Source organism: Physcomitrium patens, chromosome 11, assembly GCF_059467195.1.
Source record: "Physcomitrium patens ecotype Gransden chromosome 11, ASM5946719v1, whole genome shotgun sequence".
Classification (NCBI taxonomy): domain Eukaryota; kingdom Viridiplantae; phylum Streptophyta; class Bryopsida; order Funariales; family Funariaceae; genus Physcomitrium; species Physcomitrium patens.
Window position 1 is genome coordinate 12,158,759 of NC_143420.1, and position 72,089 is coordinate 12,230,847.

The 72,089-nt window shown below is 31.5% G+C and overlaps 5 protein-coding genes across 23 annotated transcripts; 2 read left to right on the plus strand and 3 right to left on the minus strand.

The window, feature by feature from the left end:
- Positions 1 to 832: 832 nt before the first annotated feature.
- On the minus strand, positions 833 to 4,481 carry LOC112289133 (ribose-phosphate pyrophosphokinase 4). 2 transcript variants are annotated; one of them, XM_024534094.2, is made up of 9 exons: positions 3,709 to 4,481; positions 3,156 to 3,247; positions 2,667 to 2,982; positions 2,326 to 2,421; positions 2,088 to 2,156; positions 1,815 to 1,943; positions 1,495 to 1,594; positions 1,191 to 1,340; positions 833 to 965 (listed from the first exon to the last, which is right to left on the minus strand). In XM_024534094.2, the coding sequence occupies exons 1-8, from the start codon at positions 4,132 to 4,134 to the stop codon at positions 1,207 to 1,209; spliced, it is 1,362 nt and encodes a 453-aa protein (XP_024389862.1). In that variant the 5' UTR covers positions 4,135 to 4,481; the 3' UTR covers positions 833 to 965; positions 1,191 to 1,206. The 2 variants fall into 2 exon arrangements, with proteins under 2 accessions (XP_024389862.1, XP_090110442.1); XM_090254316.1 differs by having other exon boundaries at positions 833 to 1,340.
- Positions 4,482 to 15,193: 10,712 nt separating this feature from the next.
- Positions 15,194 to 21,565, minus strand: LOC112288443 (cilia- and flagella-associated protein 157). Of its 6 annotated transcripts, none has more exons than XM_073537113.2 (11): positions 21,138 to 21,559; positions 20,460 to 20,702; positions 19,818 to 20,051; positions 19,182 to 19,374; positions 18,592 to 18,738; positions 18,264 to 18,336; positions 17,773 to 17,867; positions 17,369 to 17,475; positions 16,701 to 16,778; positions 16,136 to 16,239; positions 15,194 to 15,500 (listed from the first exon to the last, which is right to left on the minus strand). In XM_073537113.2, exons 2-11 carry the CDS (start codon positions 20,669 to 20,671, stop codon positions 15,424 to 15,426), a joined length of 1,320 nt encoding a protein of 439 aa, XP_073393214.1. In that variant the 5' UTR covers positions 20,672 to 20,702; positions 21,138 to 21,559; the 3' UTR covers positions 15,194 to 15,423. The 6 variants fall into 6 exon arrangements, 5 of the variants coding, with proteins under 5 accessions (XP_073393214.1, XP_073393213.1, XP_024388375.1 ...); XM_073537112.2 differs by having other exon boundaries at positions 20,460 to 20,726; positions 21,138 to 21,556; XM_024532607.3 differs by having other exon boundaries at positions 19,209 to 19,374; positions 20,460 to 20,726; positions 21,138 to 21,541.
- Positions 21,566 to 22,412: 847 nt separating this feature from the next.
- On the minus strand, positions 22,413 to 28,965 carry LOC112288456 (uncharacterized). 11 transcript variants are annotated; one of them, XR_002971570.3, is made up of 12 exons: positions 28,605 to 28,940; positions 27,431 to 27,474; positions 27,020 to 27,142; positions 26,243 to 26,668; positions 25,886 to 25,969; positions 25,551 to 25,715; positions 24,806 to 25,030; positions 24,571 to 24,621; positions 23,952 to 24,167; positions 23,458 to 23,646; positions 23,058 to 23,146; positions 22,413 to 22,744 (listed from the first exon to the last, which is right to left on the minus strand). XR_002971570.3 is itself a non-coding variant. In XM_090254318.1 (12 exons), exons 2-12 carry the CDS (start codon positions 28,636 to 28,638, stop codon positions 23,112 to 23,114), a joined length of 1,608 nt encoding a protein of 535 aa, XP_090110444.1. In that variant the 5' UTR covers positions 28,639 to 28,717; positions 28,838 to 28,965; the 3' UTR covers positions 22,413 to 23,111. The 11 variants fall into 11 exon arrangements, 6 of the variants coding, with proteins under 6 accessions (XP_090110444.1, XP_024388401.1, XP_024388400.1 ...); XR_002971569.3 differs by having other exon boundaries at positions 23,058 to 23,149; XR_002971568.3 differs by having other exon boundaries at positions 23,445 to 23,646.
- Positions 28,966 to 34,934: 5,969 nt separating this feature from the next.
- Positions 34,935 to 38,419, plus strand: LOC112288992 (caffeoylshikimate esterase). Of its 3 annotated transcripts, none has more exons than XM_090254322.1 (7): positions 34,935 to 35,031; positions 36,160 to 36,201; positions 36,542 to 36,632; positions 36,745 to 36,924; positions 37,063 to 37,331; positions 37,455 to 37,553; positions 37,661 to 38,419. In XM_090254322.1, exons 3-7 carry the CDS (start codon positions 36,623 to 36,625, stop codon positions 37,985 to 37,987), a joined length of 885 nt encoding a protein of 294 aa, XP_090110448.1. In that variant the 5' UTR covers positions 34,935 to 35,031; positions 36,160 to 36,201; positions 36,542 to 36,622; the 3' UTR covers positions 37,988 to 38,419. The 3 variants fall into 3 exon arrangements, with proteins under 3 accessions (XP_090110448.1, XP_024389613.1, XP_073393508.1); XM_024533845.3 differs by having other exon boundaries at positions 35,008 to 35,751; XM_073537407.2 differs by lacking the exon at positions 34,935 to 35,031 and adding an exon at positions 35,200 to 35,359.
- A 23,973-nt stretch (positions 38,420 to 62,392) lies between these two features.
- Positions 62,393 to 64,783, plus strand: LOC112289094 (endoglucanase 1). Its single transcript, XM_024534046.2, has 7 exons — positions 62,393 to 62,798; positions 62,930 to 63,130; positions 63,364 to 63,456; positions 63,626 to 63,790; positions 63,932 to 64,046; positions 64,169 to 64,332; positions 64,457 to 64,783. Exons 1-7 carry the CDS (start codon positions 62,505 to 62,507, stop codon positions 64,781 to 64,783), a joined length of 1,359 nt encoding a protein of 452 aa, XP_024389814.2. The 5' UTR covers positions 62,393 to 62,504.
- Positions 64,784 to 72,089: the final 7,306 nt, after the last annotated feature.

The following is a 72,089-nucleotide window of genomic DNA, read 5'->3' on the forward strand; positions in this document are numbered from 1 at the left end:
TTTTTTTTTTTTTTTTTTTTTCAAAGATCAAACAAGCAAGAAAATAAATCCAAGGTTTTCTCAGACATAAGTTTTATATTTCTGATAAAAAATTGAAAAATTTGTGAATGTTTTCAATGAATGTGTGTTTGTTATGACAATGATTGAGGACACTTTCGATTGCTATTATTATAATTATTAATTTTTAACTGGAGTAGACATGTAAACTTTATAATTGAAAAGAAAAACAAGTACAAATGAGATTACATGCATCAAGGCTTTGCTAGAATCTTTGATTCAGTGGCTCAATGACCTAGGTTCTTCAAATTGGAATGGTACATTTAGGTAGAAATGTCGTTCCATTAGATTAATTGATGATACTTTTGTCCTTAAGTTCATCAAAAGTACAAAACTTCTTAATGAATGATGCATATCTGCATCACAGGTAATGTAGTATATTGAAATCCATTCCTCACATGTATTTCAGCACACATATCTAAATGAAGACTTCTAGTGAGTTTTGTCTCAACATTATTTCGAACGTTTTTACTGAATAGATTTGTAAAAGAATTCTCAACCCCAAGAAAAGAGAAAGCCAGGCACTCACAGCAATGTCTGTTATGAAACAGTTCACAGTAAGATAAAAATCCCACCGATTTCTGAAGCACCGTAAATATAAAGATCTTTCAAGCAAATGTATCATGTCAACCATGACAGTGTGGATGTAATATTTAGAGTCAGTTTTATACTTCTAGAATGGAGTGTTTGTGGAAATAATAACACATAATACTTAAACCTTCGAGTAACTTCATGTGGGTTCAGAAGATGCTTCAGAGGATCGCTGACGAGGATGTAAGAGCAAAAAGTCACCTCATTATATTAATCCTAACAAAGTGGAGCAAGGTGTTGCACCTTTTTCTCAAGCACAGTGCATGAAAGTCCTCCCTGGAATTCATTGCTAATTGCTGTGTCCCCCCTTTGACCACCTACTCATGTAACCCAGAAATCAGAAACTATTACCAATCTTCCCTAACAACAAAGTCCTTCAGAATGGGCAGTGAAGGCTATTGTAACAATTGACACAAGATTTTCAATGCCAGATGCATTTCTCAAATAAGTATCTGCAACTAGTTATTTCCGAGTTCTGCTTTAACTGATGGACATTTAAGACAGAATTCAGAAACCTACAAAGTGGTGGGGAGACAAAGTACCTCTACCAAGTCTCTTCTAGATGTGAAGGGCAACAGCTATCGAACCAGCAAGACTTAGCACCTCAAAAGGTTCTCTGCCCCTCACGTCTTTGACGGTGCTCGCACATGAGTCAGTCAACCAGAAGTGAGCAAACCCATGAGCCGCGCCCTCTGCATCACATTCCAACAACGACTCAACCACCTGTGGAACTAAACCTACCCAACCACATCTTATAATATGGTATTAAGTGCTCAATTTCTAAATAATATCGTGTGAGTCTTTCCAGTCACCTAAAAAGATGCAACCAATGTCTCTGTAGCGTACCTCCATTATCGTGTACGAATCGCTCCCATGATCTATTTGGAAAAACTCCATGAGTAACGTAAGCACTCACTTTGTTGGCCCCCATGGTTGCTAGAAGCTTCTGCAAGATGCAAACAAACCAAATACATCTTTCAGGATGGAGTTCAGAATTAAAGAACTGTGAACTCGTTACATGAAAGGTCTCCCAGACACTGGCCAGTTTGATAGAAAAGTGACAGCTTCAGAAGTATGGACAAGTCACATACCACATCATAAATCTTAAACAAGATAAGATCCAATTTATTTAATAAACCTAGAGAGTAAAAATGTTGATCGCTGACCTGGCACTCAATTAAGGTACCTCCAGACTGCACCAAGTCATCCACAATTACAACATGCCGTCCAGTCGGGTCACCCTCTTTCAGCTTAACTATCCGATTGTTACCATCCCTGACCTTCGTGCATATAATCTGGACATATCTAACCACTTCTTGTCATATCCATCCTGGAACTCGCCAAGATATATAAACATTTGAGTCAGATATCGTTGAACTCTAATACAATATGAACTTTTATAGAAAAAGAATCAATGTTTCATACAGAAGCAATAATACCATGGGGAAGTGCTGCAGTTGCTTGTAGAATCGCTTCCATGCACCTTCGTCGGGAAATGCAATGGTCACCTGGAACCATAACAAAAAACTTCCGTCAAATCTGTCTTACAGTGGCGTTGAAATGGAACCAACTTAATTTTGAAGCAAAACTTGATCTTGAGTATATTGGAATTTACAAACATGGATAAAACAACACAAAAGTGAACATGTAACACGGAAGGGGGGATAAATCACTTACATTGTTGGAGTCCGGAAGTTGGTGGAGACGATGTTTAAGCAGTGGAATACCACTCTCAAAGCATGGTAGCACATTATCACCAAAGTAAAACCTTTCCTGAAAACCACAATTCCTTAACTTCAATATCCAACACAACCAGAGATTTTCAGAAAATATGATGTAGCTCAAATGTAGCTGTAAAAGCACATCCTGTAAGAGCAAAAGTACGCTGAAGTTCTATCAATAAAATGGCTGGAAGGCAGGCCGATTACAAACACAGAAATTACCAACCATACCCAAAGGAAAGAAATGATTGACTGAAGCATCCAGAAAAATATATGTTGCATTAAATATGTACTTACTTGAAGAGCGTGAATGTCAAAAATTACAAGACTCGTTGGCCCACCCCTCGAAATTGGAATGTTGGACAAAATCCTTGCGAGTGTAAATGCAGTTGCAATGTCCCCCTCGTCTTCCATGCGCTCCAAGGTCCCAGTCGGGAAAAAGGGCAACACCAGAGTGAATGAAGACACAAACATGCGCGGTAAGGCATATATTATTGAGAGCTGCTCGAAAATTACTGCAGGTGAGCTAAATGATGCCAGAAAGGCCACATGTTGGCCACGAATCCCATGTGCATTAGGCACAAAAAGGTTGGGGAACCCATCAGCAAATGTCCTGCCTCATCACACTCGATCAATTGTAATCCAGCAATATACACTCAAATCACGCACAACACACTCCATTCTTCCCTTTTTACTCACACAGCTCAGCTTCTCGTCACAGGATTGAGACCTGAACTGTCCCACTCCAAAACCCTGAACCCCTGCACAAGCGGGATACGTACATACCCCCATCTGATAGACTTGAGCTCGATAGAATCCGTCTCAGCAGCAATGCGTCGTGCAAGATCTTCCGTTTCGTCACAGTAGAATAGACAGACCTGAAAAGTTCAGACTCGTTCAACCTTAAGCTCTTCAAAATTGGGTGAGCAAGTTTTAGGGAAGGATGCAATTCAGCCGGACACTTGTTGTCTTCCAAAGTCTATTAATGATACTAACAAAGGTTTTTCTGGTGATAATAGAATTGCCATTCAAGTGCATTGCCTGATCTTCTGAAGGGCTTAGGGCTTGTCGGATAAGGTCAGAATCATGTAAAACCGAGGCCAAAACCTCCCGCGATTTTTGGTTAATTGAAACAACTCAAAGACATTAAAAATAATTAGGACCCCGAGAATAGAAAATCTTAGACGCTATGCAAAGGAAGACAGAATTTGTGACCCGGAGATTTTCAAAAGCCCTCAATTCCACTCCCACTGGTTCGACAAAATTCAAAGTAAGCCAGTAGTCTATCCCCAATCAGCGCGTCATCTCAATCCTCTCGTTTGGTTCTAATGAAGGTTACCTGTTTCTTATTAGGCCGGTCGGTGAGACTGCAAACACCGCCATTGAGTTCACTAGCGTCGACGCCCGAGCCAATTAGGGAAGCACTAATGGGAATGGTAGAAATGCCAGCGTAGATATCGGAGGGGACCGAGCTGGAGGCGGCACCGTCCGCCGCAGAGGCAGAGGCGGAGGCATTCGCAGTGGTAGTAGCCTCAGCGTGAGGTAGCGCCTGGTTGGGTAAGACGGCGTTAGATTGCAGAGCGACGTCGGAGGAGGAAGCACGAAGAGGGAGGAGATTGAGATTGAGATTGAGAGAGGAGGAAGTGATAGGAGGAGGTAGGAAGTGGAGGGGGGAGATGCTGCGAGAAGGGGAGGATGCGAAGGAGGAGTTTGGTAAAGAGGAGAAGGAGAAGGAGAGGCGTGAGAGCAGAGATGACGATGCCATGGCTTGGGCCAGGAAGGGAAGGGGGAGGAGACGTCACTCACAGCCAGCCAAAGCCCAACAAAGCCAATAATAATGCCAATGCCCCGCAGCAGCAGCAGCAGCAGAAGAAGCAGGGCTTCTCCTTCTCCTCCCCAACCACCACTACCTTCCCCCTCTGCTCTTCCCTTCCCTTCCCTTCCTTGTCAGTTGTGTCCCTGTCTTCATCCCTCGGAGATGCAATGCGATGCGGTGAGGCGAGACTGTTGCAGAGGCAGGGAAGGTCCCCTCTCCCTTCCCTTCCCAGTGTTGGTGTCGCCTCCCTCGCTCACTCGCTCCCTGGTCCCCTCCCTCCCCTCCCTTTGTCCCTGTAGTCCGCCCCTAGTGTGGTGGTGGTGGTAGTTGTAGTGAGGGGAGTCTAGTTTGCAGTATGAGTAGGAGTAGAAGGAGTAGTAATAGTAGTAGTAGCAGCAGCAGCAGTAGGGGGTGGTGGAGGGAGACGTGGGGGAGGAGGAGCAGAGCCTACTACAGTGTAATGGTAAGTGGAATAGCGTAGTAGGGAATAATAATAATAATAATCATAGCAATGCTAATCCAATTTGGAGGAAAACAACGGAAGGGACCCCTTTCTTGTTGCGGAGGAGGAGGACACCACCACCACACTGCAACACCACCTGGAAACATACGGATCGGGACCAAGCAGCAGCAGCAAAGTAAATAAAGGTTGAAGGGGGATGAGTCTCCGCCAAGCCCACCCATGGTAGTAAATAGAGCACAGTAGAAAAAGAATAAGAATAAGAATAAGAGGAGGAGGAGGTACTCCATGAACCAGTCTCCTCTCCTTTTCTCCTCTCTTTCCTTATCACTAAGGTAGCCAACCCATTGTTGACCACCCTCCCATTTCCAACATTTACGGTGTCCTATTTCGGTTAATCCAGCGAGTAGGTCTGACATCAATCAAAAAAATTCCCTCTCCATTTTCCACGCACTGAATACATGCTGTCATGCTTAAGTTGTCAGAAATGGGTCGTCTACCTTACTCCCTTTCATTCTTCTTTATGGAAGGGAGGTAGCAAAGAGTGATAAAGACTTTTTCTACGAGTGGTGAAAGGAGGCAGGGAGGAGGGCAGAGACTTATAAACCGACTGACCGACCGACAGATAGTGTCAGTAACACACACGGCAATAACCAATTGACCTTCTCTCCGATAAAAAAGAAAAAGAAAAAAGAAAAATAGGATCACATACTCCTACCACCAAAAGATATTTTAGGGCTGCCTACCTTCCCACTTGCAATCATCATTCTCTTCTGAATCTATGTAATCTTTTCCAACCTTTTATAAAAACACAATGTTAATCATGTGAAACATTTAGACGGAATTCTCATTTATGCACAAAAAAAAGAAAAAGAATAAAGAAAAAACCTAAATTGATTGGGTATGTATGTAGAGAGTTGCTAATGTCATCATATTTTTTGCTATTGTTACCACAATTTGCCATCCATCACATGTTATCACAGTTTTTTAATACTACCACTCTATCTTAACCATCATTGCACCTTTGAAGCCCCCATCCATGTTCCCAGTCATTTCATGTTCCCAACCATTGCTAAGGACGAGGGCAGGGGAATTAGGAATGTTGGGAATGGAGGTGATGGTTGGAAACAAGAGAATGGGGATGGGATTGAAAGAGTACAATGATTTAAATGGTTTAAACATGTGGGTAAATTTAGTAAAAATTTGGATTGCTTTATCATTTTCTTATATATATATATATATATATATTTAAAATTATTCTACCAAAATTCAAAATGTGTGTTTTATCAAATATTGTGTTAAGACTTTTGAAAGAAATAAAAATCCTCAACCCTTCAATAACCATGAATTCCAAAAAATATTAAAACCTATATTTCTGGAAGCTTCACATCTAATTGGTTTTGGAAAGATTTTCAATTGATAAGTGATATATTTGTAAAAAATAATAACAATCCTTGAGCAACTAATATATTTTCAGGAAACTACATTTATCTAAAAAAAAATCATGGTTTTACCACAATACACTTTTCTAAAACTTTCCACCATATTGATTTTTTGCCACCATGTTGATTGTTGTAGATGATGCAAAACTAATAGTCAGTCAGAATGATATGTTCAGTTACTCGCTTGAAAAAATAATCGATAGACAGAAATTGAATTAGTGTTATACTGATATCGTTTAGTATTTCTATTATTAGACACATTCCAAATAACGAGTAACTACACAATAAAAAGGAAGAAACTGCATGCTTCTGTGAGTTTCGGTGCACTGGGGCTCGTGGCAACGTCACTCAGAGGGTTCCGTAGATGTGCACGATGACTGATACAGAAGCTGCAGGATTCCTGTCTGTGGACTTCATCAATCAGCAGCGGACATGGATCTCTGAGTCTCCTCTCACTCAAATCTCCCCACATTCCACAACCTATTCAGCCTGATCATTGCTCCATGGCATGTGGTGTCGTATTGTTGCAATACTTATCTACTGCACTCAGCTCTTCCTCCTTCAGTAAGTTCACTCTCCGGGGTTCTGGGTCGGAGGACAGCCTGTCCATGCTTTGAATGACAATGGCTCTGTGAGAGAGCTTGTGTCGTGTATCGGTTGCACGGGTGATCAGATATTTAGAGACGCAGCTTGCATTCGTAAGTCTTTAGCTTCGATTATTCTGTCCTATGTTCAAAAATACTTGGGAAGTTCTCAAGCTTACTGGTACCATCAACGTCTTTCTGAACTTGTTGTTTATCACTGCTAGAATCACCATCTACAGAGTCTCTCTCTAGGTGATAGTGAAGCTTGAATATGTGCGGCAGTTCCTCGGTTAGAGTTGGTTGGGTATGTTATCTTGGAAGTCATCTAAACTGGAATCGAATCAGGTATTTGTAGTAAACTTAGGATAGATGTAACGTAATCGTTAGTCTTTAGCTTTACAATGAGCGAAAAATGATTTGGGCAAACCTTGGAATTTCCAGCACGGCGTACACCCATATGGGCCGTGACTAAACATGTTACTAGATAGTACCTGTTACTAAATCAAAACTCCTGCTCACTTAGATATCAAATTAAGAGAAAGATTGTCCGTTTTCCCAGTGGCTTTTTGGGTTTTATTTTTTGGACAGCAGTGGGCTAGGCAAAGTTTTGGCAGGGGCGAGTTCCACGTAGTTCAGCTAGTTCAAGTCCCACGAGCTTTGCTAGATTCCAGCAATCTTGCCCGTTAAATAGTTGTCAAGACTAAAAGATATAACCAATATATTTTCAGTGAGAATATACAAGTGAAAAATAGAAGACATCACATTGAATTTATTAATTTTATTAGAGAACATAATTTATACAGATAAAAGAATGATTTATTTTGATTTTTATGTTTTATGTTTTGATTTTTTTATGATGGATACCTTGATAGCAATCCCATGTTTTAAAAAGAAAGAGGTGTGGTAAAAGTTGTAGTTGGCTACTATGATTACACCACACTTTTGTATTATGTATTAAGTTATATGTAAAAATACACGAATATTTTGTTATAGAAGGAAAATTTCTATAGAATCATAAGTTTTTTTATAAACCTAAAAAAATAATGATTATGAATTTCTTTTTTTTCAAACAATTCAATCTTTTTAACAATGCTGATTTTAAAAACCTTAAGAAGTATCTAACAAATCTTTTATTTTTATTTTATTTTTTATTTTAAAATCCTCATCAATAAATTATAACGCGCCAATTTTTATATTTGAATTTATTCTCTATGACTTAATTCTTTTTGATTTGGTGCAACAATCTTATACTTTAAGACTTATTTTTCTACAACATAATTACAATTTTTTTATAATAATATCTATTTTTCTTGTAGAAAAGGACAAGATTCTCTATTCCTTCAAATAATCAATTTTTGGAATAGATGTCATGTCCTTGCTTTGTAAGACACATGTATCTAAAAAAAGAAAAATATTTTAGAACTACTATTTCTTAGATACAAATATATAAAGAATGACTTCTACAATAGGGAGAAATTCTAAAGAGACTTCTTTTAAATATTAGTACAATATAAAAGAGAAAGTGATTAAAATCTTTGAATTGGAAATCTACAATCTTTAGTGCTTATTTAGAAGGGCAATACACACTACCTTGCTAAGTACAATCCTTGACTCTATGCCCTAGACAATAGTCATCATGTGAAGTTGGGATTTGACTACTATTCTTTAAATGATATTTCTTAAGACTTTAAAGTGAGACCTAAGATTTTTTCTACTTAGTCACATGGCATAAGAAATTTTTAATCCTAAAATAAAAATATATATCCAAAAAAAATTTCATAGAAATTCCTTAGAATCAATGCTTTTAAATCAATGATGATGCAAAATAAAATACAAGGCATGGAGATACAAGTAATCATATATATTCATGAAGAGTCTAAAAGATACTCTAACTTTGATTTTAAGAATATCTTTAAGAATATTAATATCAAAAAATTCTTTGAATTTAGTTTCAATTAAGAATAGAAGTCTTAAGTAAGGTAATTTGAAATTAAAATAACCAAAGAAAAAAAAATGCTATACAAGTTACTTGACTCTAAAATAATGTTTCTTACATAATTCTTTTTAAATCATATTATTGAACAATGCAAATTATTATATACTGCTAAATTAGATAATATTACTTTATAATACATCCTCTTAATTATAATAATTATTCTTATTTAAAATGGAAGAAATTTCTTTATTAATTTCAATCAATAACTATCATATAGCTATCATTTTTCTTAAATCTTAACCATCCACCTATAATCTATTCATCATTATTTATTTTTTATCTATTTATTATCATCTACTTATCATCTAATAATTATTATCAACATATCATCTATTAATCATTTATATAGCTATATCAAGGATATAAATCTTAAAGAATTAAAAGATTAATACTTTCTTGTATCACTCAAAAAGAATAAATAATCACTCAAAGATGGTATAATATTAAATTAGAATGGCTATTACCAAAGATAAGAAAAATAAAGTCTCTTGAAATAAGAATAAGAACAAAAAAGATATTAACAAAAATAAAGAAGGCTTCATTCTTGCTTCCATATATACTATCTAACTTAAAGATATGTGGTGACATTCTATAGAACTTCCAACATGTGTCTAACTTACAAAATAAGTATTCTATATGTATGCTAAATAGTTAGCTTGTACAACAAGCTATCAACATATGGTTAACTTGTCAGTTAAGTTTCTAACCTATCAATCAATTACAAATACATCTAAAGTTAAATCCACATCTATGTAGTTTTTAAGAAGCTTTGCCATAAGATATTATTAAATCTACCTATATTTATTTTTTATCTAATATTTTTTATCTTAGATAAATATGTATGTCCATGACATTATCCCTCCTTCTAAAAACATGTTCCATAAGAAGTGGTAATTAGATATTAAAGAAGTTTAAGATGCAATAAATTATATTTGCTATATATTTTGATTTTTGTTTTATTTGAAAGTGGTTGATAGGCCCCTCCAACTATTAATAATGTTCCATATTAGGGCAAAAATACCACCTTTGAAATAAGATTAAATTTGCTAAGATCTAAAATATTATTAAATTCATAACAACTAAGTTCTTAAAACAATATAAGAGTAAGTACACTAGAACAAAATTGGAAGTAACTAAACAAAATAGAACATGAAAGATATGACTGATTAAAAGAAAATAAAACCAAAAAAAATCAAACAAAACCAAACAAAATAAAATAAAAAAAATCCAAACTTTACTAAGAGAAAGAATCAAACGCCATACCTAACTAAATGTCCAAATGGCCTCAACTATTGATATTTTGAATATAATGTCATGCCTTTTGGATTGAAAAATATTCTAATTATATTTTAACATTTGATGAATGATGTTTTTTGAAAATTCTTGGACAAATTCATTATCTAGTATCAAAATGATATCTTAATCTACTCAAAAACTCTTGAAAGACATAAAAAATTTGTGAGATTAGTCTTGCAAAAGTTATAAGATATAGAATTATATACCAAATTAGAGAATTATATATTCTATCAATCAAAAGTAGAATTTCTTGGATATATTATATCTAATGAAGGCCTTTTGATGAACTCAAAGAAAGTTGAAGTTATAACCGAGTAAGCAACTTCAAAGGCAATATGACATGTACAATATTTTCTTAGATTTTATAATTTCTATCAAATATTTATCAAGAATTATTCCAAATTTGTTGCTTTTTTATTTGATTGACATCAAAAGATAAATTGGAATAGAAACCTGAAGCATAAAGGGTTTTTTTTAAGATTTAAAGATAACTTTTACTACAATCCCAATCTTAATACATCTAGATTTTATAAAAGCTTTTTATTTGGAAATTAATGTATTTGACTTTGCATTAGAAGTTGTACTATCATAGATGAAAAAAGATGGAAAGTTCTTTTTTATTATATTTTATTCTAAAAAGTTTTTAATTACAAAGATTAATTATAGAATTCATAATAAAGAGCTTCTTGTGATTGTAGACTCTTTCTAAGAATGAAATTACTTGATAAAAGATAATATACATCATATGATTTTATATATAAATCACAAAAATTTGAAGTATTTTATATCAGCTTGGATTTTGAATTCCTACCAAGCTCATTTGAATATGTCATTATTTTATTTTGATTTTATAATTTCATATTAATTAGAAAAATAATAAGAACTAATATAAACTTTATCAAAGAGATCATATCTTGTTTCAAAGGCTGGAGAAGCAAAATTTGATTAATAATATGTAACTCTTTTAAAGGTAGAATAATTTTGACTTTGTGCTTCTTCTATAGTTATACTTATTGATTTAAATTGTTTTAAAAAAATCCATATAACATGAGCTAAAGATTCATTAATTTGCAATATCAAGTAATATCCTAATAATAATAAGTTTAAATTTATAAAAGATCTTTTGTCTTTTAAAGATCATTTATATATTCTAGAAAGATTGATGCAACTTCATATTCTTCAATTTTGTCATGATTTCCTAATTATAAGATATTTTAGGTTTAACAAAATATTAGAGCTTGTCTCTCAAGATTTCAAGTGGCTTCAAATGTGGAAAGCTATATAAGATTTTGTTCTCTTATGTGAGATTTGTTCAAGATCCAAGAATTTTTGATATTGTGCTTATAGACTTCTATAGCCACTACCAATTTCAAAGCAATTATAGTCTTTGGTATTAATAGACTTCATCATTTAACTATTGCCATCAATTACATTTGATGTTTCATGGCCTATTTGATGATATTATTTCAAAATGAGTATCTCAATTTATATTAAAGTTTTAGAAATTCTTTTTTGAAATATTGAAGATGGATATCAAACTTTCTTTTTCCTTCTATCTTTAAACTAATTATCAAACAAAAAAAGTCAATTAAATTTGGAAGAAATATTTCTGATGTACCATTGATTATTAATAAGATGATTGGACCTCATATTTACTTTTAGCAAAGTTTATTTATAATAAGATTTTTTTATATTTTGACTCAATAAACACCATTTTATGCCAATTATGATTATTATTCAAAGCTTGATTTATCAAGTATATCAAACAATGAAAATCTAATAGCTAAAAATATTATAATATAATTGTCATATCTTCAAATAATTTTGAAAGTTTATTTATATGCAACTCAAGATTCTTACAAAATATCTTTAAATAAATTTAGAAAAAAATTCCTTGATTTTCAAGTTGAAAATAAAATATGGCTTCTTTGACAAAATATCAACATCAATTGGCCTTATAACAAGTTGAACTATCAAAGACTATGACCATTTTGTATTCAAAAGTAAATCAATCTTATAACTTATTGATTGGATCTACTCAAATCCATGAAATTATATCCAATATTTTGTATTTATCTCTTAGAGACTTATACAAAATTAACTATTTTAAGAAGAATACAACCATCACCATATTGCATTGAAATAGATATTCATGTAGAATATGAAGTAGAATAAATCTTTGATTCTTAGCAAAGGAGAGGCAAGTTGGAGTATTTTATTTATTTGTATGGCTACAATATCAATGGGCATATATACGAACTAGGAAAAAATCTAATTAATACACCACAGAAGCTACAAGAATTTTATCAATGCTATCCTTAGAAACTTAAACCTATTTTAGAATGACTTCTCTATGAAGTTTCTATTATGATATTGTATATAAAAAAAAGAACAAGTATTACTTACAACAACTTTAGACTTTAGTATATCCAATTTATGATCGAATATGTCAAATTGGAGAGTGTTTAGAGAGTCTTTAGAAGAAGTGAACTACTCTTCACTTCAATTGTTATCAAAGATTCATCTTGGTTTTAATCTCAAAGATTCTTATCTTGTTGAAAAAGCCAATATTAAGAGAGCTTCTTATCTAAGGAATTGCACCTCATTTCACCAATCTAATAGAAATAGATTGAAGAGAAACTAAGACAAACTAAACAAAAGAACTTGCCTTGCTTTGATAAGTAATTATCAATGAATAATAGATGGATGAGAGAAAAAGCACAAAAAACAAAAGAAAAAGAAAAATCATAGTATTATTGAAAGAAAGCTATAGAGAGAGGGAGAAAAAAAAATTATAAGATAAACAAGTTTTATTGCACATATTTAACATGTTCTATTACACGCTCAATGGATCTAATTCTAGTGAAGCTTTATAAAACAATATCTCTATGTCAAGTTAAAGTTGCTAGAATGCTTGTATCTAACTATTTGGATAGCAACTAGAGATAATCCACCTCTTAAATCCATAACCAAAATGAAAATGATTCAAAATGACTCTTGCATCTGATGATTGCTAAAAGTATTACAATAGGAGATTATGAAATTGACCACCACAAAAACTTCAAAACTTACTGCAAACTTTCAAAAATACAAAAGAAGTAACACAAAACTACTTGATGCATTTGCTCCAAGTTCCCATTCAATACCAATCTTAAAAAAAGTCCAGGTATGGCAATGCCACTATAGTAAGAAATGAATGGAAAACTGCCAATTAATTGTGATATATATATGAGATGGATGGAATATCCATCTCATATATAAGTTATATTCAGATAGTCAAGGATAGAAGAAGCTTATGTTTCCAATAAAGCTTGAGAGGACATATAGAGTGTAGTAGTGTATTCTAATGATAACAAAGATGTGCATTCAACCTTCAACTGTGCATTCTTTAAAAAGCTTAAATTGTGCATTCTCTGAAAAGCTTTAATTATGTATAATTTTTATATTTTTTATATTTTTTATATTCCAGTTATCAAATTTGAGCAATAAAAGGTGTGATGGACTTAGCCAATGTTCCATCATTATTTCATGTGGCTAACTTGAACAAAGTAAGATAGTTAATCCAGTTTTCATAACTTAAGCATTTTAATATATATCCAATAAGGGTTAAATAAAAATAGAAATACAAAAGATTCTAAGTATTTTACATAATTTTTTTCAAAAATATAATTTATATAAATGTTTTAGCTAAAGATTCTCTTTGATCCATTTTGAATATGTAAGCCAATCTAATTCCAGCCAATGGTAGGTTACAGAACCAAAAATCTAATTTTTACAAAACTAAGAAGTATGGCACCTAATTATGTTATTATTCTACTCCACCTAATCAACAACTGTCATTTATATCAAAACATATCGAGTCCATCCTACGACACTTTTTTATGATAAAAAAAACAATGTAAATTTAACCAAATCCCAACCTATTTCAAACCATAAAATATCAAAATTGGTCAACAATAGGTTGCCAAACTCACAAAAATATCCACTAAATACTGTTACTTCACATGATTTTTTGGAAATTATCCAAATACTTTAAAGACATAAGTATTGACACGTTATTGTTGTAATATATTCATATCTGTTGATAGGAATATATTTTTCATTAATATCATTTCATCTAAAGTATCTTCTTGTTCTTTTTCTTTTTCTTTCACAATTTCAATTGATATGGTATTTAAGATTGTGCTAATTATTATGATTTTTATTTCAACTCCTTATTTTCTATATTCAGGATCTACTCTATGTTGTAAGATTTCACATTTCACATTTTTCGTTTTTTGTTGTGTTTATTGTATGACATGCATTTATTAGAAAGAGTTATTAATAAGGCATTGATGTTTGTATGGTCTGTGCAGGAAGATTCTTATGTTGTTGGACACAAGTGGTCAAGTTGTGCATCCTCCAATTACAATGAAATTCATTCATGAACTTAATCAATACATGAATCTTTAACATCAATCAAAGTATATGTGTAACTTTACACAATCTAATAGATGACCTTCATTAAACAGTGTTGGAATAAATTGCAGAGCATGTGTATCTAGATATATATATATATATATATACACCTGCTTAAAGATGCTCTTAACATCTTTCAAATAGCATATCATTACTTGTAATAACAATTAAATGCTATGTGTGTATGTGTGTGTATATATATATATATATATATATGATCTCCAAGAAAATAAAAGAAATTTTATTTTTTTTGAATTTATATAATTTAAAATTTTTGTTACAATATATTGAAAACTTTTATGTCTTCCATATACACATATATTTTTCCCTCATTTTAAAATTACTCCTCAACTGTAAATACGAATGGATTTTTGAATAATCTATTACATTGTACTTATAAATATGTATGTACTCGTTAAAATCCATTATCTCAAATGTTTTTCTTCTTGATCAACGAAATTACAAAAAAAATTGCTAAGCAACATTCTTGTCTGAACAAAATTATGAACCCTTTTTATTTTTTATGTTTTTAGTTTGACCAAAAAATAAAGCAGAAGATTAAATTAAGTTTCAAGCTGGAGATGTAATAAGGTACTCAATATAAATATGTAAAAAAACACACATAGATACTTGATTTTTGATATTAATGTTTTTGATTTGAAGAACACAATTACAAAAGATACTTTATGTGCTCATAGAATTTTACCATATTGATATAGATTTTTTTAACCACAAAATAATATATATATATATATATATATGTATTGATGTATTATTTTTTCCGAAATCCACACATGTGAATTTTATTAAAGTAAAAAATTATTTGTGATTAAAGAGTAATTTTACTACTTAAATTTTAATTCTGATTGGAATTCTTTTTGTATAAATTGAGTTTTAAAAAATTAAAAATAAAAAACGGCTTTTAATCTTTATTTACATACATGAATACATACACATAATTTTTGCATTTAAAAATGCAAATTCTTTTAGATAATAAGTAATTCAATCATGTCCTTTCAAGATCTTTTCAAAAGGCATTTGCAATATGTCATCCACAAACACCTTTGAATGTATTTTCACTGAAAGTTTGTCAAATAAAAATTGATAAATATTTTAATAACCTTAAACTTACCCAAAAAGTTAATGCACATCCACATCGATATTATTAGAGTTACCAAAAAAACCCTTCAGTGTTAAATAATGTCATTAAAAATTAAGAAGCTATATCGAAGTAACTCTGTTTATATTTATATTAAAATTCAATTCTTACAAGTTGTGTCCGATACATATAAAACAAACGTAAAGAAAATAATAATGCTTTCTGCTATTGATTTAATACTATCAGTAATTAAATATTAAAATCAATTTATTTTTATTCATCAAGAATCAAACATAATAGTATCATATACATATGAAACTCTGATTCTTATTATTAATATTATCATTGTTTTTGATATTAGTACAGGACAAGTTTTTACAGGAGTTTTACTTTTAGAATAATGTTCACATACATATTAAAAATAAGTTGATAGATGATAAATGAAAAAAGATATTGACCTTTGGATATTGTTAACATATTTAGAATGGCATATGTACTACAACTATAAGGTGCCAATTGAATCCCATAAAAATAAATAAAAAATAACCCATTATCAAATACAAAAACATAAGATAGGATAAAAACAAAAATGTATGAATATATCATAGTCATTACCTAAATTTGTTTTTCTCTTTGATTGGTTTACAATATTTGATGAAGAATCTTTAAGCATATTACGTGGGATTACTTTCAATAGCTTCAAATGTTGAAATAGTTTTCTGGTTCATAAATACAATATAGATTTTGAAAGTTATTTTATACGAAATTTGAAAATCATAAAATAAAACATTGGATATTGGCGTATTAGTTTCAAGCATCAAGCAAAGCTTATACAACGTTGAAATTGTATATATGTATATATATATATATATATATATTTAAATAGCTTTAAGTTTTACTAAAATTTAAAGCTTTTTAAAAAAGAATAAAAAAGAATATAATATTTAAGTGAATTTTAACAAGTATTCAATATCCATACTATAAAGTTAATATTAAAATATGAATGAATTTTTCAATACTAAAGCGTCCTTCTAATTCTGTTTCGTTGTTTCATTTGTAAATGACAATATTGCACTGTATATGTTAAAACTGATTTTATTAAAATTATATTTTAATTTTAAATATTTTTTAATAACTGATTTTAAAATCATTGCATTTATTACTGTATACTACTACATACATGAGTAATTTTTGTAGTTTTTTGGAAGCAGAATTTGATTTGTTCAAGTTTGATTTTTTTATTGGAATCAGATCACCTCTGCATTCAATAGTTATTGTGCATGTATAAAACATGAAATATATTTATTTTCTATAGAACTTAATGAAGTATTCTTGTTGTAAAGTGTATTCTAAAATTAAATATTAATATCATGAAAAATATTATTTTTTGACATAAAAATAATATAACTTTTTGAACTTTCTTTGAACCATATTGGATCAATGAAAATAAAAAACAATTTACTAGTTTATAAATTTGTGTGAAATAGAATGAATGCTACAAGTATGTGTATTATAGGATAATAATAATCATAATGAGTGATTTTAATGTTAAAAAAATAGAAAAAAATCATCCTTCATAAACACACACACACACACACACACACATATATATATATATATATATATATATATATATGTGTGTGTGTGTATATATAAGTTCAAAAAATTATATCATTTTTCACTTAAAACTTCAACTATGAATCTTTATTGCAGATTGATTTTATGCAATATGGATCATTTTTTATTTTTTTTTAATATTCGTAAATGTTTAGTTTAACATAAAATTATAAAGAACAATTTATTGATGTTTATCAGAAACTGTGTGAAAGTTTTTTTGATTCAACTTACTTGACATATTGCTTTTCATTGAAACATGCTGCATTCCTGTCGGATTGAATGTCTTCAAGACAGCTTTGCAAAAAATTTACCACCTGTTTCTTATTTTTGATTCTCGTCTGCAAAGTTTCAATTTTAACATGAATGCAGTTGATAAAATGACTGCAAACAAAATGGAAAAATTCAATTTCATATTACTTAAAGACAATATTTAAGAATTGAAACTTTATGATTTAAAATAAATAAATAACTTGATTGTGATAAGAGATAATATCTAGGATACATCTCAAATATATTTAATTAAATAGTTAGATAGTTTTAATTATTTTTCTTTGGTTTTTGTATGCTATTTATCTAATGAAATATTTTTAATTATTTATATGTGTATATGTATATAAATGTATATAATAATTTACCAAAATATTTATATTTTGTAAAGATTGTAAATTTTTTATGTCCATCAATTTCTTCTCTACATTAATGTCATTTTTTTGTTTTTCTTTCTTGATTTCTGTTTTAGTATCAAACCAAAGAATTTATTTTGTTAGGCACGTTTCTTATCATTCTATTTTTTAGAAATAATTTAAAGTCATATTGCTTATTAAAAGAATTCATCATTTATGCATGCATAGTCTGCAAGTACGTATCATTCCCTTTTCTTGCACAACTGTTCCGGACAAATATATAACATTATTTCTTTATCTAGAAATTATATATATTGGGCAACATTTCAAATCAAACTTTATAGTTACATTTCAACTGGAATTAGCTTATTTAAAATTCTGAAGATTAATTGAATTAATTACTAAAACACTTGTACTTGTGTTTCTACAAAAAAAATCATTAATTATTTAATGGATCACAAATAAATATCCACAATATGTAAACATTTAATTGAATATCATACCTTGAAGTTTATGAAGTAATACTTGAATGGTTTGTTGATAAATATAATTTTTGCGTACCACATCTTCCTCTGACTTTAAGTCCAATTCCAATAAAAATTATTATTTTCTGTTTTTGTTTATTTTATCATTCGTTTTGGTCTTAATAATATGGCATCTTAGAAATGAGACTATTATTTTAATAACTTATTCTTTTATAAATCTTGAAATATCATATTTCTACAAAAACAATTTTGTTGAAGCAATTGAAAAATATTATCTAATATATGAATGCCAAACTCATATTTAAATTTAAAAAAATACATGATATGTGTAAAATAAAATTATTACCTCTTTAGTTAATTGGAGAGAGCGAGAAACCTCGGATTTTTCTTTATCTAGACTTTCATTGAGTTGAAACATAATTTGTGTTTGATGAATGTGGTATGCCACCTCAGCTTTTAATTGTTCATTTTCCGCAATAGTCATTTTTGTTTTCTAATATTAAAATTTGAGTTAATTATTACAAACTTCATGTGGGTATGATACAAATTATATTATTACCATTATTTATTTTTTAATTAAATGATATATTGATATACTTTCATCAAATAACATATTAATCATACACTTGATAATCTTTCTCAATTGATTTTTTTATTATAAAATCATTCAAAGTTTAAGAAAAACTAATGATGTTTAAAGGCATTCCAGTTTGAAGAAAAATAATTAAATAAATAAAATCATAAATAATTATTTAAAAAAATACTTTAAAATTGACCAATCAACCAACTAAACATACTCCATTTATTCAACAAACAACACTTCTTTCTTACTATTACTATGTTGACATTACCTGAAAACTTAAGAATTTAATTTATAATTCATTAGAATTGATATTAATATGAATGTATGTGTATAGAGTTGAATGTATAATTCACCCAACAAAAACAAATAAAACAAATTACAATGTGAAGTTGGTCTTGAAGACCGTCAGAATAACTTTTTTTTGTTTCTTCCACCCGAAGTATGATTTCTTTTTTAAGACGCTCTTTCTCTTGCACTGATACTCTTTCAACGTCACTAATTGCCTCCACATGATCCCTTTGCTCCTTCAATAATTGTTCTTTTAACCTACACAAATACAAATTCTACAACATGGAATAAAAAATAGCACACTTGTGAACAAAACATAAGGGAAAAATTGCTACATGATTTAATTATATATATACATAAAAACATTACAAAAATTGAGTTGAAAACAACTATTTTGTTTTTCGAAATGTCATTTGTAATGAAGCATTTCGTATCAAAAAATAAATAAAAATAAAATAGATTTTAAAACTCCATTTTCAAATGTTTATCTCAATATATAAATATAAACTTTCAATGGAGTTAACTGTAATCATATTTCAAACTACCTTTACAAAATGACAGTGACTTTGTTTGAAATAAACGATTTATATATGACCTTGAATGAATTTTTATGTTATGCGCAGCGTTATCAGTTCATTAAACATATTTAAAAAAGGACGAAATATTTCTTTACGTGTTATATTATGATAATGTAGACATACACTGCATTTTCATTTTCTATGGCTTCTTTTTTGGCAGCGAAATTGGTGAGTTCTCTTAATCTCACTTGTACAGCATCTAATTTCAACTTCATATTATTCAATTGAAATTCATGGGTATTTGCCAGTTCTACCATTTCCTCATTCTTGCAAGCAATTGTCTCTTTTCTACTTCTTTCTGATAAATCAAGAGCAACCTCTAATTCTTTAATTTTTATTTCTTTATTATTTCCTTCACTGATTCCATAAGCCAACATTTTCAAATCTTCAAAACAAAGTTAATTTTTTTTCTATTTTATTTTATTTCCATTTCTGTTTACATGATAATTACAACAACAACAACAACAACAACAACAATAATAATAATAACTACTTTTAAATCTTAAATCACACTGGAAGAAGGTAACACACATTATCATTTCAATCAACAAAACACAATCCACTAATTATAAACACTTCTCAAAAGGCATAACCCAATGAGTCAATACTAAAGCTCAAACAGGCAAGCAACCATGAATTCCAATTTTATGTTCATACCTTGCAAAGTAAGTTGCAAAAACAGCCGATGTACTATATAAGACCATTGCTAATTGAGAATGCTAATTAGAAATGCATGGCAACAAAGGCACAAAAAAGGAACACAACCTGGTGAGGAATGCGATGATCTCGGTCAAGGAGGCAATCTTGTCTCTCGATCCAATGCTCAGCTTTTCCATGTTGCTCAGAATGAATGAGGATCTCTCCTCAAGACGCTGCATCTTGTCCCGAATTGTTATCACCTCCAAATCCTTTGCGAGCATGGCCGCTTTGAGAGCATCCACCTCGTCCACGCCACCGGCTTTACCATCTTTTGCCATTTGTTTTTCTAGGTCTTGCTAGTGTGGTGCCCTGTACCCCCCCTCAACAAGTTTCCTGAACAACAATGAGAATTATTAGGTCAAACGCAAATGATCTCAAACTTCTGTGCACAAATCCCAATCTAAGTCGTCTTGTGCACATAGAAATGGTTCTAAGAATCCATTCTATTGCAACATTAAGTGCAATTCTTTGATATTTTGTGTGGTAACTTGTGATACACTAAGTTTCATCTGGCATGAAAAACTTTGTTGGTGATATGGGATCCATAAATATGGAGAAAAAAACAAACTTCTCCCGCATTCCCTGCACATTATTATGCCTTGCTATTGAAACCCACAAACACTACTCATTGTCCCTTGATGAGCCATTCAACACACATCATCCTCCATTTCTTTTTTCACTTGTCTTGAGAGGAGAAATAAAGACCATCAACAAATAAGGGCTGTAATTTGGTAGTGAACATACAAATGTAGCACAATTTGTGTTGAATTTTGGCTCTCTGAAATGTCCAAACAAAATTACAATTTGGGCGTAAAACCCTCTCATGTGTAAAAACTCAACAAGGAACTCAGTTTAATGTATAAAACCCCCTTAAACCTGGCAATGGCACCCACTAAAACAGATACATTTGACACTAGAGAGGTGACTGAGTGAAGAGGTGCAAGTGATGAAGAGAAAGAGAAAAAGAGGTTTTATTAATGAGATGTTATTAAAAAAAAACATAAGTAAGAGATAAGTGATACCAAAAGATTCAACTATTGCAAAAAATCAAATTTAAAAACACAGTAATAAATCAAGTAAAATAAACGAAAAAGAAAAAGAGAAAGAAAAATTATATTGATTCACATAAACACACATATAAGTGTATTCGTATGTCTTAAATGGTCTTTTATATCTTTACAAGTACGTACACAATTTTTATAGTTATTTAACTACCATTTATAAATTTTAATATATAAATAAGTAAGTGTCTACATGTGAATCTGAATCCAAAATTAGATTCAAATTTTGTTTTCATTGTATAGTATTGAAACATCAATATTAAACATTAATAAAAATAAGAATAAAACTGTAGTTACAAAAAAGTAGGTTATGCTTAAAATATCATAAGTTATACTCTAGCATAAATCAACACATCTTAAGATATTTGAGTAACTCATAAGTAAACATGTAAATATTATTTTAATTTCAGGATTAGGTTTATTGTGGTGTACATATCAATTAATTAAAACTTGAAACCATACAATCTAATTCATTGTTCATATTTTAAAATAAAATGAGTTAGCTGATGATGTGAGTATTATTAAGCTATATATATATATATATATATATATTTAATGCCCTCCTCAATACTTAGAAATTATTGTTTCAGAACATGAAAGCATAATTAAAATCTACATAGAAAAAAATATAAAAAATAGAGAAAATCTTGTGATTCATATTTGATCATACATATTTATGGTTGTTTTTGGTTTTTGAATGCAACATGTTCATATTTTCATTCAAATACCAAGATTAATTTAAGATCGAGTGATGATTATTCAATCCAAAGAGTATCAATTAAGAAATTTTATTTTTGAAAAGATAAAAAATAAATTAGGGTTTTCTTAACAAAAAAAACGGGTGTACATAAAAATTTCTTCAAATATTGGAATTAAATGTCGTGTTCAGCATTTACTATTATTCGCATTTCTACTTTAAGATTAAGTGTGATTGTATTCCTCTTTATACATTTACTGATTTTCATTTTTTTTTTTTTTTTTTTTTTTCCTATAGCAATAACCATATTTGTATTCCTATCAACCAGTTAGTGCAATGGCTTCTTTGTATGGAATGATATCATCCAAATTATTTCAGCCTTAGTTACACCATATATCTACATTTTTGAATGCTCAAATTACAAAAATAAGAAATAAATAAACATTTTTTACATCTAATCAAAATTTCCATAGTCATTAATAAATATCCTATTCATGGATAACAAAACATGTCACTGAATGCAACAATGTTTGGTGTGCCCTTCATGAGTTGCACTGAAATAGGTCAACAAATGAAAATGATGTGCTAGTCACCTGGCATGAGTTGGAACAATAGAAGAAATCCATAAGAATATGTGTTATAAAATAGATAATAAACAAGCCATAAGATGATCTCATGCAATGCTTAACTCAATAACAAAGACATTAATCTGAGCACAATAGAAAACAAAAGTTTGAAAACAAGAACAATCTCACTTAAAATAAATCCTGTTGATGAGATCTTAAAATGTAAGGCATTCATGTGCCAGTAATGAAAACAAGGTTCACTTCAATTCTATACATCAAGAATTGCTTTGTAATTGACCTTTTCACCAACAAGTTTGCATGAAACGCCTTTTGATGTTACCTGCCATGTATTTCCCAATTTCTCCATCAATATTATCCACACTACTGCTTGTCCCTACCATGACACCTTGTTTATTTGCACTTTGCATCCTGCTGAAAGCACATGCTAAAGCCAATTAGTGCAAAGGGTGCATCTATCAGTAGCACAAGATTTATACACTCTGATGTATAACAAAACTACAGAGGATGTCAAACTTACAGCTTGACACTGAGCATCTAAACAAAACAGCAGAAAAGATATCAAACAGGGCAATATCCAAGCCTATACCATGGAACCCAACAAGCTCAAAGATGCATCCAGATGCTCAAGAGTATAAACACCAGTTTCTAAGCACTCAATAATCTAAATGAAAAAATTCAAAAGCAGAGGTAATAAAAATAAATTTACTTTCTAGAATCACCTCTCGTGTCTCCTCAGAAGCTTCCATAGCATTGCTGTCGCTCTGAACATTCATGAGAGTGGCATTTTGATTTGGGTCACCATCAGTAAGTGCTAGTTGTGAAGCGGAACAGGGACCATAAGTGATCCCTAGAGCCAACTGATTGAGTCGCGTACTTGCCAATTTACCTGCTATTTCTCCGTCTCCAACCTACAGTAATTACAAGATACACTTCCTTGTTACATGAAATTTAAACTTATTTAATACCTCATGTACGGAAGTTCATAATAATGAAATAGAGGAATACTTTGAGTGCAAACACCATGCAAACGAAACACTATCAACCATTTAGAAACACAAAAGAGCTTGCAAATCAAGAATAGAGACCATTCAAATATTCCTATCCACAGCAATTACGGTTGGATGAGACATTTTAAGTCAATGTTGTTTAAAAACTTTGTCAGGAAAGGATTGGGAAGAAGCTTGAGACTCTAGATAGTTGTGGGTCTCATCACCTTATTACTTGCAGCCATAGCCACATCACGGGCAGTGACAGTGCGCGTCATTTGATCCCGCATTTGGCATCGACGTACTGTCTTGATCTCTTCCTCGAGAGTCACTTTGTCACTTTTTAATTTGTTCATTTCTAATAGCAACTGATTTACTGTGTTCATGAGATCCATCTTTTCAACTGGAATACGTCCACCTGATCTTGGCTGTCTCACCAGGAACTGCATCACTTGTTCTAAATTAGTCACTTTGAAGGATAAAAAGAAACTAGGTAGCCAATAAGCTGTTATAGATTCAGATGAACCACATTAAACATAACACACAACACAATATTCTATAATAGCGACGTGTATGTGATACTCCGGAATAGTCATCAATCACAATAACTCACGACAGAATTGATTTGTTAACCTTGTCGTGAGCGATTGTACTGGATCGAACAGCTCAAAAAATGGAGATTCAAAATCATTGCAACATTATTATTCATTCAAGTTTAGAGATACAATCGGGTCAAGTTGATCGGTGGGAATAAATATTGCATTTTTATGTACGTGGAACAAAATCTAAGAAACGGCTATAAAGATCTCAAGAGAACAACCATAGACCTTCATTCTGTCGGACTACCTTTTGATTAAGCTTCAAAGTCTCCAATTCAGTCTTTAACTTCTCATTCTCCTGCATTTCCATTCCGATGGTAGCTAAATTTCTTCTCACAATACTCAATATGAGTTAAATCGTTAAAATACAGCCTAAGCGTTGCGTTGTAATAAAGTGGGAACGAATGTGAGTCTAACGTATTTTTTGTTAAAGCTCTGCTAGAGAAGAAATATTGACTCTTTATGAAGGACGAACATAGTACCTTCCGCAAGTTGAATACTTGGGAAACAAGTTGAGACCGCGCAGAAGTTTCATCCTTCAGGTTGACTTCCAGCATGTCCTTTGCAGCTTCAAGGGACTCAATTCTACTTTGCAACACCTTACACTCATGCTGAATTTCGCAGAATCGATTACTTTCTGCAACTCCTTCTTCCTCCTGATACTTCAACTTTGCCTTCAATTGCTTCACTTCCGCACAATACAAGTTCTGTAGAACATTTCACCGTTGTGCATGCAAATACAGTTACGTGGGTAAGGGTAAGAACGAAGAAAAGTTTGCCCAGGTTCGGCTGTTAGATTTCAAATCTCTCGCACTTCTCATCTAATCGGTAGTTTCTATTTAAGTCTAATACGGTATCATTGGGAACGTATACTCTCTTCTACATTTTTAAAAGTAGCTTAATGTGGATTTGCGTCTTAAATTTTTTGGTTGAGTACCATGATACAGAGACGTGATAGTTAAATAAGGGTATTTCCAGATCTCTTCTAAACACGTCACACCGTCGATCTTTCAATCCAAGTTATGGCCCACTACTGAATATGTACAAGGGACAGAATAAAACCGCTTGTGTTGAAAAGGTGGAGGTTGTTAGTACGAAGGTTATGTGTTGTCCATTTCCAAAGGGGAAGTAAAGAGAGAAAGAGCGTTTGAAAGCATGCCCTCATAACACAATTTTTTCAGTAAAACATGACGTCCGTCATCTTCACCTATGAGTAACTTACATTACCTGCAAAGATTGTAGCTCCTGACGAAGTACAGTTTTCTCGTGAACCATATCATCGTTGGCAACCGCGGTGGCATTATTTGGTTTACGATCAGAAATACTTGTTCTTGTCTCCCGATCACGTGCAAGTTGAAGCTCTGTTTTTAGGTCCTCGTTCTCTTGCTTCAACTGCACGCAGGGGAATGCTCCTTAAGCATGGGAAAACCTACTTGACATAGGTATTTTATTGAGTTGGAAACTACTCTCGGATGTATCCATTTAATTAGAGTGCCAAAAGCTGTAACTGGGCTGTAAGTATCTTGACTAATATTTGAAGGTATCGAAAGAAAATGGCTTACTTTTCCACGAATAAGTACAAGAGTATCATTCTTGGCGTCCACAATCACCCGCAGCAAAGTAATTCCAGCTTCAAGCCTCTCCAACTACATCCAAGGTAAGAAATGGACTCAAAATATTAGATGCCACATCCTTACATTGACTAGTGATTCACATTGCATCCAAGAAAGGACCACCCGAAGTCAATTGGTGATGAGAATATAAACACCTGATGCAATGTACACGTTCGAGAAATTGGAACAACGTGCAAAACTACATGCACATTTGACATTGCCGATGCCAGAAGGGCACAAATATAATTGGTACAATCACATAATCACCCACCAGAAATTCTTTTGGAAGTCCATTTCAAAACCTACCTCAGAGGTCATCAGCTCGGTGACGCCCGGTTTGCTCGGTAGATTCCGGGTCAACTTCGTCACGTTGGTTCCTGAAGGCTTAAATGTTGGAAGGACATGCCTCTGAAAGCCCTCAACGGAGTCGGCAAGAGCTGTAACTGTACCAGACGTTTTAGATAAAAGCTCTTTCAAGCCTCGTAGCTGCTCCATGATGCAGGTCTCATTAACTTCTGCATTATGTTTCAGTTCCTCAACAGTACGCATCGTGTCATGACTGTCATTTACAGCCTTCTCTTTCTCCGCTAGGGCTTGGAGAAGTTGAGCAGAAGTAGATTGTAGCAAGAACTTCATCTGCTCAACCTCTCCTTTTAAATGCTGTGTAGCAGCCTGTACAAGGGACGCCACCTCAACATCGCGATGGTCCCGCAGCCTTTGCAGCTCAATTCTCTGCACATAAGGAAATTTGTTCACAGGGAGGAGGTAGCAAAGCCTGGGTGATAACCATCAGAATCGGATGCCAAGTATATACATATCGGCAAGAAGCACATCTGAGGTGTGGAGTGCATGGTACGCCCATGAAAGATATATGCTTCGACGGATCTTTGAAAGTGTTACGCTTCGGCAAAGAGCAAAGCACAATGTCCTCCATCTCATTCTCCAGGCCACTGGAAGGAGGGAGGGCGCTGTGCCACTTATATCAGCTCAAAGACCCTATCAATCCAGGGTACCACGGGATCCCAGACTGGAACCTCAGGGAATGCTCAACAGCAGGTCTAGCGGTCGAGTTAGAAAACTGACCTGATTCTTTTCTCTGGCAATGATGTCATTAAGTTGGTAGCGTAAAAGATCATTTTCATTGCGCAAGGTCCGAGAAATAACACGGGCGCCGTCTTTAACATCATGATGGCTCTGCTTGGGGACCTACAATCCATGACAGGTAACAGCCATGATCTACACTGGTTACTCACCGAAGAATACTGAGGTATCAAGCTTGTTCTGTTCTCCCGCATTGGCAAAATTTGATGGAATAGTCATAACAATTTTCTCGACACTAATCTTCTCAGCACTTCCGGGAGCAGAGAATACACAGTCTCAGTCTGTCTATGTGATTGGAAAGATTAATTTGGCATTTTTAGAGCGACTTGAATTTCTTAAGCTTCAATTTCACTGAGTAAGAATGATCGTTCAACTTGTGCAAAGGTGGCAGACCTCCTGCGCAAAGACGTCCCCTCCAGGCAGCCAAGACCCTGTACCTGCACAAAGAAACGAAACCTGTCATTAGAATTCTGCAACCGTGTTTTCCAATGATCACAGCAACATGTCTAATGAACCCATCTTATCCCGTGTACTTCTCGCAAGTTGTATAAGCCGTTTGCTTTGGGACAGAGATCCGAATAGTGAATACTGGAAGTGAACAGAAGTTCTACTCTGGGGCCATCACTGAAATTAAGGACGGAATTATCTGAAGAGTAGTGAGCTTGCCGACCGACGAAGAATAACGTAAGACTGTCACTTCATCTTGTTACCAGTTTATATTCTGTCTCTTTTCGTATAAAGATTAGGATCGGATCCCCTGGTCAGAGGGCTGATTGTGAAAGTAATCCCATGGTAAGTTGTTGTGTACACCAGAATTTCACACAACACTCCAGCTACCCAACGTCGAGAGTGAGAGATATCATGCACATGATCCCAATTACGCTGATCTGAGATCACCTAATTCCTCATAACTAGAGCAACACGCACGCCAAATGCTCAACCGTGCTATCTCCAACCTGCTGCTCCTGAATGAGAATGAGCCGCCCTCAATTTATAAAAATCAGACGACAAAATCCAGTCGGAAGGCTTCCATCGGTACTCATCCCCCCAGTTCCGAATGGATTTTATTCAATTAGTCAATTTTCTTGGAGGCGCTGGCTAGACGTATTTTGATCCAGTGACCACATAGTGTTTCGTCGGCTCATCTTATGAACTCTGGCTTTGTAAGTTTACGCTATTAACAAGCTGCCCCATATTCTTCTGGCTGGTTTACTCGAACCGATTACTGTAGAATCGCGAAATGTGATGAGGAACGTGGATAGCCATGTTTAGGAAGTTTCAGATGCAATCCCACGCCTGGGCTTTAGGGCTTTTGACGATTATGCATACATACCCATTTCACTACTCCAAAATAAAACCCAGCCAAGGAGCCTACCTCAAAAACCGCTTCAAACAATCAACCGCCAAGAAAAACTCTAAAAAACATTCGCCAAGGCGTCGACAGGTAAGCAGGCGAATGCCGAGATTCAGAGCATTAAATACTCTTATTCGTGTACATCCTAATGCGGGAATATAGCCTCCTATTATAAAAATTATGTGAAATTAAAGGCAGAAGCGTCGTAGTTACAGAGAGATGAAGCTCGGCGAACAGGTGAAGACATTGAAGCTGGGTATATACTTCTACATTGCAGACCGTTCCTCCACCTATTCTTGGATGATGCTCAGTGTTGCTAACTTCCGCTGCAACAGATCGCAGCGATTTCCGTGATGAGAATGGTCCGGGGTTTGTGTGGCACACCGTTGGAACCGCAAACCAGCATTAAGAAAAATCGTAGTGTTATACAGGGGGGGGTCATGTACACTGCTGGTGACGACGTCGGGGTGTTCATTAAAGCGCCATAGCCATAGCTATAGCCAGCGGCAGCAAGAGGTTACAGCGAATTAGGGGAACGCGGGTTGATGCGATGGTGGAAGAGACTGTGAGCTCGGCTTGGGCTCCGAGACACCGGCGCCGATCTTGTGTCACGATGGAAAAACAAAAAGGTGAAAGCTTCCCGCTGGGAAAGCAAAAGGATCCTTGGACAACCTCACGGCGGTTCCATCTCAGCCGTCAGTTGCGAACGGCTCAGATCAAAGGTTGCATGGACAACCACCTCCTTTTGTACGCGTTCGAGTCCTCTTTGTTCCTAATGTTCCCTATTCTGTTCCCAGCGCTCGCGATATGTTTGGCACTTTATAGAAAGGTTTCAAGTACAAGTGATGACGTGGCTGGTGCGTATGCGTGGACACCTGCATAATACCAAAATGACAAACTAAATAAATCTATATATCTCAAATATTAAAAAATATTATTTATGGTTTTCAAATAATATTATGGATGAATTTACAATTACTACGATGTTTTCATAAAAAGAAATTATAAGAATAAATAGTAGATAATATTTATAAGTAATTTGAAAGATTTTGGATGCATGATTTTTCCAGATTATATGCAAATATATATGCATGATTTTTAGATTATTATTTTCGTATATATATATTTGCATCCAAGAATATGTAATCTTTGATATCACATAAGTTTGCTTCTTTAACAATTTTACTACATTTTTATGTCATACTTATTTTAATTGAATATACTATTTTTTTTATTCTTTTAATGTGAGTATAGCAAACCATCACTTGGTTTGTAACTTACAAAATTAAGTCATCGTAACTTAATTATTATTTCTTTTTTATTGTCTAAAATTAAAATAATATAATCAACATGAAAGTAAAAAAAAAAAAAAAAAAAAAAAAAAAAAAATACAACAACAACAACCATCAACATATTTCATCTCAAAAATTTTGGGGATAAATTATTTAATACCTTTTAACCACACCAAGATCTGTAATTAGTATGTGTCAAACTATTTGCAAAGTGCCTTTGGGACATGAAAGTCTAGTTTATAGTGTGTCACACTAATTGAGAATACACGCTAATAATAATAAGCTATTTAAAAATAGTGTGATACACACTGTTTAAATTCACACTTAAAATAGTGTGTAGACCTGTGGTAAAGTAGATGCTCATTTCATAGCGAACACAAAGAGAGTTGTAAAGCATTGGGCATTGAAAACAGGAAATAGAGAAAACATAAAGAAATAAACAAAGGAATAGAGAGAGAGCACATCACATTATAGTTGCATCACATTATAAATCTATTCTTAGAGCTTCTGAAAAATTAGAATTCTAGCTCAGAGTAAATTGTGATCCACTGTTAAGGCTTTTTTCGAAAATATCTTTCCGTTTCGCGGGCTATATTCAATTTCCTCGCATTTCAAATAAATTGAGACCTGCGCGTTTCCTCCACTTCAAATTTGTGCTCTGTGTGTTTGTATGTATGTATGTATGTATGTATGTTTTAGTGTGTGTGTTCGTTTGTATGTTTATGTGTGAAATTGTGGCGTCTGTGCTTGTTTAAATTTATTTGCGATCAATTCCAACATGGCGAAACTTAGCGATTGATCACGCGGTTGGAGTTTCACATTGTGGCCGAATCCTGACTGAAGCAGCTCACCTGATAAAGTTTCCTCTTTCTTATCTCTTGTGCTGGCGCATCAGAGGTTCGTCGAGCACGGCTGCAATTCAATATGTGTGCAATTCACTCTTTCGTGGAAAAGTTTCGGGTTATTTAAACAGCGTCCATTCGACGAGTAATACTTCGGTCGGATGCAATTTTGAGCTATTGTTAACTTTGCCGCTCTTCATTGCTGATGAGGATTGCAGTCTCAAGGTAATCTGGCTCCACACATAGGATATGTGCTTTTCTTGGTGAACATTGCTCTTAGACTTACTGTGGATTCACTTTATTAAATTACCAACGATATCTCTGAAAGTAGAGTACGAGCGTAAAATGTATGCTTTTCAGAGAGCGTGAAATAAGAAAGTCGAATTCAGAATTTTGTTATTTGAAAAGTCTAATCAATCTGAAGTTTACAAGAGGGCAGTTCGACTGCAAGTGGACTTCTCACAGAAAAAATTCCCTCCACTTCTGCTGCGTTTACAGAAAGAGATAAATCTTCGTGCAATTTGTTAGGCCTGTATGGACGATCCGTGATTGCAAAACTGATTCCAACTTCCACCCTCTCATTGTGAGCATTTGTCATTGCATTCCGTGTTCCAGGCAACAATGAACCTGATCACTATCGCATTCAATGTGAGCAATGTTCAATATTGCCCAGAAAATTGAACCTAATCTTTATTGCATTCACTAATGCAAAGGCTGTTTGTGAGCATTTGCCATTAGGTCTAGTATATACCATTTCATATATGAGACTACCTATTCTGTATACATATAAAATACTAGACCCATACTTGCATTTATATTCAGTATATATATATATATATATATATATATATATATATCACTAATGATAATCTTAAATAAAATGCTAAAAAAATACTAATTGATTTTGCATATTTATATTGGTGTGCATCACCACTTTTTAAAACTAATTCTCTTATTATATTCAGAATCTTTTAGGTATTAATATCTGAAACGTTCTTATATATTTCATGATAAAATTTCTATTCAATTACATCTATAATCTATTAGTAATAGATTTTCTATATATCTAATATATAATTTTTATCATTTTTATGTTTTGATCTCAATCATCTTGTATTATTTAATATATGGAATAAATATATATATATATATATATATATATATATATTACATCTTCTTTGAGTAATTATTTATAAAAAATATATAATACATTATTTCAATTTTTGAAGTAGTTGGTGTCATTTTTTATATATCTTAGTATGCATAGTTTGGAATATTTTTAGTATAATAGAAAATAAACTTAAATTTCATTCTAAAGGTGTTTTTTAAATATATAATATTCAAAAAACTCAACAATGTAAGAATAATCTAAATTCCTTTTTTATAGTCAAATATATTGTATGTAAGAATTGGTGTATGTATAATAATAGAAGCCTTTATTTATTTATTGACTCTAGCTACAAGCATACCCCAAGTTACTATATGCACACTCTTTATATTTATACACACATCCTTTTCTCCTTTGTTTGGATGTGGGTTCCAGCCCCCTCTCCCTCTTCTTTGCCTGTGCGCATGCCTTAGTTTCTTTTTCACAAGGAAGAGAGGAAGGAGGGAACCATGACTTGCATTGGGACAAAGCAAAGAAGACAGAGGAGATCAAAATCAACTCTAAGGCAATGAAGAGAGGGAGGAGGGGATCATGACATGTTTTGGAACAAGAAAAAGAAAGCAGAGGAGACTAGAATCTATACTAGAGCAATGAAGAGAAGAAGAGGGGCCAAAACCCATGCCAAGATAAGAGGGAAAAAAGAAAAGGATCAAGATCCAAGCCAAGTCTATAAAAAAGGAATTTAGATTAGCCAATTAGAAGCTTTGGATGTATATTTACACATAATGGATTTGCATATAGCAACTTGGAATGTGCTTGTAGCTTGAGCCTTATTTATTTGATCTAATTATATATGCCAAAATAAAATTATATCTACTGAATTTTTATTTTGAGTAAGTAAATTTAATAAATTCATATATTAGAATGCTTCCTATTAGCCAATTTAAATCTATGAACATTTTGTCGTTTATAACTATGTAAGTTTTTTAAAACTTTAAATTTTTTGTTCTTTGGTATTTATAACTTGATTACTTATATATGTATATATATATATATATATATATATATACATATTTTTGTATATTTAAAAAAAACTAGCCTATCTAAGTAATTAAATTTGATATTTTTTAATATTTTATTATATTTTTTATTATTTTATTATTTTTTAGTATCTAACTTTATTAAAATTTATTTATTTTATTCATCTAATTAAACTTAATATTTAAATTTAAAGTTTTTTTACAATGTAATTTTTATGTTATTATATCTTCTATAAATGATATTATAAAATATAATTCTTCATTATTTTGTCTTTTCATCTAATTAGACAAAATAATAAAAATTTCTTTATCTAACTTTTTTGCATGATTTATATGAAAATAAAATGATTAGATACTTGAAGAATAGAAACAAAAAAGTTAATAGCTATTTTTTTTATTTTTATCTTTTAATTTGATATTAATACTTGTCAATTTATAAAAGATTTTGTTGAAGGCATTTGAGTACTATAATATAATAGTTTTTTTTTTTTTTTTTTTTTTTTTTTTTTTTTATCTTTGTTTTTATGTGCAATATATATAATTATTGCTTCATACATAGTTAATTTGTTAACAATCTTATTATATATAAACTCTCTAGTTTTTTTCATAAATTTTGTTTAAAATATTGATTTATAATATTATAAAAGAGCCAACCTATAAGTTTTAATTAAAATACATTTATTTCTCTCATAGTAACGTCTTTATATTCTTTATTAATCTTATTTGTGTATACTTTCCGAATTATTTTTGTAATTCTTCTTGCACAAGTAGATCATTTATTTTCAATTTCCACAACCAATTCTTGTTCTTTTTGTCACTTTTTTCTATTTTAAATTTCAAATCTTTATTATCATTGCTTCATTTTATTAAAGCTTTAATGATAATTGCTAAAAATTTGGAAATGAATAAAATATAAAATACACATATATATATATATATATATATATATATATATATATGCATACAAATATAATAGATTGGCATATATAATTAGATATTATATATAAAATTATTATTATTTTTAGTTAGATCTTAGTAAAACAACTCATAACAATATATATATATATATATATATATATATATTTATTGCCACTTGAGATATGATTTTTTTGAATGAAACAAATAAATAATCCTTGCATACATATGCAACAAGAAAATAATTAAAAATCTTATACTGCACACTAACTACATATTATGTACACTTTAAAATTACTAATATCTAAAATCATTGCAAAGGTTTCTTGTAAAGCAAATTCTAGTAACACTTTTAAATACCTATGATATTCTCTCTCCCCTTCTCTTTTTACAACAATATCACATTCTAAGATGGCTCAATAATGCAAGCTAAATATCTAAATAATATCTAAATGACATATATATGAAAACATCTCTCTAATCTATTTGACTGGAATGGATGTTTGTAACAATAAATTGAATTTTTGTAAATATGTTTGTAACAACAAATTAAATGTTTTTTTGTATGTTTATGGAGTAAGTCAGAAGAAGCTCCAAAACCCCTTTCATTTGGTTCTTTTTTTTCTTGTCCCCATGTATGCTCGGTCACCAAAGAGGAAACTTTCACGCACAACTGACACAATTGCATGGATCTGCGCAGCACTTTGACCTCACTCACAGGAGCACACACTCTCTCACTCCCTCAGAGGAGGAGGAACCACATGGAGCGGTGGAGGGGTCAACGCCATGACTCTCTCTCTCTTTCTTTTTAGTTATACACACCATGTAGTACTTTTCAAATATAAATAAATATATATCTATATATATATATATATATATTAGCTTCCAAATAATTTCTTCTTGCCATCAATTTTTACAGAAACTTCTCCACAAGTTGACTGCAGTAAATGACAAACGGCGAGCTCCACAACAGCGCGGCGGCCACTGACTCGGAGCACCACTAACAACAGAACCCAACAGAGTAACGGTGGAGGAGATATGCATTACAATAATACTAATATTAGGCGCCTGGCGTCAGGTGGCATCGTCGATTTTGTCCGGACCCGACCTTCCTGCTCACTTTCCCTCCTCATTTCGATTATAATGATTAACACTCGCTAGCGCATCGGCGCTGCACATTCCGCAGCTCGATCCATTGTTACTTATTTTTTATATATTTTCTTTCTATGAAACATGGTGAGGTAAATGCGGATCCTAACATATAGTTACGGAATGGGATCCTGAAACTTACGGACCCTAGTAGATGGAACTTTGTGGCCCCAGATGACATTGTCTAGTAGTATTATGATCGTTAACTGGTTTTGTGGCTCTAATCCACACAGTTTCGAATCTGTTGTTTCCGTGACCAGATAGCGCGAGGAATAAGGTGGTGACAAAGCCCAGGTGCAGAAAACGTCCTGCTTTCGCCCAACTCCATGTGGATGCTTAGCTGACTTTCATCGCTATCCGGGTTTGAATATAAATCGGGTTCCCCACAACCTGCGCTTTTGCAGGTTTCGCGTTTGTTTTTCTAGACTTGAGAGTCGCGCAATTCGAGGAGTCGTGGGCAAGGCTTGCTTCCAGGACTGCCTGGAATATCCTCGCTTGTGGACTTCTGCTGTTGAGATCGAACCAGAATTGCTTATGAGATTTCGATCTATATGGTGACCTTGTAGTGAACGAGTCACGTGAAGCAGGCCAGTCGCAAGTTGCGCAACGCCTGATGCGGCCGGTACGGTTTGTGTCCACGCTCCGTCGCACTGAATGAGCTTCACAAGTACCTTCCACCTTAGACTTTATATACTCCTTGGGTGCATTGAGCCAGAGTCGAAATCCAGTCGAAATTTAGAAGAAGATGCTCAACGACTCTTCCGGAGGAGATCCAGGGATAGGGAGCTATTTGGGCGGGTGAAAGGAGTGTGGAACGGTGGAGACAGGGGAGCCTGAGAGGGAATCTAGGTGGAAGTTCCTGGTCGATTGGAGGGTTTGCAGACTGCTTCTGAGAGGAGTTCGCAAGAGACGGATTAGATTTCAGAGCTACATCGGATAACTCTCGTGTGTTGTTAGGTTCGTGGGTCTGGTTGTTTGCGAGTGCGTTACCTAGTCGCAGCGCCGATGGCCATGGTAAGTGGGACTGAGTTCGAGCTCGTGGTTGAAGTTAGAAGACAGTTGGACAAGGTCAATACGATGTGCATGAGTTTGTAGAGGTTTTCTGTCGAGTTGAGTATATAGGAGCGTCAGAATGACGATGACAAACATGTAACTACTGAGTTACACCCGGGAACAGACATTTTGTAATTTGCAGTTTTTATACTGGCATTTTTTATGAATCTACAAGTATTATCTCGTGTTCAGAGACTCTGGTTTTGAGGTTGGCAGAACTTTGGTTGCACGGTGATCTTGTGGTGTGGTGTAGATCATCTCCTTACAAACAGAACTGCGCTTCTTGGTTGTGCGACTTCTCTTTTTTTCTTCGCTCGGTTTTATTGCGGGTCTTATATTCCGTCTTCTACGGGTTGCGTGTGCATGCAGGGGAATCAAGAACTGGCGGACAAGGATGTCCACTACGAAGAGGTACTCCCCTCCACTTTACCTTGCGCAAAAGCCCACATTTAATGAATCTTTTGGGTGCACATAGAAATCCGAATCTAGATTTACTGCGCAATCTGCTTAGCTCAATTCACCAGGCAACCGAAAATAGAGGATGCCCAGTTGCAGAAGAGGAAACAATTTGTTGTTTTGTCAGATATTTAAAGCGAATAGCTCAATTCTTTGGCCAGCATGGTTGCAGCGAAGTAGTTCAATCGCAATTGAGGCAGAGAGTGTCGATGAATACCCCTGTTGTTAACTGCATTTTTTGGTTTGTGGTGTTCAAAGGATTGATCTCTTGGGAAATGGTTTGGTGGATCTACAGGATTACATCCAGCGGCGTGGGCTGAAGCTGTTCACATGCCGGTGGTTGCCGGTGCACCAGGAGATCAAGGGGCTCATCTTCATGTGTCATGGTGCGCGCAAATTCAACTTAATCGTTTGGTTGATTGACAGGATTCTCGGTGTGACAACCTTTGAGATCTTAGGCTAGAACTAACCGTAAATTTCGTGTGGTTACATTTTCAGGGTACGGTGTGGAGTGCAGCGTCTTCCTGAGACCCACTGGCATCCGCTTTGCTCAAGCAGGCTATGCCGCCTTTGGCATTGATCAAGTAGGCCACGGCAAGTCAGAAGGCCGGCGGTGCTACGTCGAGAGTTTCCAAGATCTCGTGGACGACTCCATCGCTTACTTCAAAAGTATCCGAGGTGCGGTTATGTACATTTTCAGACCTTGGGATGCAAATCATTTCAATATCAACTTTCTGGGCAGGATTTGATCGAGTAGGCCTTGAGGTGTTGGTAAGACGCTGAGAACAGAGATGAGAATGGCGCTGATTTTTACAGATCTTGAAGAGTACCGAAACAAGCCGCGCTTCCTTTATGGCGAGTCCATGGGGGGAGCTATCGTCCTCCACATCCACCGCAAAGAACCTGAAGAGTGGAGCGGGGCTGTATTACAGGCTCCCATGTGCAAAATCTCGGAAAAATTGAAGCCGCCACAGATCGTCACCAGTATCCTGACGATGATGTCGAACTACATACCTACGTGGAAGATTGTGCCGTCTGAAAACATCATCGACAACGCCTTCAAAGACCCGATCAAGCGGGCGGAGGTAACCAATTTTCCAACACAATTGCGCATGCCTCAATACTATTTATGGACTGAAACTCATGATCACGAAATTCGAATGAAATTTTATCTGGTGATGGGGCTAACTCGCTCGCTTACGCCCCAGATTCGAGCGAATCCATTCACCTACCAAGGCCGGCCACGAGTGAAGACGGCCCTGGAGATGCTCAGGGCTAGCGAGTCGCTCGAGCAACGTCTGGACGAGGTACCCTGCCCTTGGAAATTCGCTTTAAATAGAGGAATCTTCTTAGCAAATTTGGCTGGAAGTGTCTAGAACCTGGGTGATTCATGTTTGTATCTGATTGATCTCAGGTGATACTACCATTTTTGTTGCTGCACGGTGAAGAGGATCGCGTGACGGACCCGGACATCAGCCGTGAGCTCTTCCGAACTTCCAAGAGTTGTGACAAGGAGTTCAAGCTCTACCCGGGCATGTGGCATGGCTTGACAGCTGGCGAGCCAGACGACAACGTCGAGCTCGTGTTTAACGACATCATCCACTGGCTCAACAAGCGGAGCTCTTTGGGTTCTGACAGTCCTCTCCGACAAGCAGACATCTCAGCTCTGGAATCTGCAACCCCTTCGAAGCAGCGATCGTCTTCCGACATCAAAGCTACTGTGGGCAAGGTCACCGACTAAGTATGATGCATTGGTCATTCTCGTTTAGACCTCTGTTAGTACCTCATCACAGTTCACGAAGGTAAGAGATAAATTAAGAGAATATATACAGTCAGTAGCGGCACTCCGCCACCACAGCACAGTAACCCCTAACTACGTGTATATAGCAGTATGTATATACCTTAACACATACACGTATTTATACTAACACCCTTCTGTAATATTGGGCCTCCGTTGAGTGCATCATGGCCACTCATCTTATGGACTAATTACATTCCCAGAATTAATTAGAATGGATTCACTATTTTTTTGGAAAACCCTACTGGTATGTCAGTTCCTTAGAGTCATGACCAGAGCATTGCATCTGAGTTGTTAGAAGAACAAAATTGAATCTAGGCCGTTGAGTCTTTTTCTTTTAATCAAGTTTTCTTCTTTTGAGACCTTTCTCTTTCACTTGTAAGGTTTTTGTGTTTACAGTTGATACCTTTTTCATTTATGTTGAGTATTGTGTCTGTAGTTGGTTCCTTTATTTATGTTGGTAATTAGAGCAACAATGACATTCCTTATCTTGTATTTGATGATTTTTGTCATCTTTTATACCTTGAGGGTCAAGGAGTGACAAGGAACTATCTAGTAGTGGTATGCTACTAGTGTGAAGGAGTGTTTTGGTGCATGTGACCTTCTCTAATCTTCCTCTCTTAGTTTTTCCAAATAGTCTCTTTGTCAGTTTCTCTTTTTGGTGTTGTTCCTAACCTCCTTGTATCACCTTGTTTTGGTGGTGTTGTCAGTTACATAGGTGAAATAGTCAATCAATAACCTGGTTCAACATTCTATGATTCCTAATACAACTTCCCTGTAATGTTTCATTACCTCCCTTAACCTGATTGTTCCTGCAGGTCACATGCACCAAAACATGCACATTGTAATATTATGTGTTCTCTAATCTTTTGTTCTTGGCCAGCTTTAACTTGACCTTCTGATTGAAGTATATAGACTGCTTCTTTGAGGACTCTATAAAAAAGATATATTTCACATTCATATGACTAAGCTCCCAATAGTTGTGTGTGGCAATTGTAATAAGTCTGCAGATTGTTTTCTTTTGTGCCACATGTTCAAAACTCTCTCTAAAATTAAAAAAAATGTATAAACCTATTTTGTCAAAATTGATTCATGTCTACTTGATAAGTCTATCAAATTTCAAGTATAGTTTCTATTTTTATTTTTTATTGCATCTAGTTTTGCTTCCATTGTGTTTCTCCACCTTATATCTTTATTGTCTTTTTGGAAGGTAATTGGTTCAATTTCTAATATATGTGCTTCCACTAAGCTTGCATTATAGTTGTGTTTTTTCATAAGGAGTAACTCAATTGTTAATAAAGTTGAGTCCAAAGACAATTTGGTGCTTTAGTTATGATCATCATACTGCACATTTTTTTTCACAAAGGCATAAATTTGTTTTTTTAAAGACTCCATGTTAGTGAGGTTTAAATAGTGCCATTAGCTTAGTTTTAATTCTTTTGTTGTTTAATAATTACTTACATTCTCTTCATGTTATATTATGTGAAGTCTTACTTAAAAATGCACCAAATACTTATATGTAGAATATAATTTGGAAATTGCAACAACAAGATCCTAACAACTCACATAGAGTCTTAAATAATTTCCATTTAAACCTTAAATTTTTTAATCAAATTCAAAAGAAGTCTAAAAGAAATTACAAAAGAAATATTAAAAAAAACATAATTTAATCATAAAGAAAATATATATATATATATATATATATATATATACAAAAAAATAATCCTAGAAAAAAAATAAAAATAAACTTAAAGAAAAAACAAAAAATCCTATAGAAATATTAAAAATAAAAAATCAAACCAATGAATTGCTTAAGATCACAAACAATCTTGCAAACCTTAAAATTTAAATATCTTAGACATTAATCCAATCAAATTTCTGTATTTTTCAATCAAAGCATTCAATTGAAATTTATTTATAAAATACATTAAAAAAATTAAATTTACAAATCTATAAAATTTTACTTTTATACTAGCTACAATACTTGCAAATTATTTAAATATATAAGTTTATTTTTATTTTTCAAAATCTAAAATTATTAAAAACATCTTTCACTTTGAAAAGCTTTGAAAATCTTAATATTCATTTCAAAGCACTTAAAACCAATGCTAATACAACTAATCTAAAGTTTTTTCTCTAATCTTGCTCTTTGATTACTAAAAAAATTCCAAAAAATATCATAGGTGTACGACTCTGTACCTTAGTGTCTAATTTCAACCTTGGTTCACAATTTGTTCTCTTTCGATGTCAATTCTTAATTTCTTAAAGTAATTTTTACTACATACTAATCTTAAATCTCTCATTAATATTTTAATAATATTTATTTTTCTAATTTACTTTATGTGGCCTTATTTATAGCCATTTAAAATAAATTGAAGCAATTTTTTTAATAAAATGACAACATTAATACTAAAAGGTTTTACTACCTCTCTATCTTTTATGAATATTTTTTTTTACTATATTTTTAAAATTAGACTCTTTTATAATAGAATCCATATTTTTATCTTTTATTGTATAATCATATTATAATATTATACTATCTTCTAATTTTTTTAATACTATTTTTTTGCTAGAATAGACTTGTTGGCTTGTGTAGCTCTAAAACATACTCCTTGCTTCACTCAATTACCTTGAATATGTCAAATTTCTTTAGTAGGCCACAAAGAATCATGAATGTTATTATGGACTCCTTCAAATATTTTTTGATACCTCATAATTGATTTAAAGTGCATTAATTTGCTAAAGATATCAAAGATATGAACCTCAAAGAACTAATAAGTCAATACATTCTTGTGTCACTTAAAAATTCTAAAAAATCATTCAAAGATAGTAATATATTGAATTAAAATGGCTATTATCAAAGATAGAAAGACTAAAAAGTCTTGAAAGAAGACTAAAAACTAAAAAGTTTTTGATAAGAATGAAGAAAGTTTCACTCTTATCTCTATATATACTATCTAGCTAAGAGCTATGTCACAATGTTCTATAGGACCTCTAACACATGTTGACTTTGTTAGATATATGTCTTAATTTGTAAGGCAAGTCTTATATATATGTACTATATAGTTAATTTATTCTACAATCTATCAATATGTGTAATATATGGCTAACTTGTTGACTAAGTTTCTAACCTACCAATTAGCTATAAATACATGCAAAGCCAAAGTAGCATCTTTATAGCTTCTAGAAAGCTTTTCTAAAAGATATTATAAAATAAATCTATTTTTACTTATTTTTACTTAATCATATAGGTAATTGTTAAAATAAATATGTATGTATGTAACATTATTCTTTGTCATCTAGAAACGAGTTCTATAAGGAATAGTCATCATATGTTAAAGAAATCCAAGATGCGGCCAATTGTATTTACTACATATTTTGATCTTTGTTCTCTTTGAAGATGATTAATATGTCTTGTCAGCTATTGATAGTATTCCATATTAAGGCAAGAAGACCACCTTGTTATTTGATCATTGTTGAGGCCATTATAACTCCATTAAAATAAAATATCTAGAACATTGTTAAGAGCCATTTCTGCATTTAATAAAATCATCAAACATTGAGAATCTATTTTAAGTTTGTGATACCAAATATATTGTATCTTTCCATTTATTTGAGGAAGATATGTTATTCTTGAAGATCTTTATTTCAATTATATTATCTTGAAGGTTGTAACAATTGCAATGTCTTATCTGATAAATCAATAAGCAATAGTTGTTGAATTGAATCTACTAGTTATTGATTCTTCATTTCATTAATATCATAAATACATAGATGTTATGGATATATATCTATTATAATTTTTACCTAGCTAATATGAATATATATATATATATATATATATAGCTTAAAGTAGATTAATTTTATAATACCTTCTAAAAAAGCTTCCTAGATGTTGTTTTGACTTTACATATGTTTGAAGTTGATTAGTAAGTTAGAAACTTGGTCAATAAGCTAATCATATGCCTTATATATTGATAGCTTGTGGAACAAGCTAACTATGTAGCACTCATATAGAAAACTTGTCTTGCAAATCAAGATACATATTATACAAAATCAACATGTTTTTGGAGGTCCTATAGAATATTGCCACATAGATCCTAAATAGATAGTATAAATAGAAGCAAGTGTGAAGCCTTCTTCACTCTTATCAATTGCTTACTTGCTTCTAGTCTAGATTTAAGAGTCTTTAGTTTTCTTGTCTTTTGACAATAGCTATTATAGTTTCTTTTAATATACATACTTCTTTATTTTTATTTTGTCACTTTTCTTTTGAGATAAATTTCTTAAATTTATGCATTTTCTTTTAGTTCATGTTCTTAACACATTGATAAGAGTGCACTTATAATATTAGAGATTTTTTTTCTCTTGATCAAGAGTGAAATATATATATATTTTTTATAAGTATATTAGAAGTTGCGGATTATCTTCTTCTAAACTAATATTATTCTTAGTATCTTCTTTGTTCTTAAGTCCTCTCTTTTGCTTGTCTTGAGCGATAATAGATATTTTTTTTTAGTATTATAATGATAGAGCTTCTTGAAATGAAGAGTGCAATGGCACAAATATAAGAACAAATAAAGAAATTGATGCTTGTAATGCATCAATTTAGTTTATTGTCACCAAGAGCAACAAAAATGGTAAGAAGTGAAGATATAGATATGATTGGAGCCACTTCAATATCTATACTAAATCACATCTCTTCTCTTATAATAGAACACTCTTCCAATATTAAAAAACCTAGAGTTGCCTAAGTTAAAAAGTTTGATGATACAAGATCTTAATTTTGAGGATTTATCAATCAAATATAACTTGTGATTAAATTTCAACTTGAAAGTTATCTAATGATGGGATCATAAGTTAGATTTATTGGTACACTTCTTTCAAGTTTGGAATTATCATGGTTTTTATCTTTTTTTAAATCACAAGATCCAATACTAGATAATCTGAAGGCTTTTTTAGAGGAGTTTTGATCTATGTATGGAAAACATGATGTTATTTGTATTGCAACTAATGAAATTTATATCTTGCAACAATGCAATTAATTAGTAAGATCATATGCTTCACAATTTTAATATCTAGGAATTAATGTCAAGTGGAATGATGATGCCCTCATCAACCAATTTTTCTATAGATTATAATATAAGATAAAGAAATTGATATTCAACTTATCTGATCCTCAGACATTGAGTCAAGTAATTGACTTTGTTGTGAAGTGTGATAATTAGCTTTTTGAGTTTCAATCTAAAAATTGCATAAGATAACCTCCACATTATTATAATTCAATGACAACACTGATGGTCTCTCAATCTAAAAATTTGGAAGTAGAAGACATGTAAATTAATGTGATATATTTTAAATTTTTTTACTAAACAAGAAAAGACTTATTATTGTTAAGAAAGACTATATTTATATTATAAAAAAAGCTAAGAATATTACTCATCATTGTGCTAAAAAATGATGCAACTATAAAATGACAAGTACAATTATCATAGATGAGAAAATGCTAAAAATAAAATTTATCTAGCTACAATAGAGATGATGCGATTGAAATCTTATACAAGAAAAGGTTCTATCTTCTCTTTAGAACCTTCTCTTTGTTTTACAATAGATGTACATTTAGGACCTAATAATCACAAAACCTCTTCTTTCATAGATTCAAGAGCCTCAACTTGTTTCTTAGATAAAGGATTTGTTAAAAGCCATAGAATAATATTAGTACAAAAAACTAAACTTGTGCATGTAGAAGTCATAAATGGCCATCCATTATCTTTTAGAGATATTATTCATAAAACACTTCCTATAGATGTAGTAATAAATGATCATAATAGTTGCATAATTTTTAATATAATTAGATCTCCTTTTATTTTGGTTATTTTAGATTTATCGTGGTTAAAAAAATATAATCCTTTGATAGATTGGATTTCTCATAAACTTGACTTTCCTCAGAGCACTATTAAGAGTTTTATAAAAAGTCATGAGTTTAGTATAGCCAAATCTATATTTATAGGTGCAAAAACTTTCTTGCATGCTGTAAAAAAAGAATCGCCCTTTGTTATTTATGCCACATTCATTTTTAATGTTAGAAAGACTTTAAGTGGCATTCTAAGTCAACATTAAGATTTTGAAGATATTTTTGAGAAAAAAATATAGATATTCTTCTAGAGCATCGTCCATATGATTCTTTAATTGACCTTAAAGAGAGAAGTTAGCCACCATTTGGTCCAATCTATAGTTTATCATAAAATGAGTTAGTTGAAATCAAGAAATAAATTAAGAATTTGGCCAAGAATTTCATACACCATTTGAAATCTCCTGCAGGTGCTCCTATCTTATTTCTAAAGAAAAAAGATGGATTACTACAAATATGCATAGATTATCAAGGATTCAATAAGATTACTATCAAGAATAGATATCCTTTCTCCTTGATATTTGGACTTCTTAATCAAAAAAATTAAGCTAAAATCTATACAAAAATAGATCTACATGGTGTCGTATTGTAATTTGGCTACCATGTGAAAATAATGGATTTATATATTTAATATACAATATACTAGACAACATGGTGAAAGCCATGTTAGTAGATTTTTGTTGATTATAGGATGTGGATAGATTATTAGTTCAAAAAGAGGTTGTTTAAAAGGGCTTCCATTAGAATTTTTATAACTTTATTTTCTTTTGATAGTGACTTTGAAGTTGGTCTTATTAGTAGTAACTTTTAAATATTTAAAGTCACTTTTTTTGGATATTGGTGATCCTTAAAGTCTTATTTTTTTTCTTCTTTTATATAGTGTTTAGGACATATATTGTGTAAATCTTATAAAAAAAAGAATTGGAGAGGGATTTTGATAGCAAAAAATGTAGTTAGAATACCCATATGAATGAATGGAGATGGATGATATAAATCTCTATTCCTATTAGTCAAAAATCATGACCAATGGGCTTCAAGGACGTTGCCCGAGGCCATATTAGGAATTAGGGTTATACTTTGGAGCCATCCGAGCTTTTAGAAGTTAGAATCAGCAGATTCAAGATCTTAGCTATGGTTTTGATTCAAATTTTGATTCAATTGGAATTTTTATGAAGGAGATATAGGTGCTCAAAGTCAAGGTGTTGATTTTGTACCTACTATCACTCTTTTGTATATAATGCATACATACAGAAAGCAATAGAGGATCGGCGATTGAGATTGGAGAGAAAAAAATTTTCAACTACAATTTTGGCATATTTTTTGATGGATTCCAAGTTGGAATGAAGGCGATAATGGAGGTTGAAATCAGCACTTACAAATCTAAGGGTAGTAAGTAACCCGATTCACTAGTAGTTATATTTTGAGCTATATCTTGAGCAATTTGACGAGATTTTGGCTCAAAATTTCTCAAAATGTGTATAATTATGTTAATAAACTTTATATATAATTTTTGTGGTATTTGGATTTTGAGTTTGTGGTATATGAAGAAAATAGTACTTAGGTACTTGTGAATTAGGATTTGAAGCACCTACTAGGATTTTTAAGATGCCAAATAATTGATAGTAAATTTATAGTTGAATTTTTTTGTAGTCACGTTTAAGGATAAATTCTATATTATTTGTAAATTTTACAAAAACTAAACGGTTGGATTAAGAGATATGAATTTCTAAAGTTTAAGAAGAAGAAAACTTTTGTAAAAAAAATATGTTTTGAAGGGATTTTATTATAATTTGAGTATTTTATACAAAATAAAGGATTTTTTTTGGAAGTCAAGACTTTATATATTTGTTGAAGATGGATATATGGAATTATGGTTAAATTTTGATATAAAGATGAATTTTTGAGAGGAGATTATGGATTTTTTTTGGAATTATTTAAAATTTAATATACCAACAAATGATTACTTATGATTTGGTATAACCAAGAATGTTAGGAAATTCCTAAATAATTTAGAAAGCCTTATGTACAAAACTTCTTAAGTATATAATATTTTACTAGTATGATATCTTTTTGATATTTTAGTATTTATTTATCTTTTATTTAAAAGATTAAATGACTTATTGGAACTTTGCCAATAAATTAAAACTAAACTCTCTACGGCTAGATAATCAATGTATTTGTAGATAAAAAACCATGTAATATGACAATGGAGTAAACAACTTGGTCTGCATTAAAGAAAGAGATGTATGAAAGACTATATTTCAAACAAGGTATAGATACTTTGAATATAATGTCATGTCTTTTGGACTCATGAATGCACTAATTGATTTTCAACATCTTATAAATGATGATTTTTGTGAAGTTTTAAATGATTTTATTATTTTTTATTTAGATAATATTTTAATATATTTTAAGAATATAAAAAAATATAAAAATTATATTTGTCATATATTACAAAAACTTAGAAATACGAGATTGTACACCAAGTTGAAATAGTGTGTATTCCACACTATTCAAATAGACTTCTTAGGATATATTATTTCTAATAAAGAACTTATGATGGATCTAAAGAAGATTCAAATCATTATAGATTAAAAGATTCTAAGAATAATAAGAGATATATAATACTTTTTGGACTTTCTTAATTACTATTGGATCTTCATTAAGAATTTTTCTCAAGTTGCAGCTCTTCTTATACCTCTTACATGCAAAGACAAACTTGATTGGAATAAAGAAGTTGAAGTATCTTTTGAAGCCTTTAAGTTGACATTTATTTTTGCACCAATCTTGTATTGTATTGACTTTTCTAAGTCATTTTTTATAGAAATAGATGCATCCAATTTTGCTATAAGTGATATTTTTTCATAAATAAGAGAAGATAATAAGCTCCACCTAATAGCTTTTTATTCCAAAAAATTCTCAAGAGCCAAGAATAACTATGAAATCTACAATAAAGAACTTATAATTATTAATTTTTTTCAAGAATGATATTATTATTTAAAAGAATCTTTCAATTCAATTATCATATATATGGATCATAAGAACTTTAAATATTTCAAGTCAACACATGCTTTGAATCATTGCCGGGCTTGTTGGAGTATGTCTTTGTTAAGATTCAAATTTAATATCACTTATTGGCCAAAAAAACAATAAGATTTGTCTAATGCCCTTTCTAGACATTCTTATCTTGCACCAAAAGAAAGAAATGTAACTTTTGATCAACAAAAGATAATTTTATTGAAGCCAAAATAATTTCATCTTAGAGTAGTGAATTCAACATTGGTTATTGATTCAATTTTTTTTAAGCAAATTCAATCAAGTATATCCTTTGATCCTCTTATTCATGATATCAAAAATACTTCTTCTAAGTCTTGTGATACTTACAAGTTCAAGTTTAAGAACAATCTACTTTATTTCAAAGGACTCCTATATGTTCCACAAAGAGAAGCTTGTTTACATGTTCTTCAAGCATGTTACGACTTATTAATAGACAGACATTTTAGATATAATAAGACTTTGGAACTAATATCTAGAGATTTTTGGTGGCTACAAATGTGAAAGGCTGTAAAAGACTTTGTTCAATCATGTGACATTTGTTCAAGGTCAAAAATTCCTTGTCATCAATCTTATAGACTTTTTCAACCATTACTTATTCCAAAACAACCATGGTCTTCTATTTCTATGGATTTTATTATAGATCTTTTAGTTTTAGGTTTGTGTGATTTTATATTTGTGTTAGTAGATTCTTTTACCAAAATGGCACATTTTGTACCATGTACAAAATCTATCACAAGTAAAGAAACTTCTAAGCTTTTCTTTGACAATATCTATCAATATCGTTGATTGCCAAAAGATATTATATTGGATAAGATGACTAAATTTGTATCAAGATTTTAAAAAACCTTTTTTAAGATTTTAATGGTAGATATAATGCTTTCTTTGGCCTTTCATCTTCAAATTGATAGATAAATAGAGCATATAAATTAAGTTTTGGAGCAATACTTAAGATGTATCATCAATTATCAATAAGAAAATTGAAGAATCTTCTTACCATTGGTAGAGTTTGCTAATAATGATACGATACATTCTTCTATGCAACAAACATCTTTTTTCTTTTCTCAATTATGATTATCATCTATAATTTGATACTTTTGTCTTTTTAAAAGTTGATAATTCTACAACAAAAGTTTTGACAAATTATTTGTCTAAGTTATATGCAACAATAAAGGTGCAATTAAAGAAAGCTCAAGAACAATAAAAGATCAACATGGATGCCTATCAAAAGGAACAACCACAATTCAATGTAGGTTATAAGGTATGATTATTTCATCGTAATATCAAGATTATTTTTCTTTGTGAGAAGTTAGACTACCATAAGCTTCAATCTCTTTTTATTTGTAGATAAATCAATCTAATTTACTTATCAATTATATCTACTGGAGTCAATAAAGATCCATCTTGTATTCCACATATCTCTTCTTGAACCATATAAACATGTGAACATATAAAGAAGAAGACAAGTCTCATATCCTCATATAAAAGTGGATAATAATGAAGAGTTTGAAGATGAAGAAGTTTTAAATTCAAGATGGCACCAAAATAAGTTGGAATATCTTATCTATTAGCATAAATATGATATTAGTGAATGTATATGAGAGCCAATAAAAAATCTTACAAATATATAAAGAAGGTAAAATCTTTTTATCAACAACATCTATTAAAATCAAGATGAAGGATAGCAAATCTATGCTATAAAAGAAACACAATTAAGAAAAGATTTTATTCTACCTTCTATCCTTATTTGTAGTTTTTATATAATTATAGCACTATAGAGATAGAGAACCAAAAACCAACGAATTTAACTCAAGAGCCATCATTTGCTGACTTATTGGATGAGACATTGCAATTATCACAACCTTCAAAATGACATAATAGAAATGAATACCTTCAAGAACAACATATTCTTCCTCAAATAGATGGCAAGATACAATGCGTTTGATATCACAACTTGAAAAAAGACTCTCGATGTTTGATAATTTTATTAGAGGTAGGCATGACTCTTGATGGTGTTAAAAATGTTTTGTTTGAAGGAAGTTATGAAGGTTTCAACAATGATCAAATCATAGGGTAGTCTTCTTGCCATAGAATGGAACATTACCAATAACTGAGAGGACCTATTAACTACCTTCAAAGGAAACAAAGATTAGATTACATGGCAAATACAATTTGCCGCATCTTAGACTTCTTCAATATATGATTACTATTCCTTGTAGAACTTGTCTCTAGAAGGGAGGAGAATGTTATGGATATATACCTTCTATAATTATTATCTAGATAATATGAATAGCTAAAAATAGATTAAAAATAGATTAATTTCATAATACCTTCTAGAGAAGTTTTTTAAAAGCTTCTCAGATGCTGTTTTGACTTTACATATATTTATAATTGATTGATAGGTTAGAAACTTGGTCAACAAGTTAATCATTTGTCAGATGTGATAATAGCTTACAAAACAAACTAGCTATGTGGCATCTATATAGAAGACTTACCTTATAAGTCAAGATATGTATCATAAAAAGTTAACACGTTTTTGGAGGTCCTATAGAATGTCACTACATAAATCCTAGGTAGATAGTATAAATAGAAGCAAGAATGAAGCCTTCTTCATTCTTATCAACTTCTTGCTTGCTTTTAGTCTAGATTCAAGAGTCTCTAATTTTCTTATTTTTTGGCAATAGCCATTTTAATTTTTTTTAATATACATATTATTTTTTATTTTTTATTTTTTCACTTTTTTTTACACAAATTTTTTAAGTTTATGTATTTTTTTTCAGTTAATGTCTTTGATAATAGAAGCTACAAATAAGAATAGAAGCTACAAATAAGAGTAGAAGCTACAATGCTATCTTTATTGGTCTTATTTTTTTTTTATAACAAAGATTTTTTTATTTTTCATCTTGATTTTAATGGATGTTTTCAATAAAAATCTTCAGCCTTCTTTGTTGCATTTGCAAGATTCTTTGCTAGCTTCTATATATATTCATTAATATCATATCTATGCTAATAAACAAGATATTTTAATCTATTTTGATACTATCTTGAATTTAAGAATTCTTCTACTTCAAACTCTTGATTACTACCCACTTCTATAGAATAAGGTGGCATTTGTCTTCTTTCCAAGATATTCACTATCTTATATAGCTCAAGAAAAGATATGTGGAATATGGAATGCATCTTTATAGACTCCTATAGATATAATTGATAAGTAATAGGATTGATTTATTCAAAAATAAAAAAAGATCCATGCCTATGATAGTTTAACTTATCACAAAGATAAGTAGTCTTGATATTATAACAAAATAATCATATCTTGTTATCCATATTGAATTGTGGTTATTCTTTGCAATGCATTGTTGTTGTTCAATACATTGTTCTCTTATCATTTTTGAGTTTTTTTTAATTACATCTTCATTTTTGTAAGTAGCTTTGACAAATAATTTTTTAAATTTTCTATCATAGGATTATCAATTTTTGAAAAGTCAAAAGTATCAAATCATGGCTGATAATTATAATTGGAAAAAAAGATATTTATTGAATAGAAGAATGTATCAAATTATTATATGAAAATTCTACCAATGGCAAAAGAATTATCCAATCTTCTTGATCATAGTTGATGGTACATCTCAAATACTATTTTAGAACTTAATTCATCCATACTATTTATCCATCAATTTGAGAATAAAAAGTAAAAAAAAACTTTATATCTACTAATAAAATCTTGAGAAGAATTTCTAAAATCTTGATACAAATTGAATCCTTCTATCTGATATAATATCTTTAAGAAATCCATGATAGCAATAGATATTATTAAAAAAGACTTAGATATTTTTTTACTTATAATAGATTTTGTATATAATAAAAAATATACCATCTTAGTAAAATAATCTACTATCACAAATATAGAATCACATGAATTTGAAATTAGAAGATTTCTAATAAAATCCATAGAAACAAAAGCTATGATTGTTATGAAATAAGTAATAATTGAAGAAGTCCATAAGGTTAATGACGAAGAGTTTTTGATCTTAAACAAATATCACTTGATTGTACAAAGTCTTCAATTGCCTTCTATATTTGAAGCCACCAAAAATCTCTAAATATTAGTTCCAAAGTCTTATTGTATCCAAATTGTTACATTGATGGAAAGTCATGATGAGCTTGAACAATACAAAATTGTACTTTATTTTTTAAAATGTATAATTATTTTTTGAAATAGAATAGATTATTTTTTAACTTAAACTTAAAAGTACCATGAAACTTAGAAGAATTATTTTTAATGTCATAAAAAAGAGGACCAAAGGACATACTTGATTGAACTTATTTGAAAAAGATTGGAATAATAGTTAATGTTGATTTTATTGCTTAAAGATGAAAATGCTCTGGCTTTAAGAAAATCATTCTTTTTCAATCAAAAGATGTATTTTTTTCTTTTGATACAAGTTAAAAATGTTAAAAAAGGTATTTGATAAAGCTTATTATTTTTTAAATCAATAAATGATCTTGAAATCAAACCTTTATAAAAATATATTCCAAAGGACTTACCAATGATTCAAAATATGTGTTGACATGAAGTATTTGAAGTTCTTGTAATCTATATATATATATATATATATATATATATATGATGATTAGATTTAATGTGCCTTCTAAATAATGATGCCATTCTTAAAATGAATCTATGATTACAAAAAGTTTTTTGTCATGGATCTTGTAGTTTATCTTAGCTACTAAAAGTTTTTTAGAATAGAAAACTATCTAATGGAGCTTATCATGTGCTCCCATTTGTAACAAAATTGCACCTATAGGTAAGTCTAATGTATTTGTTTCCATGAAAAATGCTTTGGAGAAGTCTACGCAATACAAGATTAATACAAAAATAAATATTGGCTTCAAGGCTTCAAAAGATGCTTCAGCTTCTTTGATCCACTTAAGTTTTTTATATGCTAGAAATGTAAGAGGAGCCGCAACTTGAAAAAAATTCTTAATGAAGATCTTGTAAAAATTGGCAAATTCCAAAAAATATTGTATACCTTTGACTGAATTTGAAATCTTCCAATCTATGATAATTTAGATGTTTATAGAATCCATTATAAGCCATTTTATGAAATAATGTATTTTACAAAGTCAACTTAAATAGTGTGAAATATATACTTTTTTATCTTAGTATATAATCTTGCATCTTCTATTTTTTTTGTAATACATGACAAATATGAATTTCATGCTCTTTTGTTTTCTTTAAGTAGATTAAAATATTGTCTAAATAATAGATAACAAAATCATCAAGAAATTCATGAAAGATATCATTCATTAGATATTCAAAAGTAGCTAGTATATTTATGAGTCCATAAGGCATGGTATTATGTTTGAAATGTCCATACTTGATTCAAAATATAATTTTTTATTTATCTTTTTTTTTTAATACATACTGGATTATATACTTTTTATAGATTTATTTTCATATAGCTCTTTGCTTGATTGAATTGATCAAGAAGTCATAAAAACAAAGATAGGAGATACATATTCTTGATAGTAATCTTATTGAGTTCTTAATAGTATACACATATTTGTAGAGATCCATCTTTTTTCTTCACAAATAAGATGGGAGCTCTGACTAGAGATTTAAAATAGAATATGAAATTCTTAGCCAAATTCTTATCAATATATTTTTTTAAATACAACCAAATTATTTTGTGATAGACTATAGATTGGTCTAAATAGTGGTTGAGTTCCTTCTAAAAGATCAATAGAATAATTATAAAAACAATGTTCTAAAAGAATATTTGTATTTTTTTTTTTTAAAGATGTCTTAATAATCTTAGTATTAGCTTGGAATGCCACTTGAGATCTTTGTTCTATTAACAACAAATATGGTGTATATAACAAAAGTTGATCCTTCTTTTGCAACATGTATAAAAGCTCTCATATTTACTAATAATAGTTTGGATATATTAATTTGATGGATTTTTTCATATTTAGTAGAATTTTAGGCTAAATTATGAGAAAAATGAAGGTTATAATAAATTTATTCTATTTGAAGGTTATATTTTTTTATCCATGATAATCCTAAAATAATTAAATTAATAAGAGATCTAATTATATTAAATATTATTAAACTATTATGACTATTTATTATTATATCTAAAAAAATAGTTTTATATATAATATCTCCAAAAGATAAAAAATGACCACCTATTATTTCTACATTTACATATTTGATTTTTTAAATTAAAGATACATCTTATTTTTTGACAAAGTCTTTGTCTATAAAACAAGCTTAAGCTCTTAAATTTAATAAAGCTAAGACTTTGTAATTTTTTGGTCCTAAAAAAACTTTTATTATAAAATAAGATGAAGGATCTAAGGAGAGAATATGACCTTTATTAGGTATTATATAAGATTCCAGCTGTATGGTCCCTATTATAGCTAAAAAAACTCATTTTTTGACACCTTGTCATCTTTGGCAATCATACTTCTTATTTTATGATTGCATCATTTCTTTGGATAATATTGAGCAGTATGATTGGATTCTCAACAATATAAGCACAAACCTTCTTTATAACAACAAGTCTATTCTTGCTCAGTAAGACATTTAAAAGGTATCATATCAGTTTGTATAGGCTTTGGCTTAGACAAATAAGCTTTTGAAAACTTAGAAGATATCACTATAGCTTGGTTTGTACTTCTTCAACCAAATCTTTGTTCTTTGCATCTTTCAAAGAATTAATTATCACTTGCAATGGCTTAAGCAATAAATTGCCCCAATGAATCTATTCTTAACATTATTAACAATAAATCTTTGATATTTTTTTCAACTTATATTGAAATTAATTAATAAAGACTTTATCATTTCAATGTATGTTGTAAATAAGATTTTAGAATTCAACAACATATGTGGTGGCTAAACATGATCATTTTCATATCTATACAAGCTTAATTTTTTCTATCTTTTTTTAATCATTTTTTCTAAATTTAGCCATAAATACTTTTAAAAATAAATTCAAATCATAGAATAGTCATAAATATTTTTCCATCAAAAGTACAAATCAAGAAAGAACACTTCTAGAGAAAAGTGCTTCTATGAATCCAACTTGAGTAAATCTATGAGGATATTAAAAAGGATGCAACCTTAAATAGAGCTTTATTTATTATAGAAACCCTCAAAACTTTGATTTTTTTCTATCAAAATTTTCTAGCATATTTATCTTTACCTCCGTTATACTTGTAGTAGTAAGACTCTTTAGATTCAATTGTGAACTTGATTTGATTGCTTTTCTTAATTACACAACTTCTTAATACAAACTTTAAACTTCATTGTTGACTTCTTTCATAGGCATAGGAATAATGCCTCTATGATTCACATTACAAATTTACAAGATTTCTACTCTTATAGTTTTGACAAGGTCATGAAGATCTGCAATAGCTGTAAATATATTTTTACTTCTGCTAATAGTAGCATCAATAATCTTTCTTTGTATAGATAACTCAAATAAATTCAAAAAATTAAACTAGCAAAAGATAATCTACAATCTCTAATATCAAATAAAAATTTCTATAAAAAGAGGTAATTTACTTTTTTAAAGAAAAAAATCAATGTTAAAAAACTAAATTATTTATTTAATGGTGGATACACTATAACCTTCAAAAAACATTAATAGAAGTAGGATAATCCACTCACTTCTAAAACAAGACATAAATAATAAGTTAGATAATTTACTAAAGATGTCAAGGATATGAACCTCAAAAAACTAAAAAAATTAATACACTCTTATGTTATTTAAAAATACTAAAAAATCACTCAAAGATAGTAATATATTGAATTTAAATGATTATTGCTAAAGACAAAAAGACTAGAAAGTCTTAAAACAAGACTATGGATTAGGAAGGTATTGAGAAGAATGAATAAGGCTTCATTCTTGCGTCTATATATACTATCTAATTAAGAGCTATGTGACAATGTTCTATAGAACCTCCAACACGTGTTGACTTAGCTGGACACATGTCTTAACTTGCAAGGCAAGTTTTCTATATGTGTGTCATATAGTTAGCTTGTTCTATAAGCTACCAACACATGTAATGCATGGCTAACTTGTTGACCAAGTTTCTAATCTACAAATTAACTACAAACACGTAAAAGTCAAAGTAACATCTATAAAGCTTCTAAGAAGCTTCTCTAGAAGATATTATGAAATAAATCTACTTTTATCTATTTTTACTTAATCATATGGATAATTATTAGAATAAATATGTATGTTTGTATCAAAAGATTAATTGTTATTGTTATAACTTCTTCCATCTTCAAGTCATTCTATCTATCCAATATCATTATATTGCCAACCATTGTCTTAGTTTCAAATAATGTTTGTAAATTAATCTATACATCAAATAGGTTCCATATTATTTTGATATCTTTATTTACTAGTTTTCTAAGAAACTATCTTAAAATTTCCAACACTTTATCTTGTTTCTTTTTTTATTTTTTTTAGCTCAATAAGGTTTGTGGGTTAGTACAAGAGTGATGTGATTTGTACAAGTTGTGAACCCAAGGCCAAAATATCATTGTTTTTGCTTTTATCTTTGGAATCACCTTCAGATTCATTCACAAGTAAAGTGACTAAGTTGCAAAGTTCTACTCTTAGATTTCAATTTTAGATCCATGGCCTATAATTATACTTTGATAATATGATCTTTAGGATCTACTACATTAAATAGATTATTTTTCAACAAGATATTTGTCATAACATCTCTCCATTTTACTGCATTCTTGCTGGAGAAATGATGCTAACCATTTTTCATATTTAGGATCTCAATTTCTCTTCTAATGAGACAAACTTACACAAACTTTTGTAATCTATTCTCTCTTGGCTCACCAAGTTCTCATTAAAAACATCTTATTGCTCATTCCTCACATACAATCTTCATCTTTCAATCTGAGCATTAAAAAAATTTAACACACACAAGGCCTTTGCCTTCTACATGAAGTCCTGTAACTAAGCTCAACAGGAGGAACTTGTGCTTGCATCAGCTGCTCTTATACCATGTTAGTACCTCATCACAGTTTACGAAGGTAAGAGATGAGTTAAGGTGGCAGAGCCACAAGAATATATACAGCCAGTAGCGGCACTCCGCCACCATAGCACAATAATCCCTAACTACGTGTATTTACTAGTACGTATATATCCTAACACATACTAGTATATATATATATATATATATATATATATTAACAACCTCAATTCTAATCCCAAAAACGCATTTCACCGGAATTACTATTCTTCTCCAAGTAACGGTTTAAATCCCGGCCTTGTCAAGTTGATATTGAGGTAAACAGCTACTCAGCCTCGAATAATGATCTTGAACTGTTAGATCCTATCAAAGGATACATAAAATGGCCTTCGACAGTGGGGAAGTCCAGTCGCTCCACACATTCCCACAATCGCCCAGCATAGAAAGGGCCCTGAGCTGTTCAATCTCTTGTCCCTGCGAACAATCAGTTATGGAAGACAGGCTCCTACGCAACTTATTCTAGGGCCTGGAGTTGAAATAAAGTACATAGAAACCATCGAGAATATAACTCTCACCTACATCATGAGTTACAAGCTGACAATTAGCAATACGGCTTCTGATCCACTTGTACCATAGCCTGTGAAGTACTGTGCAGCTGAAGCATTTTTACCTGAAATTACAAGAGCTTGGGTTCAGGTTTTTAAGTATATGAATTACTTCAGCTATCCTTTCGTGTCTGCGTATGAGTTTCGTTTCGGAATCGGTTCGCAAACTGATTATTTCTACATGTAACATACTTGCATATTGCCAGTAGCGATTCACAACCACGTCAAACAGAGGAACTGCCATTAAAATTAAAATAATTACAAACTATGGGAGATCTTCCCACACATTTCTTTATGAATCATTCAATTGCTACTGCTCAGCAGCATTACCGCTGCTTCAGTATCCACATTTTGTTGATCGCATGTTGTGACGTAACTAATCGTTCTGCTCACAGACCTATTGATGCAATAACTACTGGTGCTTTGTTCATGCTTGAGGGAGTTAACTCTCGTTCGCTCGTTAATCCGAAAGAATCCCCACAAACGGTAATCTGCCGTATCGCAAAGAAATAGCTCGACCAACAGCATCGCCAACCCCACCTACCTCACGCAATTTTGCTTACAACGTGAATGGGATCATACTCCTCATGACGCCATCGACGAGATCGACTGGGTGTTGCTCCAAAGCATGCAAAATTCATTAAAAACCTCGAGAAACAACAGGCCCACGGAAAGTTCAGTGTGAAACATCCAAATCAGCCTCCGAGCTCATCTTTGTGATCGATGCCCAAGTTACCAATGCTTGCAGAGTTTGATTGAGGAAAACTCTTGCACATAGAAACAAACATGGTGAAACCAACATGCGCATTTCAACGGAAGGTTGCTTCTGGATGGTGTGAAGAGAGGCTAATACACAGTATTTCTAGAAGCCTGTGGATACTATTTCTTATCAGTAGAAACTGTTGCTTTTTCAGCAGCTTGGTGTAGAAATCCAGGGGCTGAAAGACTTCCCATGGACAAAAACTACCCCACAGTGGCACCTACCTTAGACTGGTACCCACGGAGGATAAATATCTGTAGAAGATATTCATCCATACGCAAGATTCTGAAGAGGTTTAACTTTATTGTTATTATTACTTTTGGCATGTTATGTTTATCTTGGTAGTCTAAAGTTGATGTCGATAGAAATACAAGTCTGGAAGTAGTTCTGCAAATGTTGTGGAATATGTCACTAGAAAGTCTAGCAGTCGTGAGTTCTCAGAGTCCATTTGAGAAACATGTCAGAGTGAGACAGACAAGTGAACGGTTTCAACAGATAATGAGGGCAATATTTTGAGGTGAAAATGGGAAAAGTAAACAAGGTTTGTAAAAGAAAAAATGACATGTGGATTAAAGCTCTTGAGACTTATGTAGCACATTACTAAACTTGAAAAAAGGTTGAATTCCATTTATAGAACTCTTCTCAAGAATTGCGAGGCCCTCTCATAAATGCTAACTGATTTAAAACAATTCGAATTTATTAAAAAATCATAATTATTTTAAAATTTTGATGCTTGTATCCATAGCATAGAGGTCTGCATGTTAAAAATCAAGTGGATTTATAAAAAGAATCTTATGAATAATAAAATAAATGAGGTTTCGTATTCCAAAATAAATCTTATTTTACTGGATCTTTTGTACCTTTTGAAAAACATCTTCAAAGAGTATTTTTTGAGCTTGTATAGTTATGCAATCTAGTTGTGCGATTTGCACAATAGTTTATTTTTTAAGTTATATATATATATATATATATATATATAGCAATATAAACATTTTTTATATTTAAGATTATTAATTTATATACAATTTAATTGCTAACTTATATTTTCATATATAAAAATTTGGTTTTTGACAATACTAAATTTAATGATACTTTTTGTTGATTTTTTTTTTTTTTTTTTTTTTTTTTTTTTTTGTCTTCAATTTAATCAAATTATATAAACTTAGAAGGTCTTATAGTATACTTGTATGTTGTTTAGTATGTAACTTTAGAATTATATGTTTATATATATATATATATATATATATATATAATTCTTTTCTATAAAAAAAAAGTGAAAAAAAAAGTGAATAATAATAACAAATTTGTCTATAAATTGGTGCAACCTAAGAAATGTTGGATGTTAGAAAATTATCATTTTTTATATTTTTTTACAAAATACTAAATTAAAAGATATGAAACTAGAAAAGATATTATTTCATAGCTTATGGTCTAATTTAGAGACTAAAATATACCAATGTTTTCATTTGAAGGTGTTTTGAAGTATTTGTCGATAAGAGAAAATCGAATATATCAAAAAAATTCAAATAAATAAAAGAATTAAAACTTTAAAAAAAGTGATATTTGATATAGAAGAATAAAAATACTTAAATTAAAAGAAGATAGTTTTTATATAAATATTTTACAATAATTAATTTTAAAAATTATGAAATTAAATCAAAAAAATTATTGTCTTTTAGATAAAATTGATTACAATAAATTATTTTTAGATTTGAAGCAAAAATAATGATAATTAAAGCTAAGATTGGAGGTTGAGATTAGGAATTAAAGATAAACATCGTTAATTATGAATTAGGATAGAAACATTCCAACCTTATAAGCTTTAGAAGTGAAAGGAATTAAAATGATAGCTTAAAATAAAGAAGATTTTTTATTTTTATTTTTATTTTTAGAATTTAAATTTATTCTTTATAATTTGGAAAAAAAATATTAGTTCATGATCATATAAAATATTTTTTTACATTCTATACATTTATGTATTTTTGTAGGTAAAACTAATTATATTTTTATAGTATTTATTATATAAAAGTTTAAATAATATAAGATGTATCATTATAAATATTTATAATATATGTTTTTAGTTAGTATGATTTTTTGAATTATAAGCTTCATTTCTATAATATTTTTTAAAATTCTTACCCAACTTTAAATTTTGCATAATTTCTTGATTAATCATATTTTTTATTATTTCTATAAATAATTTTAAAATTTTATTAATATTAAAAGCTAATAACTTCGCTATACAAGCTCTAGTTTAGCTTTTCTAATAATATTTAAAATATTGGATTATGCTTAGATTGTATGTACTTGTTTATGGTTCTATGAAATATCATGATAAGGAATTTTTTAGATATATGCTTTAATGATATTTTTAATTGAATTTTACTTGACTATGAGACTTACACAAATTAAAAGTACCACTAGTAATCTTTTAAAATTAAGTAAGTGGTTTTTCTATCAATATTTTTTTTAAAAAAAATCTATGAAATTATGTAACTATTATAAAATTTTGTATAAACTATATTTTTAAATTGAAATTATAATTATCAATTAAAAATTTAGAAATCATATTATAAAAATAAAAAATTTCATAATTATTGGAGAATCTTTTTTCAAAAAATCTTTGTAGAAAAGATTTTAATAAGATCTTCAATCAATCCAAATCACTAATTTTTTACAATTATACTGAGATAAGTTTAGTAATCTTAATCAATGTTAGTGGGATGTAGAGAAGAAAAACTATAGAATCAAAGATAATTAGTCATAATAGAATTAAATATAATAATCTAACTTCTAAAAGGCTATTAAATTAGGTTGTATAAGAATCTCAAGAATTCTAAGAATAAGAATGTATGATCAATTAAGGTAGGGTACATTATTGGAATCTTTATAAAAACATAAAATAGATAAAATCAAAAAATCAAAAATCAAACAAACAAACAAATCTTTATAACTAAAGAACCATTATAATAATATATTATATAAGTATATATATATAGGGAATGAAAGAAGCTAATTATTCACTAAAGTGAATATTTCTATTAAATATAATTATATATATATGAACCTTATGTGAACACATTTGTGTGAAAAGCAACATCAAATTCATAAAAGAAATCAAAGAAAATAGACAACCAAACTTGAGTCAACCAAATTCAGTGCCAAGGATTTGTACACTGACTGGGAGGTCAAGCAAAAGCACGGAACCAGTCTCAATCCAGTCTCGATGTTTGTGAGCACAATGTGCAAAGTTTGGACAAGAGCAATACACCAAAATAGAACAAGAATAAAAACTAACTAACATTGCAGATGAGTAGAGGTGCACAATTCCATCGTGGTCTCTCTGAAGCTGCAATTCTACGCCACAGTGGGCACCTAGATCGAGCACTTTCTTTTGTCAATTGCTCTAAAACTCTCAATATCCAAGCTACAGTTGCAGCAGCACATCCCTCGGCAGACTTGATTTCATGCAACCGAAGCAGCTCATCACATGCATGGAACCACAATGTTGTCACTCTAGAACAAAAACATGTGAAGCCTGGAGCTTTTCTGAGGTGCTTGGTTTGTCTGCAGCATGAACACACGATGTGCAGACCGCAATCTTCTTCATTGCACAGCTTGTTTATTTCTACCAAACTGTAATGTGTAGATGCCTTGAATGGCAACTTAACCCGCCATGCATTGCAATGGCACCGTTCCGTCGCTGGCTGGTTTGGGTGCAAGAGGTGCTTCATGACGATGACGGAGAGGTGCCGACGCTCACATTGAATATTGTTGGCTCTGGTACCGGAGTATCGGAATCTGGGGTGTGTCGGCCGTAATGCAGGGGGCGCCGCAAGGCCATCGCCACATGATGTGCTCAAAGACGCATTGTTTAGTTGCGCTTTAGTGCTTCAGCATGCCACATCACCGGTCACACCGCCGTGACTCGTGTCCAATCCCCTTCCTCCTGGATGCTTCGCTGCAGCCTCCTACTCCCGTTGACGAACTCGCTTAAGTCCGTTACTGGAATCGCCGAATAATTCCCTGGACGCTATTGATGCCAATAGCCCGACCTATCCAACTATTGCTTCTTTACCTGCACAAACCTCGAGTGGGCCTGGTTTCCAATCCCAATCATCTTGTCTACCCACTCGAAAGCGGTGAATTATAACCAAATGTGGACACAAGTGGTAATCGAGTCATGTAAGCCGCAAAAAAATGATTTTATCCTTTCGGTGGAAACTTGGGGGTAGCGGCTACTACAAGAGATGATTGCTACGTAGTTTCTCTTTACTGACCATAATAGAAGGTAGAGCTGACCTCAATGGCTGATTCTCGCAAAGTTTCGCTTTTTTTTTTTTCTTTCTTTCTTTTACTTTTTTATGAGAAAATGCAAAGATTCCCCTCGGACCGAAACTACAGGACAACATTCAGTTCCTCGAGACACAAAGGCATGTTGGGAGATACTCCCCTCTGCATGGATTTCTTTGAACTTGCAAAAGTCAATGTTAAACAACTTGGTGATTCTACAGTTGACTTGCAATCTGCCAAGCAACGCTGTGCGACTAACATGAGTTCAGCTCGAGAACTTTAAACGATATCAGTTTCTTAAGGAATGAATTGTCGGCGTCTGGCGCGCCTTCAAACCATCTCCTTAGTTTCCAACGTTAGAAAAAATTGGCCGTCCCTAAAATTTAGGCAAATTTCGCACACTATGCACTATGATCACAAAACATGAATATATACACACTTGGACATTGCATCTCTATTCTCCAGGCTTATTAGAACTCGAATAATGCTTTGCGAGACGTTCTGACTGCTGAGTATTGCAGTGGGTGCCGCCTCTGGTGAAGACAAGCGCAACAACATGATGTCGAGATTGACTTTGCACATCCTGGTGCTGGCAACTCTTGTGTGGGTGACTCTGACTTCGATGGCTCTAGGGTTCTCAAGAGCAGACTACGCGAATGCGTTAGATAAGTCAATCTTGTTCTTCGACCTTCAGCTTTCGGGGAAGCTCCCCAGTTGGCAGAGGCTCAAGTGGAGGGGCGACTCTGGTCTCAGCGATGGCCGCTCTGGCAGAGTACGCCAATCTCAATTCACGAACCAGTTCCTTTCATAATTGAATATGTGAATCACATGTACCCCAACCTGTTGCTTAACTTTACACCAACTTTCTCGTATATCTGGGCGTCATACATCGCTGATTGTGATGTGCAGGTGGATCTAACTGGGGGATATCACGACGCGGGAGATAATGTGAAGTTCGGACTTCCCATGGCCTTCAGCCTCACAATGCTGTCGTGGGGCGTGGTCGAGTTCCGTGACGCGTTGCGGCGGACAGGGCAGCTTGGAAACACGCTCAATGCTATCCGCTGGGGCACTGATTATCTTTTGAAGGCCAGCACTGGTCCCAATGAACTCTGGGTGCAAGTGAGCATTCGCCACCACTTTCAGATTCTATTCTCTGATATTTTCCTGCGATCACAGATTACAATATCAGGAACCTTGAAAGCTGATGTCATCCTTCATGAAGTCACAACCGGATATGTATTCAAAAGCAGGTTGGCGATCCCAACACCGATCACAATTGCTGGCAAAGACCCGAAGAAAGTGATCCACCTCGCACGAGCTACAAAGTAGATGCCAACCGCCCAGGATCCGATGTGGCCGGCGAGACTGCGGCAGCACTTGCTGCTGCTTCTATTGCATTCCGTGGCATTGACAACGCTTACTCAGATCGAGTCCTCGCTCGTGCTAGACGGGTGTGTGACACCAGACCATTTCTCCATAAACACACACATTCTTCACGTAGACTTGGCTTAACCCATTCGGCTTATTCATGACTGCGTGGCACATGAACATGATGTCACTTACTCAAATTCTTCACAGATGAGTTAAGCTCGAATAAAACTGCTTCTAATACAGAATCAGATGTAGACGACTACTATGGTTGCAAGGTCTCTGCATTTTACCACTTCACATCGTATTCTCGCAGGTGTTCGACTTCGCCGACAGGTACAGAGGCAAATATAGTGACGTACTTGGAGGAGAAGTGTGTCCATTCTATTGCTCCTACTCCGGTTACCAGGTTATTTCTCCAATAACATCTCCTCATCGCCTACTATTGTGAAGGTTCAATCTCTTATGCAGGTCGATTCATCTGCGAAACTATTCATATGTATGTTACACAGGTGATATTGTAAAGTTGGAGTGTGCACTTAATTGACAGTCGGCTGGATTGATTGGGCAATTCACAGGATGAGCTGGTTTGGGGAGCGGCATGGTTGTACAAGGCCACGCTAGAGAGTGGTTATCTACAGTACCTTTATAGGAATGGCAATAGCCTTGGTGGGACAACGACCACAGTGAACGCGTTCAGCTGGGACAACAAATACGCTGGGGCACAAATTCTTCTCGCTCAGGTAAGAGTCATCTGCAAGTTCCTCTTACAACTTCAAAGTAAATCTGCTAAAGCTGTTCACACTTAGACAACGAGCCAGTCTGCAGGTTTGGAATCACGCCATGGCCATTCTCGAACTAACCATACGGTTAATTTTACGCAGTTTGCGTTTGAAGGCGTGAATGGGCTTCAAGGGTACAAAAACCAAGCTGATGGGTATATTTGCAGTGTCTTGCCTCGCAGTATCAGCCAATTCAACCGATTGCAGTACTCACCAGGTACACTCTCAAAACTCGGCATTGTCAATTACCATCTCTTGTTTCCTCGTTAACCCTACACGAGAACTCATTCCAAAGCTCGATCTCTTGCATGCCGACGATATAAACTGGAATGCGTGCAGGCGGAATGCCGTACTACATGATCAACACCAACATGCAGTACGTGACATCGAGCAGTTTCCTACTCACAACGTACGCGAAGTACCTCAGCGCCGCACGAAGAACTGTGAACTGCGGAGGCCGCCAGGTGACCGCGGCCACGCTTATCTCCGCTGCTCAAAGCCAGGTATATCTCGGAGCCTCTGCCAGCAACAGTTTCCAACTTTTAATCATCAGCCAGGCAACCTTCCACGTCGAGTGCAGCATTGACAAGAAGCATTAAAACGAGCTGATCTGTTTTGTGGAATCAGGTGGACTACATCCTCGGCCGCAACCCCAGAGGATTATCTTACATGGTCGGCTTTGGCAGATACCCAACCCGAGTGCACCACCGCGCGGCGTCGATGCCCTCGATGAGAACCCATCCCCGAAAAATCCAGTGCCTAGAGGGATTCAACTGGTTTCACAGCTGGAACTCCAACCCGAACGTCGCCATGGGAGCGATCGTCGGTGGACCCAACCAGAATGACGACTTCGACGACGCTCGACAGAAAATCGCCCAGACAGAACCTGCTCTCTACGTCAACTCTCCCATCGTCGGCGTGTTGAGCGAACTTGCAGTCGGACGCCGATACTGAATTCCCGTTACTCAAGTTATAAAAAGATCAGACGAGATCCACTCACGATGACTTGTAGTACATGTATATTATTCCTGGCCGCCGATGCAGAGCTCATTACGGCCACACAAGCGCAACCATCATCACCATACCTCAATTAACATCATCTTCATACTCTTCAACGTCTTCAGAGTTTGTCTAGTAGGTATCATCGATGGCAATGGACAATATACCAGAAGAGTTTGCATAAACATGAGGTTCAGAGTTTAGTAGTGGTAATTCATGTGGGTCCATGCAGCTCCCGGCTTGAGTGGTGTGGAAGGAAGACCTGAGGAGCTGGGTCCATTTTGTTTAGGAAATGTCTGGATCTGGTTGCTGTGTGTTTCGCTCCCGGCTTCTTCACATCCCATTCATGTGTTGTAACCACAACTATGGAAGAATGCAGTAGCTGTTTCATGAAAGTGTTGTGTAGATCTGTTGATGTTGAGTTCCAGCCTCCTGTTTATTTCTTATGTCGATGTCTCCAATCCTTGCAGAGATTTGACATTGAACCAAAATAGTCTCTAAAAGATCATATTGTTTTAGTTGTATCTAAATAATCAACATTAATATGAAAAAAAGTAAATAAAATTATCCTTTTTTATAGCAAACTTTATCAAATTCAAATGTTTTTCAAAGGCCTCTTGATATGCATATGACTTTTAACTTACTAAAAAAAAGGATGTAAACCAATTCTTAAAAAGTTAAGTTCCTTGTATATAGAAACAAATAACAAAATGATCAATAATATGATATAAGATTTATTATAATAATTTTATGCTAAATCAATCATGTTAAAGGATCTATTTTCAAAGTAGATCTTATTGCAAGTTAATTTATAATTAATCTAAAAAGATATAAAATATACATTATTTATTTATATTTAATTAGATATAATTCTATGATTAGATGATTTAACCAAGTTTGATTGTATAATAGAAAAAGAAGTATAGCATAGCTTTACATAAAGAGTAGTAAATCTAACCAAATGATCTTAAAAGAATCAAGTATTAATTCATAAAAGTGAAAAATCATTCAATCAATAAACACACAAAGTAATTGATTGAATTTAATATTAAATTTTATTAAGATTTAAGATTAAATATGAATTTTTCTTTTTAAAATTAAGATTTAATTGAATAAATTGAGATTTTTACAAACAGATTTAGTATGAATTATCAATATTATAATCTAAAAATTTATAATTTTGATAATAGATTTGAAATCAAATATTTAAAACTTAAGAAATTTTATAAAGAATTTAGGATTTGTACTTTACTTTTATTTTTTTGATTTTATTATATTATACATAAATCTTAAAACCTAAAATTAGATAATTTTTAAATATCAAATTAAAAAAATAAAAATCAAATTATAATCAATACTATATTACCAAACATTTAATTTGGTTTATTTTAAGTTTCTTTCTATCAAATAAAAATCCTAATTTTGATCTCCACATTCTCTATTTTTTTATAATATTAAATTTCCTAAAAAGATATATAAAAATATTTTTTGATAAATAAAAATATTATTTAAGTTTTCATTTAGAAAAATAAAAAAATCTACGATTAAATGTAATATAATTTAATGCATGTTTTTCCAAAACATTTTAATATTTAGTCTTAAGTTTACCAATACAACTAATTTCTTTGCCATATTTTTAATAAAATAGATACTTAAAGTATTTATACTTGATATCTTCTTCCTAAAACCATTTTTTGTTATTTTTTTTCTCAAGGACATATATCATAATAAAATCCAAAAGATAATATACTCATATGCTATTAAAGAAAAAAATAGTAAATAAATAAAAAAAAAAACTAAAATAAATTTTGCAAAATACAAAGAGTCTAGGAAATCATGAATTAAGATTAAAGCACAATAAAAGATATTGAAAAGATTGAAGATGGCTTCAATCTTGCTTCTATATATATCAGCTATAACGATCTTGTGGAAGCTTCTTAGGAACCACAAGGATTATAGACCAAGCATCGAATTGTAGGTTGCTTCCAATACAATTTCTTGAAAGTAGGAAAATTATGGCAAAAGTTTCAATAGCCACATGGCACATCTACTACTACTAGATATAGTTAAATCCTTTACTATTATATTTTTAGTTTTTATAAATCAAAAGTATTAATTTATACATAAAAATTATAATTGAAGAAAATAGAATTTATTGAATAGAAGAATGTATTAAATTAACACAACTTTTTTTTGCTAAAACTAAAAAATTATCTAATTATCTTGAAAATAACTAATAGTACATTATAAGTATTGTTCCAATACTTTTTTCACATATTTTCTTGTCCATCACTTTGAAGATGAAAAATTAAAGATGACTTAATATTAATCTTTAATATGTTAAAAAATATCTTTCAAAATCTTAATACAAAGAAAGGCCTACAATCACACATAATATCACTTAAAAGTTTGTAATACCAGTAGATATTGCAAAAGAAGAATTTGGTTGTTTCTTCAATTGTAATAGCTTTTCTACAAGGTATAAAATGTATCATTTTGGTTGAACAATCTACTATTACAAAAATAGAGATACAAGAATTTGAGATTTGAAATTTTGTAAAAAAAATCCATCAAAATAGATGATCAAGGTTGCTTTAGAATATAAAGAGATTGAAGAAGTTTATAGGGTTGATAAAGTAGAGTCTTTTTTCTAAAATAAGTTTAATATAATTAAATAAATTCTTTGACTTCTTACTATATTTGAAACCACCAAAAATCTCTTAAAATATTTTCTAATTTTTTTCATATCTAAATAGCTTTATATTGTATTTGTAGTGCATATAATAATGTTTGACTTTTAGAAATATATAAACAGCTTCTATAATAATAAAAAAAATATTTGAATTTAAATTTTCTAAATTTATTATAAATATAATTTTAATATCAAAAATAAGATTTATTAATATATTTAAATAGAAATTATTTAAAAAAAACAATATCAACTATTTTTTTTGATTTAATGGCTTGAAGGTCCAATTGCTTTAGTTTCAAAAGAGTAGTTTATTTTTGATAATATACAAAATTTTCTTCTTTTGGTGCAAGATGGAAATATCTATATCAAGCATCTAATATGTATAAGAAGAAATAAGTATATTCAAATTTTATGGCTTAAAATTTCATAAAAAAATCAATAATATTTATTTGTATTTAGTTTATTAGATTTCATTTTTATTCTAAGCTAAATTAATATTCTATTAACTATCTAAGTTACACACATCCATCTAAGTAATATTCTTTCTATTCTATACAATGAATGTCATTTTGAATTATTATTCAAAAAATACATTACATCCAAATTAAAGACTCTATCTAATTGTATTCATCTATAATTTACATTTAATAATTTGAAGTAGGCCTTTAAATTTCACTCCTATGTCTCTCCAACTTTTGATCTAAAAATTCATCCATAATAAGTAATCAATGAATCTAATAAATTATAAAAATAAAATATTGAAATAAGTTAGTATCTTGAAATCTAATTTTATACCTTTTTTCATAAAATCACATACTAAACTTGCTACCTAATTCTAAATAAAGTTAATTGTTTTTTTAATCTCAACTTAAAAATATATCCACTTTTTAAATTTCTTATTAGATAATGTTTGAGTTTCTTTCAATATAGACCTTCAAAGTTTATTTTCTAATTCTTCAAGGTACTAAATCTCCTTTAAATTAATTAGATATCCTAATCTCGTCTTTTACTATTTTTTAATTAAGATTTAAAAATCAAACTTCAAATAATTCTTTTTTCTAAAAGAAAAGCTTCTAAATTACCTATGTGCTTGTTATCTTACCTTCTAAAGTCTCATCTTCAATTGGCAGCTATATTTTAGAAGCAACAAACCCTCTTCAATAAATCTTAGCACTCTTATAGGCTTCAAAGTTATCAATTTTTGGCATGCGAGAACAAAAAATTATAAGTTCTTTAAAAAAATAGCTTTTATTTCTATTTAGATTGTGAAAAATAAGATTTAATCTTTCAAAATAGTCCTATCAGATTGAAATGGCAATATACTCCCCTCTACTAAATGGGATGGTGATTATTTGTCCAAAATTCAAATTCTGAGATTTTTACATTAAAAAAATTATAACATAAAGTTCTATGTTTTTATAAAATTTTAAGACTTTTTTCTTAGAATTAAGAGAGATAAATAAAGAAAAATAAAATTATATATAAGAGTCTAGAAAAAAAAATTGACATGGTGTTGTTTATATACAAAAAATAAAATCTGTAGCCATTTGAATACATGACCCTTTTTATATTGGTGCCATAAGATTTAAGCATAGCAATTATATTTCTACCTTTTAATTCTAAGAAGTTTAAATCTTAAATCAACAACTCTAATTGATCTAAAGATCAAAATCTAAAATCCCTATTGACAGTTATTAAGTATACAAATATATTTTTTTGGCTAAACTAAGTTCACTATTATATTCAAAATATATTATTTGGTATAAATTAATTACTCCAATTTATTATTTTGTAAGAAATTATAGCACTTATAAAGATTAGAAGTGTAGAAATTTGAATTCAAATTAAATTACTTCTAAATTATTTATGGAATTAATTCTATAAAAATAATATTAAATAAATAATAAAAAAAACTAAAAAAAAAATCATTGGTCGTATTTACAATAAGATATATATTTTTTAAAATAATATATAATATTAAATATAAATTTTGACAAAGACATGCTCCAACAAACTTAGCAAAAACTTAAGACATATATTGGCATCAAATACTCAAGATTCTTATGATTGGACTAAATTTTATTTAGATAAAAAAATTAGGTAGTGATATTATTTTAAAATAAAACTTTTAATAGGAAATAAGGTTTTTGATAGAATAAATTTTGATAGAAAAAAAGATTTTATTTTTTTACTAATTATAACTATTAATTGATATTATAATGCATAAATCATTGATTTTAGGTGCTCCTATGACATATATTTTTATAAAGACTTGTTCTAATGCTAAAAATCTTATAATAGTAGATAATATTCAAATCAAGATGTTGTATAATATTGTGATTTTTTTTCAAATATTAGATATATGTTTGAATTGAAGAAGAATTTGGTTTCTTTAAATGCATTAAATTCTAATGGATGTAAGTATACAATTGAAGACAAATTTCTTAAGGTCATGAAAAGAGCCCAAGTAGTCATGAAAAGGAGGAAATATAAAATTTTTTATTAGTTAGAAGGAGATACTATTATAATTAGAATAACAACTTTTTCTATAGAAAAAAGAAAGACCAAATATATTTATCTATGGCATGTTTGATTGGACCATATGAATGAACACGGGGAGGGGGAGATAAATAATGTAAAGAAAACCCGTCTCGGGTTTATGTATAGTAAAGTTTAAGCCAATTGCCATTGATCCATGTTGTAAATTTAGTACCCATAAAATCTTTCAATTGTACTGAACCATTTGGAAATTCGTCAATAACTCGATATGGCCCATGCCATCAAACTTGAAATTTTCTTGAATTTTTTTTAAGTTGACTGTCATAAAGAAGTACCAAATCATTTGGCATAAAAGCCTTTGGTCTAAGCTTACTATCATAATAAGTCTTCCTTTATTTTTGTGTAGTTGCCATGATCATTAATGTATTGGCTCTAATTTCATCCAATTTTTCCAATTCTTCTAAATAGTGCCGTAATGAATCCAGATTTCTCAATCTAGTATCTATAGCAATTCATAAACTTTGGACTTCCAATTCAATAGGTAATATTGTTTCCTGGCCACAAATCAATTGGAAAGGAGTAGGATTGGTAGTAACTTTATATGCAATATGGTATGTCCATAAAGCTGCAAACAACTTAGTGTTCCAATCCGTTCCCGCTCCTAAAACTGTTTTTGTTAAGATTTTACATAAAATGCCATTAGTCTTTTTCGTTTGTCCATTGGCTCTAAGGTGATACAGTGTAGTCTTATGATGTTTTATCTCGTATTTAGTTGTAAGTGATTCAATTGTACTATTTATAAAATGAATTCCTCAATCACTAACCAATTCTCGTGGATAACCAAATCGTGTAATAATATTTTCATACAAAAAGATTGCTACTATACTTGCACTATCGGTTTTTGTAGCTACGACTTCAGTCCATTTTGTTATCTAATCCGTTGCTACGAGTATATACCATTTTTATCCATTTCTTGAGGCTGGTATAATAGGTCCTACAAAATCAATTCACAATTTTTCAAAAAGGCGCTTGAGCCAAAATTGGTACCAATAGCATTGCTGAAGTTCTAATAGGTCGATCCATTCTCTGACATGGATCACAATGATGGACGAATTAGTGGGCATCTGCAAAATTATTGGCTACCAATAACCAGCCTATAAAGCTTTACGAGCCGTGTTGTCCCCCGCAAAATGTCCACCACAACTGTCCAAGTGGCAACCTTCCAATATAGTATGCACTTCAATCTAATAAATATAGTGTCATAAAACTCCATCCTTGACTTATTTATATAAAGCTTCACCAATCATCGTATAAGGTGCACATTTTAATATTAAGCATTGTTTAAGCTTTTCATTAATATTGGGTGGGAAGGTTTGAAATGTCAAGTATTGAATTATTTCACTATACTCCACAGTAATTACATCTACCGCAAACAGTTTCGCATTGGATAGTGCATCATTAATGGATTCATTATCCAATATATAGGATAACGGAAATAAATGGTCCACATTGGAATGTGATTTTTCTGGTCTTATCTGAATAGTAAAGTCAAATTTCTGCAAGAGTAAAATCCATTATGCAATACGACCACTCAATTGAGGCTTATTAATTATATATTTTAAAGCATCATGGTCAACATGGAAAACAAATTTATAACCAAGAAGATAATGTCAAAACTTTTGTACGGAATAAATCATCCCTAATGCTTCTCTTTGAATTGTTGTATAATTTCTTTCAGTTGCTACCAATTGACAACTTGCATAATAAATAGGGTGATCAAAACCTCGGTCATCTTTCTGGCTTAGCACAAAATCAATCGCGATATTAAATGCATCCATATAAACTTGGAATGGTTTTGTTCAACAAGGTGCTACCAATATTGGTACTGAAACTAATTTTTGTTTCAATGTTTCGAATATAATTATACATTCTTTTGTCCAAAATGGATTGGTCCCATTGGTTGGTGGTTTCTTCAAGAGATTTATCAAGAAAAGGTATATAACTGCGAATAGATAGATAAATCACCGATAATAACTGACATGGCCGACAAATGCTCAAACACTTGTAACA

Coding starts and splice junctions, on each gene's coding strand:
- LOC112289133 (XM_024534094.2), bottom strand. CDS start 4,134: ATGGCATCGTCATCTCTGCTCTCACGCCTCTCCTTCTCCTTCTCCTCT. Junction 2,983..3,155: donor CTCAAGTCTATCAGATGGGG/GTATGTACGTAT, acceptor GTGATGAGGCAG/GACATTTGCTGATGGGTTCC. Junction 2,157..2,325: donor AACTTCCGGACTCCAACAAT/GTAAGTGATTTA, acceptor TTATGGTTCCAG/GTGACCATTGCATTTCCCGA.
- LOC112288443 (XM_073537113.2), bottom strand. CDS start 20,671: ATGGCAAAAGATGGTAAAGCCGGTGGCGTGGACGAGGTGGATGCTCTC. Junction 19,375..19,817: donor ATAGAAAATGAAAATGCAGT/GTATGTCTACAT, acceptor GTATTTGTGTAG/GTTAAAAGAACAATTATTGA. Junction 17,868..18,263: donor ATTACTTCATAAACTTCAAG/GTATGATATTCA, acceptor ATACTAAAACAG/AAATCAAGAAAGAAAAACAA.
- LOC112288456 (XM_090254318.1), bottom strand. CDS start 28,638: ATGTCTTCACCTGTTCGCCGAGCTTCATCTCTCT. Junction 27,143..27,430: donor GGGACGTCTTTGCGCAGGAG/GTCTGCCACCTT, acceptor CATGGATTGTAG/GTCCCCAAGCAGAGCCATCA. Junction 24,168..24,570: donor CTTTGAAGCTTAATCAAAAG/GTAGTCCGACAG, acceptor CAAGTGATGCAG/TTCCTGGTGAGACAGCCAAG.
- LOC112288992 (XM_024533845.3), top strand. Junction 36,633..36,744: donor GCTCATCTTCATGTGTCATG/GTGCGCGCAAAT, acceptor TTACATTTTCAG/GGTACGGTGTGGAGTGCAGC. Junction 36,925..37,062: donor TTACTTCAAAAGTATCCGAG/GTGCGGTTATGT, acceptor TGATTTTTACAG/ATCTTGAAGAGTACCGAAAC.
- LOC112289094 (XM_024534046.2), top strand. CDS start 62,505: ATGTACCCCAACCTGTTGCTTAACTTTACACCAACTTTCTCGTATATC. Junction 62,799..62,929: donor CCAATGAACTCTGGGTGCAA/GTGAGCATTCGC, acceptor ATTCAAAAGCAG/GTTGGCGATCCCAACACCGA. Junction 63,457..63,625: donor GCTCCTACTCCGGTTACCAG/GTTATTTCTCCA, acceptor GGCAATTCACAG/GATGAGCTGGTTTGGGGAGC.